This window comes from Notamacropus eugenii, chromosome 2 (assembly GCF_028372415.1).
Source record: "Notamacropus eugenii isolate mMacEug1 chromosome 2, mMacEug1.pri_v2, whole genome shotgun sequence".
In the NCBI taxonomy this organism is placed as follows: domain Eukaryota; kingdom Metazoa; phylum Chordata; class Mammalia; order Diprotodontia; family Macropodidae; genus Notamacropus; species Notamacropus eugenii.
Genome location: NC_092873.1, coordinates 349,250,797 through 349,322,885, shown reverse-complemented (window position 1 = coordinate 349,322,885; position 72,089 = coordinate 349,250,797). Strand labels below are relative to the sequence as shown.

The 72,089-nt window shown below is 38.7% G+C and overlaps 2 protein-coding genes and 2 pseudogenes across 5 annotated transcripts; 2 read left to right on the top strand and 2 right to left on the bottom strand.

Moving 5' to 3' along the window:
• Positions 1–21,150: 21,150 nt before the first annotated feature.
• Positions 21,151–22,519, bottom strand: LOC140523994 (alpha-enolase pseudogene; annotated as a pseudogene).
• A 12,729-nt stretch (positions 22,520–35,248) lies between these two features.
• Positions 35,249–52,864, top strand: MEIOC (meiosis specific with coiled-coil domain). 4 transcript variants are annotated; one of them, XM_072646008.1, is made up of 8 exons: positions 35,249–35,517; positions 37,181–37,315; positions 40,110–40,267; positions 43,817–43,921; positions 44,884–46,762; positions 47,478–47,612; positions 50,348–50,528; positions 51,074–52,864. In XM_072646008.1, the coding sequence occupies exons 1-8, from the start codon at positions 35,416–35,418 to the stop codon at positions 51,301–51,303; spliced, it is 2,925 nt and encodes a 974-aa protein (XP_072502109.1). In that variant the 5' UTR covers positions 35,249–35,415; the 3' UTR covers positions 51,304–52,864. The 4 variants fall into 4 exon arrangements, with proteins under 4 accessions (XP_072502109.1, XP_072502110.1, XP_072502111.1 ...); XM_072646009.1 differs by having other exon boundaries at positions 35,250–35,421; XM_072646010.1 differs by lacking the exon at positions 35,249–35,517 and adding an exon at positions 36,086–36,189.
• A 1,697-nt stretch (positions 52,865–54,561) lies between these two features.
• On the bottom strand, positions 54,562–66,349 carry CCDC43 (coiled-coil domain containing 43). Its single transcript, XM_072646012.1, has 5 exons — positions 66,089–66,349; positions 60,804–60,891; positions 59,836–59,971; positions 58,108–58,166; positions 54,562–56,044 (listed from the first exon to the last, which is right to left on the bottom strand). Exons 1-5 carry the CDS (start codon positions 66,275–66,277, stop codon positions 55,857–55,859), a joined length of 660 nt encoding a protein of 219 aa, XP_072502113.1. The 5' UTR covers positions 66,278–66,349; the 3' UTR covers positions 54,562–55,856.
• Positions 66,350–67,925: 1,576 nt separating this feature from the next.
• Positions 67,926–71,308, top strand: LOC140523050 (COP9 signalosome complex subunit 6-like; annotated as a pseudogene).
• The last annotated feature ends 781 nt before the right edge of the window (positions 71,309–72,089 follow it).

Below are 72,089 nucleotides of genomic sequence, written 5' to 3'. Positions count from 1 at the left end.
AGGAGATTTATTTAGTTATAAAATGGAAAAGATGCTCAAAAAGTCTATTGCATTGGAACCAGCAATAAGCAGTGCTCCCATTTGTCACATTATACCTCTGGTCAATAAGATGTGTTGGGTCAGATGAATGTGGTTGGTGGACACGGCAATGGGACATCATCCAAGTCTGAGAGGTATTGATTCCTTCTGGGTTGGCCCTTTTATACCTTTAGGCAACCAGGAATGCGGATCAATGACTCAAGACTTAGTCCCTGAACGATCAAGTCTTGGAGACAGATTTCCTGCCTTTAGGGGGTAAAAAACTAGTTCAGACTAGCTGGCAGTCTTAATAGATATTGCTCCTATCATACCTCTTGGTGTTAAGGACTTCTAGAGGAACTTTTGTCACTTAGATGACATTATGTCTATTCACAAACAACCCTGACTTTGGGGATATGAGAAGCCTGGCATAGGTAGTACCAGAAAAGGAATTTTGTGCAGGTAAAGTACAAACAAGAACAAAAATACCGGATTAAAAAAATAATAGTAATGTGATGAAACCCTTGAAGGAGTGCGATTCTACAGTGACTAACTGTAGAGGAGAATGAAGGCCAGAAATCTCAGATTTCCCCACCCTCCAGTTAAAGGCTGAGTGTAATAATGAGGGCAGTCGACACTGAATCTCCTGGTATAAAATGATTGATGAGTTTAAAGCAGCACCAGGAACGTTAGGGCCATGGTATAAATGATGACACTTCTGGCAGTTTCTGATCCTCCACAGGTATCAGGGTCACCTGTAGTAGATTATCTAGGAGACTCTTGCCTTTTTGCATGGTCTGTCCTAGTTTGGAGTCTTACCTTCTACCTCTCAGTATTCTCTGGCCCACCAGCTAAGACCTCCCTTCCCAAATATCTTCCAATTTGGAAGCCTCTGATTATAAGGTTTCCTTTTTTCTATATAGGTGTAAGTAATGACTTTCCCTTACCTTCCCCAGAGACTCAGGACTGTCACTGAGTCAGCTCTTTTCTTCCAGATAAATACCCACCCACCATAGCTATGTAGAGATGCATTTACCTCTCCCATGTCCTTAGAAAGCAAGGCCACTTCCCAACAATACAACTGCTTTGATTTACCAAATATTTTCTAAAGAGTTGTCTAAATCAACCTGGAGAAAGGAGACCTTCCAATTGATGAGAATTTGAGCCATTTCCTTGGGATATATGGAACCATCTGATGGGGCAGGGATATCCAAGCTCAGATGATTCTGCACTGGTCATGGATTAAGAAAGGGCTAGACAAGGTCAACTCTGCATGTGTCCAAAAACAGTCCATCTTTATTGGTTAAGTCTTTCAGGAGGCTCTCTCTAGGAAGGCAGATTCTCACCCTGAAAGAGGGTCAGTTTTCCGCTTGAGGGCAGCCCAAAGACATCCCAAGATACACAGATGCTCTGATTGATGTAGGTAGCTGTCTTTTCCTTGTTAGGGGGAACATATGATTCCATACCCAGTACAACAAGGCATCATGACCACCCTGTCTAGGAATGGCAGTGGACTCATTCATTCCTCAACCTCTGTCATTCTCACAACTCCATTAACCTAGTTGTTTAGTTCAACACACGGCATATAATAGATTCTAAAATGACCCACAGAGAGCTGTAAGTGGTGGGAGTCATTGGCAAAATTTCTCAATTGGCTCTAACCCCAAAGATCAAGACTGGCCAGTACTGTTCTCTCTAGACTCCAGACTACTTGACCAGCCCCATGGGTACTACCCATGAATCAACAACATAGGCTATTCACTCCATCCCTTAGGACTTTGTCACACACCAGCCATCTGACTCACAACTCAACCCACTGGGAAGACTTGCCAGGACTTTGGTGTTACCAGATTAATAGCTATGGGAATCCAATTGCACGTGTCTCTCTCATAGCAAGTGGAGCTATCAGTAAGCTAAGCATGCTTCAGGAACCAGGTCTTTGTTAGGGGCCCATTGAGCTGGCAGATGTTGTTGAGGTTAGGACTGGAAGATTCTGGAGGCAGAATTAAAACTTGTTTATAAAGAGTACTAACACCCAAGGGACTTGTACCAGCTCAGTCTCAAATGTACCATTTCCATGTAACAATAGAAGTTTCCAGTGACTTATCCATTTTGTTAGAAGGATCATCATACATTACCCAACTCAAAATCAACAGCTCTGGGTGAGAGGGTGATGTTATGAGCTTATGTCTTCTGGTCAGTAGCAATTAGGGTCCAGTAACAAACAAGCAACTACTTTTCTTTCATTTTTTTCTAAACTTAACAAATACCAAATAAAATTAACCTTTCCATGTATAAATAGAACCCAAATATTGAAAATGAAACCACAAATTTCTATCACATTCAACTTGCTTTTCCTTTTAAGGACAACAAAGCACTGGCCACTGAGCCCAGTCCTTATGAGAAAATAGAAAATGCTCTTAATATAATTTCCCATGTGGAAGCTGGGAGCCTTTTTCTGGGACACTCATGATGGTGAATAATGGAAGTGCCTTAGGGAGATTTGGAGCATTCTATTCTGTAACTGATTCTGATATGCTAATCACGTGGTGAACAGGGGCCTTTTTGATTGACTGGGACTGTGTAGCTAAAACTGGAGGGCATTCTAAGAATCTAGTTACCTTGTCCTTCTTCTCTCTTGGTTTGATCTCCTCCTTTCTGATGTTCTTCCAATGAGAAAATACTGAAAAGAGATACACCTTGGGCTTTCCCTAATTGAATTCAATATATGGCCTGTGAATACAGGCCAGTGTTCTTTGCATTGGTGTTTGCTCTTTGATTTTAGGTGAAGGAAGTGACTTTGATTTATGAGCTTTAAGAAGTTAGGAAAGTAAGTCACCAGCAGATCCCAGAAGTAGAATCTTTGCAGCTAGCTGGTCTAGCTTTGAGGTCCTGAGGAAAGAGGACTGATCTTTAGGACCCAGTTTGGTAGTCGCTGAAATAAGAACTCATCCAGCAATGATGCTGCATTTGGATGGGAACTTGATGAGACCAATACTACAAAGAAACTGCATCGTCTGAACCCATTCTCCCCAGAGACCAATGTATTATAGGAGAAAGGTATTGGGGAAAAACCTTTGGGCCTTTTGTTCTTGCTATAGCTTCAAAGTAAATATTCCTTTGTAAAGTCTAATTGATACAAATTGATTAAATAGAAACAAGGAGTTAATCATAGTTAACTGTGTGTGTATGGAGGGATAAGGTGGGAATCACACCAGAATGGGGGCTAAAGCGGAAGACATAAAAGAGATACCTCAAACCTTCAGGGAGACCCCTAGAACTAAAGAGAATGATTTAATTAGTCTCTCTCTGGGAGAGTGGGGCCAGAGTGCTTGCTGCTTGAGTGTATAATAAACTCAACATAAAACTTTCAAAGCTTTTCTGCTTGTCTATATATACTTCCGGTCATTCTTCTGTTCTCTTCTGTACATTAAAAAATGCTTCAATAATTTCTCTCCCTTCTCTTTCCTCTATTGCTAGCTCTCTTCTCTGGAAAATTCCTATCACACCTCAAATTGAAAAATAAAAACCTTATAACAAATATGGTCATGTGTTGTTCAACACATGTTGTTCAGCTTTGAGGGTAGAAGAAGAGAAGCCATATGGATAAGGAGGGCTCCTTGCCTCCCTTCAGTGAAATGAATAGAATTGATTCTTCCTGTCCAAGACTGTCTCCACATCTCTGAAGGTCCTCATCCCTATTTTTCCTCCGCTCTTTAGCCATTGGGTTGGAGAAAACCTAAAATCTCAGGGTACAGAGTGATCTGTCAGGTAAGGGACAAAGTTGCTAGCTCAGTAGGTTATTAAGCCTAGAGCAAGGATCCAGGCTCCCCATGGTTTTTCTTCTCTGCAAAGTTAGAAAGCTTAAATTTACAGATGATTAATAAAATGTAATAAACCCTCATCACCCAGGCAATTCTTTTGATTGCTAGACTGGAGATTTCCTAGTCAGTTGGATTTGGTGTAATCAATGAACCACAGCTTTACAACACTTCTCACCCACTCTATTTCAGAAACACCAGCTTAGGAGGAGATTAAAATGATTTTATCTTTATGTAGAAAACTACTGTTAGAAATTCAAATAATTGGTAAACAAAGTTTGAAGTAGTAGGGAAACATTTATTAATGAACCATGCTGCCCATTGTCTGTGGCAATAAAGCAGATGGGAGAAAAATGGAGTGGTGTAAATTCATCATTGTATCAATGGTTTCTCCAAGTAGGTTCTAGTTACTGCAAGATTTAGACTCACTCTCTTGAAAAGCATCTTCTATCTTTCTGCTGATGCCTACCGCTGTTCGGTGCTTCTAAGACTGCCACCAGTTTTCAACTCTTTCCTCTAGCCTCTCCCTAGAAAAATGCAAAAACTTCAGATGCAGGAGAAAACTCCACCTGCCAGTTTCAGTCTTTCAATAGCTTTGTCTCTTCTCATGCTTGGAAGAAATGCAACTTTAAGGGGTTTTAGTAACTTATCTCCTGTCACATGGCAGCTCTTCAAGACTTGCTGAATCACTGTTACACAAGCAAAGCAAATCCTCATGTATGACATGTCTGAAAATGTATGTCTTATGCTATACCTTGAGTCCATCACTTTTCTGCCAAGAGATGAGCATAATTTTTAATCATCAATGCTCTGGAATCAATGTTGGTCATTGCATTGATCATAGTCTTTAGTCTTTCAAAGTTGTTTTTCTTTACTGTGTTATTATTGTGTAAATTATTCTCCAGGTTCTGTTTGTTTTATTCTGCATCAGTTCATATAAGTCTTTTCAGATTTCCCTTATCCTTTCATCCCTTTCATTCTTTCTTATGGCACGATGACATTCTATTACAGTCACATACCATAATTTGTTCATCCATTGCTTAATTTATGGGCACCCTCTTAGCTTTTCTTTGCTGTAACAAAAAAAATGTCATAAATATTTTTGTACATATATATTATTTCCTCTTTGATCTCTCTGAGGTCATAAGTCTAGTATCAAGATATAAAATAAACCCACAAAAATGATCAACCTTTCTGTACATGATCAACAAAACCTAGAAGAAATTTATAGAAATAGAAGTTCTATTCAAAATTACTACAAGATAGATGAAATATCTGGATGTCCTTTTACCTAGATACACAGAGAAAATATATAAAAACAATGACAAAACATGCTTTACAGAAATAAAGACAGGCTTAAATAATGGGTGAAATAGTAATTACTCACAGTTGGGTCAATATTATATAAATTAATTAACAGAATAAATGACATACCAGTCAAATTGCCAAAGAGTTATTTCATAAAACCCAACAAATTTTAGCAAAATCTTCCTAGAGGAACAAAGAAAACAGTAATAATTTTTTTAAAATAAAAGGTAGTAAGGGTTCCTAGCAGTAACAAATCTCAAATTGTATCACAAAGCAATAATCATCAAAACTATTGAACTAGAAAAGGTGATCGATAGAACACATTAGGCACACAAGTTTATGAAACAATTTAATCCAGTAGCATACTATTTGACTAGCCTCATTATTTAATGAACACTTCTGGGAAAATTAGAAAACAGTTTGGGAAAAATTAAGTTTTGGTCAACATCTCATATCATATATTACAATAAGCTCCAAATGGGTACATGATCTAAATTAAAAAAGTAATTTTATTTTAAAAGTTAGAGGAGAAGAGAATGAGTTACATTTTAGTAGCTATTTCATTTCAAATGGAGATAGGGAAAGAGATAGGAATGAACAAGAAATGGATGTTAACAGGAGGTAATTTGAACAAACAAAATCAGGGCAGTTAGAATTAGAAGGGAAGCAACTAACTGGGAAAAAATCATTGCAGCAAATTTCTCTGAAGCAAGATATAGAGTGAATAGATAGGAGAAGAACCTTTTCTCAGCAGATAAATGATCAAAGAATTACAATAGGCAGTTCTCAAAGGAAGAAATTGAAGCTATCAATAGTCAAACGAAATAACATTAGTGAAGTGCTTTGAAAACCTTAAAACATTACATACATGCTAGTTATTTTATTACATATGAAAAAATTCTCCAAATCACTAAGAGAAATGCAAATTAAGTTTACGCCATCAGTTTGTCAAAGATGACTCAAAAAAAAGGAACAAAAAAAATGAAGCAATTCTAGGAAGACAAGTCCACTAATGTATTATTGGTACAAATGTGAATTAGTCCAGCTATCCTGGAAAGCATTTTGATACACTTTGCAGATCACAAAATGGTGCATACTCTTTGACTCAATGCTACCACTACTAGAAATATATCCCAATGATGAAAAATACTATTCACATTTAAAGAGAGAATGGATACATTCAGAATGTAGATTGAAACATACTTTTTTCCCCACTTTTTTCTTACTTCTTTTCAAATATGGCTAATATGAAAATGTGTTTTGCATGACCACATGTATAATTGATATCATATTGCTTGCCTTCTCAGTGAGTGAGGGTGAGGATAGAGGGAGGGAGAGAATTTGAAACTCAGAATTTTTAAAAACGAATGTCTAAATAGAGTATATACAAAAAAAAGGAAAGAAGGAGGGAAGGAAGGAAGAAAGGGAAGGAAGGAAGGAAAAAAAGAAGGAAAGAAGGTTGATTTTAGGGTCACAGAATCATTCATTTAGAGCAGGAAGGGATCTTAGAAATCACAGACACTGTCAGATCAAAGAGAGAGGGAAAGGATTCATTTGTGTAAAATATTTATAGTAACACTTTTGGTTGTAGCAAAGAACTGGAGAAAAAAAATGAGTGCACATCAACTGGGGAATGGTTGAACAAATTCATATGAATAATTACTAATGGAATGTTGTATGTAAGAAAGGATGAAAGAGATAAATTTGGAGTAACCTTGGAAGACTTGTATGAATTGATACACAGTGAAGTAAGTAGAGGTAGGAGAACTATTTATAATGACCAGGAAAAAGGGAGGGCAATTGAAAAATTTAAGAATTCTGGTTAATGCAATAACTATTCGTGATTCCAGAAGACTGATGATGAAATATGCCTCTGTATTGAAGGGAAAGGAGAGAACAAGCACTTAGATGGCATCTAACACACTGTTTTAAGGACTTTACACATTTCATACCATTTGATTCTCACAACAACCCTGTGAAATAGGTACTGATTGTATCCACATTTTACAGATGAGGAAACTGAGGCTGAGAGGTCAAGTAATTTGCCTCAGGCCACACAACTAGCAAGTATCTGAAGCCTTATTGGAATTCAGGTCATCCTGACTCTAGGTCCCATGCTCTCTCTTCTCCACCAACTAGCTGCCTCTATTAGTTGAGGGGATTTGTGGGAGTCTTTACATGGAAAGACAAGATGAGTGAAGGGACCCATCTCAGATTCGTCTATAATGATCAACATTTATTCAACCAGGTAGTGACTAAAACTTGAACCTGGCTGTCCCATGGAAACCCCTTATTTGTGGTAACTACAGATCTTATAGTGACTCTCTAAGCTGCATACCTAGGAGGTTGTCCACGTTAAAGAGACCACCCTAATTAGGTTCATTTGAAGCCTCTTTCTAGATCCAGCTAGTAAAGCCAGAAGATTCTTTTACAGGCTGCTGCTTCACAGGATCTCTCCTGGGGTTTCCCACAGCTGTTGGAAATATAATACTGCTCCAATTCAACAAAAGTTATTTTTACTGAAACAATGTGGGTTCCCCCCCAACCCCATCCTAGTCCGGATTCGAACCAAAGCCCTCCATGTGCTATGGCGATTTTCTCGTTCATAATATTTTTTAAAATTCTAAAATAAGAAATTAGAATGCTCCATTAAGACAAACAAATTTGCCCTGTGTAAGGAGAAAGTAAAAAAAAGATAATGAAAAGCAACCAGAAGTCCTTTTCAAATTTGTGGATCATTTCCATCTTTTAAATGACTATGAAGTTTAGAATACCTCATTTGCAAATAAAAAGATCAGGATCCACTCAGTTACACAGATCAACGAAAGAACCTTATAATTAAAAAAAAAGCTTAGGAGCTCTGATGCTCTGAGCTGTTGGATGATTATTGGGCAAGTGATCATTGCCAGATTATGGAATACTCTGCAAAGATGAAGACTTGGGAAATGTACTAGATAGTCATTCATCTTTCATTAAAGGGTCCAACCTTGTGTTACACCAGGAATAGTTATCAAAAGGAGATGACATATTTCTATTTTCCCACCTCCTGCCTTGGAGGTAATTTCAGAGACCAACTATCTGAGGGAACAGACCATGGGAACAAGAGAGGTTCTTGCTAATCTTCCCTCTCAGGCTGATGATCTCCACCATTTCTGAAAGACCAGAACAGTACCCCTGCTGAAGGTGGCTGCTTAAAACAGGTGGCCCCAGTGACAGGAGCAAGCCTAGGGACTTTAGTGGACTACCTCATCTAGCAGAGATGTTATGCCTTATGAAGAGCCAGCCTAGTCAAATAGTCCTTCTATCCCTAAAACCCCATCTGGAAATAAATTCACAGCCTGAGAGGGAAAGGACTTCAAGGCCCTATAATGCCCCTGGGGCAACAGTTTAGGAAAAGTCAGTCTTTAACTGAAAGACAATGAACAGTGTTTAAGGATACTAATTAAAATGTGAATTCAGACAATAAACTGGGTGGCCAAAAAAATCTTTCTGAGGACTAGGCATGTGATTTCAGTAGAGGTAAGTAATGAAGTGAAGGACATATGTAGTAAATGCAATTTCTAAAACAGATTAATTCAAACAAAACAGTGACTTTTACTTTGCAGTATTAAACACACTGCACAAGAAGATGCCTAGTCAGGTTCAGTATTGGAGTCAAGGTAGCTCCTCTTCCATGAGTCCTGGAGGCTTTTCACGAAAGGAAGTCACCAGGTCTACACTGCAGGGGATTGTGCCAGACATGAGAAGCAAAGTACTTACTCTCACATCAGAATGCTTTATATGCCTTGCCTAGGCAACAGTGCTATGTCAACAGTGGCCAATAATATTCTTAAACTCTGTCTCATGGTGTTAGAAGGTTAGATAGCTTGGAACTGAGTTAGTAGGAGCAGGAGGAGAGAAGAAAGAAGCAAAATGAAAGTTTAACTACTCTATGACGCTTACAGCCTTTACCCAGGTAATGAAGGTGATGAGAACTGGCCAATGCAAGCCCCCAGTCCTCATAAGCATGGAGCCAAGCCAGATATAATCCCTTTATTGACTTGAGCATGACCATACTTTCAGTCAGATTACCACTGAGTGGGAAAAAAAAAAATAAAGAAGCAGCTTTTGACTGGTTGCTGATGCAGTCCCACATGTATATAAAAGGTGTTAAATGGCCATAGTGATTAATCCCTTTCTACACTCTGCTGTCCTCAAAATCCATCATGCACTTGCTCCCAGACCCCTGGTGCCTGGCTCTCTGACCTTTTGAAGTTCACAAGCCTAGTCTATACTTGTAAGCTCCAGAATTCCCCTGGCTGGGGAACCCTGCACCTCGCCCATAACCGTGTGGTGAATGTGATACTAAAGGAAGAGGCCAATCCAGATTGATTATAAGAGTTTAGTCGATAATTATAAGTACTTACAAATGAAGGCAATATGGGATGGCTGCCAGACAATTCAATGGATCACCACAAAGACCCCTAAAAAAATTCCCATGGTATTTATAGAAATCAAACCAAAGGGAGGAAGAGGCATAGGGTGCTTCACTAAGGATTGGTGGATTTCTTGATGTTTTCTGCTTAATGTTTTGATTAATATTAGTATTGAATCCAATTCCCAGACATCCAGGCATTTACCAAGTACTGTTGGGTAAATGCCCAGGCACTCAAGACTGGTTATTGGTCATGTACCTGTAGCAGTTATGACTCAGTATCTAAGCTGTGATTTTTTTAACAAGTCACCATGTCCGGGCTTCCACCTTTCAGAGTTTAAGTTAATAGCTTTCATTTTTCACTGTGTATTATGGTTTTCCCCCAGTATGGACCCCATAATACTCTACCTGTAAGCAGGGTGGAATGGACACAACAGAGACAGAAACCTGCACTCTAGGTCCACATAGCAGCTGCTAAGGCAGGGAGAGAAGAGTCTGAGTTCTCCCCATCTGAAGGCTTAGAGCATCCCTCACTTAAACATGGCCAATAGGGAAAGACTAAATGCCTTGGTCAGTTGGCACCTTTTGAATGTGTGCCTAGCTCTAGTTCAACAGCCAATTAAAAGCCTTCTTTTTTTCATGTGTCAAAATGCCTGGAAGTAGTAGCTGCACCTGCTCTGGGCCACATAGAGACTGTGTTAGAAAGATCAAAACACACATGTTCATAAGAATTGGGTTTGTATCATCCAGTCTCAGTCACCCCCATGATATTTATTTTAGGGAAGCTACTATGTATTTTGTTCTATCACAACCTGGGAATAGGATTTCCGAAACTATTATTGATCAGATCTGGTGAGTCAGTTTGGAACTATGTAGTCAGAAAGTTCTTGGGACTCAGTAATGGTTGCCACAGTGAGGTTCCAAAGAGTGACCGTATTTGTTTCTACAACGAGGTATCAGTTTTGTTGTTTTTTAACCCAAAGATATAAACTTCTGAGAAGTCAAACTAACTGAAGGAAAACATCCTTTGGATTTTTATAGGTTTAATTTTTTGACAGTCTGGAAGTGTTCCAGGTTTTTTTGGTCTACATTTACCACAATGGGATGCTGAGCCCCATTTGATGGTGACTCTGAGCCTTAATTGAGTGTGGTTTCTATGGTAAATAGCTTCTTCTCCCAAATTGTATAGTTCCAACAGGCCAAGGAAAATTTGTGGGTGAAATATGTACAAGGCCAAAGAATGTTGAAAAGTGTCTTGGTTTCTAAGAGGATCACTCCCACTACTGTGTTCGTTGCATTGGTCTCAACCACAGAAGGCTTGTGGTAATGTGGGCACATGACCATTGCTGCTTAAGTTCACCAGAAGTTTTCTTTTCCATGAGCATCTGGGGAATTTTGAGAGTTAATAAGCCAGGGATGAAACAGCAGCAGTACCCCATGAACATATGGAACCATTGAACACCTTTGAATAAAGTGGAAAGGTCCCTCACTGAAGCACTCTGTAAGGCTCTCACTTCATACTCTTTTAGCCAGGTTCATTTCTTCCTGCCCAAACTGGCATTTTTTCAATTTGACAAAGCAGTAGTTCTAGTACAAGTGATAAAGCCCAGTTTGGACCTGATTTGCTGAGGTTTTGGAATAAATAGGGATATCAACCAGATAAAATACCACTCCACAGTCCAGTAAGTCCTGGAAAATGGTGCTCATGGACCATTGATTAATCAATCAGTCCATCAATTAGCATTTATTAGGCACCTACTATGTACTGGGCTAGGTGCCAGGAATAAAAGCAAAATTGAAAAAGTCCTTCCCTTGGAGAAGCTTACATTCTGTCATAAGTCAAACGACATGACTTAGTAATGAAACTACCCATAGCATGTCTGGAGAATCATCTTCTACTTATTGCTGTCTTGGATGCATATTATGTTGTAGGACCTCTTCTTGGTAAAGATCACTTTCTTGATGGAAAAGACCTGGGACAAGGGGTCCCACTCTTGAGTAGTCACAACATGGAGTTCTTAGAAATCATAACATAAATTCAATCCCCCACTTTTTTGCCCCTAAGTTTTCTTGAACCCCATTCTCATATTACCAACTGCCTCTGAATATCTCCACCTGGATGTCCCATGGGCATATCAAACTTAGCATGTCCAAAATAGAATTCATTATATTTCCCCCCAAACCTATCACTCCTCTAAATTTCCCTATTTTAGTTGATGACAAAGCCATGCTTCCAGTCACCTAACCATGTAATCTTGAAGTCATTTCTGACTTTTCCTCATTTGTTCACTAATATTCAATCTACTGCCAAGTTTTGGAGATTTTATTTCCACATCTCTCACATCCATCTCCTCTCCACTCACACAGCTTGTGCCCTAGTTTAGGCTCCCATCACCTCTCACCTGAACCTTGGCAACTGCCTCTCCCTCTCCAATCCATTCTCCAGGCAACATGTGAGTTGATACTCTTAAAGCTATGTTTATGTCATTCCCTTACTCAAATATCTGTAGTGGTTAATTGTTGCTTCTAGGATTAAATACAAAATCCTCAGTCTGGCCTTTAGAGCCCTTAACATCTACTTCTTATGCCTTCAAGCACTCTTCATTCTAGTTAAACTAACATGTTAACTGTTTCCTCTATACCTCATCCACCTCCACTTCTTTGCCTTAGTGACCAAGTGGTCACTCGTGTTGAATGCATACCTTTTTCATCTTCATCTCATAGAATCCCTAGCTTCCTCCAAGGTGCTACTGTCCAGGAAGTGCTTCCTATAGCCCGCTCTTCCCTTCAGTTGTTGAAGGCTTTCTCTTGAAATTACTCTGTATGTAGTTTGTGCTTATTTTCTTGTGGATAGGTTGTGTCTTCTGAGTAAGTTCTCTGAGGGCAGGGAATATTTCATTTTCTCTTTGTATCCCCATACCCAGTTATCTAGCATATAACAGGGACTTAACTGTTTGTTGATTCAATCAATTTTGAAAGATCATTTTAAAGAACAACAAAAAATATAAGAGTCATAGTTTCATACACAGTTGTCTTTTTAGGATCTTAGCTTGGGGAAATGTTGATGTTTGTTAAGTTAGTAACGATAAAAAGGGAAATAAAATCGAATGCTGTCTTGCCAAATACTCAACATATCTAAGCTACATAGAACAAAAAAATTCTAAAATATAGAGACCTAGCAGAACAGGAGAAGGGGCACAGCATCCCTGCTATATTGTCTGTCACTAGAGCTGTCTGAGGATGCTTTCAGTGAGCCAGCAGAGAATGAGTTTACCTCCTAATACTTTTTATCTAACTGCAAAGAGCAGTTATTTAATCCACTTTCATAATAGTCTGTTGAGAATTAAGTATAAAATGAAAATAGGAACATGGTGTCTTGTTCCAGGATCATTTCTCTTCAAGACCTGTTGAAAAAGATGAGAAGAATGAGGTATTATCAACAACATTTTATAGAGCACATTCATAGTCTCTACTGCTTTCTGAGAATGATTGGAATACTCTTCCTCCTCATCTCTGCCTCCTGACTTTCCTAGTTTCCTTCAAGCCCCAGAAAAATCCCACCTTCTACAGGAAGCCTTTCCCAATTCCCCTTAACTCTAGTACCTTCCCTCTGTTATTTTCTATTTATCCTGTGTACAGTTTGTTTGTACATAAGCTGCTTGCATGCTGTCTCCTTCATTAGGCTGTGAACTTCTTGAGAGCAGAGACTGTCTTTTACCTTTCTTAGCTTCCCCAGTGCTTAGTACACTGCCTGGTGAATAGTACATGTTTAATAAATGCTTATTGACTAACTCACTGAGTAGCTTTTCTTGGGTTGGGTAGACAGAAGTATTAATTGAGGGCAGTGAAACTGCCTGGGTCCCTCTCCTTGGGTGCTGAAGATACATTATCACCTAAGGAGCACTGGGACTTTCCACCTGATTTGCAGTTGAAACTTCCTATATATTTGTCTTCCATGTTAGAATATGAGATCCCTGAGAGTGGGGACTGTCTTGCTTTTGTATTTATGTCCAGTACTTAGCATATAGTAAACACTTAAAAATGTTTTTTCATTCTGTAAGGTATAGGGTGTGTGGGGTGCTGTTTTGTTTTTTGGTCCACACAGAATTTATATATCTGATGGGTCCATCTAGATGTGGCTCACAAAGGGCAAGAATAAAAATGTATAGTCTCCTACCTACCTCCCTTGTCTAAGGAAGATTGATTCCTGCCAGGAGGAAAAGCAAGAGATTGGGAGCAGAAGTTGGTCACTGCTCTCCTCAGAAAGAGTGAGTACCAGGCTAGAATTATATCTATCTGCTGCCTTAAATATTGTTAATCTAGGGAAAGTAATTTTTAGGTTTAAGTTATACTCCAGATTGCTACTCTTTAACAAGAAAGAAGGGTTCTAAACTGTATATCCAGTGCTTGACTTCCTTCCCATCAAGTGCCAGTTCCAAAATGAATACACATAGCAAATAAGCCCCTATATCTGAGTTAACAGCAAAACAGAAATCAGAGAAAGTATGTTGATGCTATTATTTAATTATTTCACTTGTGTCTGACTCTTTTGACCCCATTTGAGTTTTTCTTGGCATTTCCTTCTCCAACTCATTTTACGGATGAGGAAAATGAGGTAAACAGGGTTAAGTGACATGCCCATGGTGATACATCTAGTAAGTGTCTGCGGTCAGATTTGAATTCAGGAAGAGGAGTCTTCCTGCCTCCAGGTCTGGCATTCTATTTACTATGCCACCTAACTGCTCCAAGAACAAATATTATACTTGATATTAGCCAAAAAGCCAAGAAGGGAAAGTATATATAGGAGAATATCTAAGATGGAACTTTCCCATTGGGAGTGAGACAATTCAACTCAGTCAAGAGAAAGAGTTCCAGATCCTACTCAGTAGGAAATTCTCTTTAGTATAGCAAGCTGAGAACAGGGACATGATTGAGATTACCAGTTCCTCTATACTTCTTTCCAGAGTCTTTCTCTCTCTTCAAAGACCTGAAGAGAAGTTAGAATTATATATCTTTTTTCTCAAAGCTGTAAGCCAGAAGAGCCTGGATCTTTCTCTCTCTTTTGTTTTTTCCAGCTCTCACTAACTCTGTTTGCCCCTCACGCAAGCAAAGGGCACCGAAGAAGCCATCTCCACCAGTGAGGACAGAGTCCCATACAATTAACCTGTTGAATCAAATGTTATAAGCCTTCCTTTTTTCTTTTTCCCTTCCATTCTTCCTTCTTCTTTCTCTTTTTCCCTCCTTCCCTTCCTTCCCTTCCTTCTTTCCTTCCTTCTTTTCTTTCTTCCTTTCCTTTTCTCATTCTTTCTTTTCTCCTTCCTTCATACAAAGACAGTGGAATAAAACTAGACTCAACTCAAAAGTTAAGAAAAAGTTTTTTCAAGTGATATGACAATGTTGTTTGTGTTACCTTTCTTGTTATTTATCTTACATTTCTATTTTATATTACTTCCATATTGTTTGTATATAATTCTGTCTCATGAGATTCAAAGGAAAAATAAGGACTCATAGTTTTACTTTTCTTTTTTTCAATTTGTTGGGGGTTAGTAGGGGAGAGGAGATAGTGATAGAGTTGCCAAAATGAACAAAAAGTAAGAAAAAAGGGTCACTGAAGATCCTTGCACAGAACAGAACAAAACAAACAAAGTCAGAAGGAAACACAGACAAGCAGGACAGCTTTGAAAAGAACATGTTGAATTAGCACTCAGTATGCAGCCAGGAAGATCTGGGCTCAAATCTATCCTCAGACATTGACTAGATCTGTGATCTTGAGTGAGTCATTTAGCCTCTATCTTCCTTAGTTTCCTCAACTGTAAAATGAAGATCATAATAATACTTAAATCTCAGGGTTATTGTAAGGATCAAATAGGATAATATCCATAAAGTACTTGGAACAGTGTTTGGTACATAGTAGGCGCTTGTTCCTTTCCCCCCATATTTAAAAACAAAAGCAAACTACATAGAATGCAAGTTTGTTCTATCATATAAATGCTCTTTTCCTATTTTACTTCGTATATGAAAATGTTTATCTTATTTGGTTCAGAATTTTTTTTAAATGAAGGCTTATAAACAATAGAATGAGGGGCCTAGAATAGGTTCTAGGAATTTGTACATTTAGGGTTTTTAAATCACCCTTACAGGGCAAGTCACCCTATTCCAGGCACATTTCTAAGACTATAAGTTGTGAAACAGTTGCTGGCTTGCATTAGTAGAGGACATTTCCTTACTTGGAGTTCCTTATACCAATAAAATCATAATTACAGAATAAATAAATATTTAAAAGGCCACAAAACTTGTTCATATACATAAAAATTTTGAAGGGGACACAGAAAAATGTATTTTTTTGGGAAAAAGGTGCTATAATGCTTTTTTGTTTAATTAAAATATAAATAGTTGAAATTTGGAAGTTTAGTTGGTGATATACCCCACATTTGATTTATTTATTTGCATGAGTTATTTATGTCAAACATAAAACAAGGAGATGTATGCTTGCCATACATGTTTGCCACTGTCATGGAGATCCAGTACAAAGTCCAAGTTACAAAGGTAGTACCTACGTAGGGTCTCCAGATGTTCCTGTTGTGTGAATGACATTATTGTGTCTCATAACATTACAGACTCCTAAATAACATCCATAATCACTCTAAAGAATTTATTCCATATACCTACACAATAAAACACAGGTGAAAGAAGAATGCTTATTGACTATAACATCCCCCTAAGTATTTAACAAATATTTCATTTTATCCTCACAACAACCTAGGCGATAAGGAGAGATCAAATGACTTGCTCAGAGTCACACAGCTAGTGTCTGAGGTTGAGTTTGGAATCAATACTTCTTTGAGTATTGAGCCATAGAGCCTCACAGAAGTAGTGTGTAAAATAAAAGAGCACAAATCATCTGCCTTTTTATAGATTACCATAACAACTGCAGGATAGATAGAAAGAGAAATTCTATTCAAAATAACTATAGAATGTAGAAAATATTTGATAGTCTACTTACCAACACAGACACACACACACACACACACACACACACACACACAGGAATGATGTAAGTATAACTGAAAAGACTCTTTGCAGAGATAAAGGCAGATGTAAATAATCAGAGATATTGGTTGCTTAAGGTTTCTTCATGCCAATATAATAAAAATAATAATGCTAACTCAATATACAGATTCAGAGTCATACTACAATTATTTCAAAGAACTAGAAAAATTAACAAAATTCATCAGGAAGAATACAGGGTCAAGAACCTCAAAGGAAATAATGAAAAAAAGTGGAGTGGAAGGAAAGAAGAGAGAGCAGTAGCAGACCGCAAACTGTAATATGGAGTGATAATCATTAAAACTATTTGGTACTAATTTTAAAGAATAGAAAAGTTAATCAGTGGAACAGATCATGTATTCAAGTTACAGAATCAAATTGACGTAGTTTGACCAATAGTTTAGGCAACAGGTATTCTTCACTGACTTGTATTTTCCTCTTCATTTTTTTTCTTATTTATCATATCCCTGATATTGAACTAATCCTACATTCTTGATATAAACCCAACCTGGTAAGCACTTATAATCTTTTAAATATGTTGTTGTAGTCTCTTTCCTAGTATTTAATTCAATATTTTTGCAATAATATTCATTAGAGTTAGTGTTCTATGTTTTTCTTTTTCTGCTTCATCTTTCCCATGTTTACATATCAAGACCTCTATTAGCCTCTTAGAAGGTTTGAGTAGGATCTTGCCTTTCTCTATTTTTCCAAAGAATTTGTGTATTAAATATATTGTGTATTAAATGTACTTTGAATATTTGATAGAATTTGCTTGTAAATCCATCTGGTCTCAGAGTTTCCCCCACCTTCTGGAAGGAAGCAATATGATATAGGATTGTTCAATTTCTTTTTAAAGCATTGAGTTATTTAAACTTTCTTCTTCTCATTCTATTGATGCATTTTAATATTTTTGCAAATATGCATCCATTTCATGTTATCACATTTATCAGTTATCAGGGTTTCTTGTATTGTACTTGGGCAACCAATCAACAAACATTAGTGCTAAGTGAAGAGTATTGAATGAAAAAACAAAAGTAGTTTATGATCTCAAAGAGATTCAATATAAAGAAATAACATATATAAATAATAAAATACAAAATCAATGTAGTTTTGAATGATTTCATTTATTTCCCCTTAATTTAATAATTCTTCTAAATGTTCACTTTTATTGGCAATTTGGTTTTCCTCTCTCTCTTTTTAAAAACTAGATCAGTTAATAGTTTATTTCTTTTTATTCAGAGCTCCTACTTCTTCCCTTCCCCCCAAAAACCCAGCCCAGGTCCTCATTTTATCAATTCAATGGCTTTTTTGTTTTTAATTTTATGTTTTCTTTGATTTTCAGGGTTTTTCTTTTTGTATTTAATTCTTAAAATATATGACTTTTCTAGATATTTTAGTTGTATGTCCTATTCCTTGATCTGTTCTATTTTTAATTGATGAAAATATTTAGAACCATAAATTTTACTCTGTAACTGCTTTAGCTGGTTACCAAAAGTTTTGCTATGACATCTCATTTTTGTAATTTTCTTTTGGGATGTTTCCTGTTGTTTCCATAGTTTCTTCTTTGACCCAGAAATTCTTTAGGATTAAATTATTTAGTTTCCATTTAAGTTTGAATTCTTTAACCAAATGTCTTTATTGATTATAATTTTTGCTTCATTTGAGTTCCAACTTCTTTCCCTTCCTCCCTCCCCAGAAGTGTTTACTTCTAGTTACTTCCTTCTCCCATTTGCCCTCCCTTCTATTATCTCCCTCACTCCACTTGTCCCCTTCTCCTCTACTTTCCTGTAGTGTAAGATAGATTTTCATACCCAATTGAGTGAGCATGTTATTCCCTCCTTAAGCCAAATGTGAAGAGAATAAGCTTCATTTTTTCCCTCTCACCTCCTCCCTTTTCTTCTCCATTGAAAAAGCTTTTTCTTGCCTCTTTTATGAGTGACAATTTGCCCCATTCCGTTTCTCCCTTTTTCCTCCCAATATTCCTCTCTCACCTCTTTATTTTTTTAGATATCATTCCTTCTTATTCAACTCATCCTGTGTTGTGTGTGTGTGTATGTGTGTGTGTGTAATCCCTCCAACTACCCAAATACTGAGAGAAGTCTCAAGAGTTACAAATATTATCTTTCCATATAGGAATGTAAACAGTCCAACTTTAGGAAGTCCTTTTTGATTTCTCTTTCCTGTTTACCTTTTCAAGCTTCTCTTGATTCTTGTGTTTGAAAGTCAAATTTTCTATTCAGTTCTGGTCTTTTCATGAAGAATGCTTGAAAGTCCTCTGTATCATTGAATGACCATTTTTCCCCTTGAAGTATCATACTCAGTTTTACTGGGTAGGTGATTCTTGGTTTTAATCCCAGTTCCTTTAACTTCTGGAATATCCTATTACAAGGCCTTTGATTCCTTAATGTAAAAATTGCCAGATCTTGCGTTATCCTGATTGTATTTCCACAATACTTGAATTATTTCTTTCCAGTTGCTTGCAATATTTTCTCCTTGACCTGGGAACTCTGAAATTTGGCCACAACATTCCTAGGAGTTTCTCTTTTCAGGTCTCTTTCAAGAGATGATCAGTGGATTCTTTCAACATTTATTTTGCCCTCTGGTTCTAGAATATCAGGGCAGTTTTCCTTGATAATTTCATGAAAGATAATGTCTAGGCCCTTTTTTTTGATCATGGCTTTCAGGTAGTCCCATAATTTTTAAATTGTCTCTCCTGGATCTATTTTCTAGGTCAGTTGTTTTTCCAGTGAGATATTTCACATTGTTTTCTATTTTTTTATTCTCTTGGTTTTGTTTGGTAATTTCTGGGTTTCTCATAAAATAATTAACTTTCATCTGCTCCATTTTAATTTTTAAAGAGTTGTTTTCTTCAGTGAGCTTTTGAACCTCCTTTTCCATTTGGTTAATTCTGCTTTTTAAAGCATTCTTCTCCTCATTGGCTTTTTGGGCCTCTTTTGCCAATTGAGTTAGTTTTTAAGGTGTTATTTTCTTCAGCATTTTTTGGGGTCTCCTTTAGCAAGCTGTTGACTTGCTTTTCATGCTTTTCTTGCATCTCTCTCATTTATCTTCCCAATTTTTCCTTCACCTCTCTTACTTGATTTTCAAAATTCTTTTTGAGCTCTTCCATGGCCTGAGACCATTACATATTTATTTTGGAGGTTTTGGATGCAGAAGCCTTGACTTTCTCTGATGGTATGCATTGTTTTTCCTCCTTCAAAAGGATGGAAGAAAATACCTGTTCACCAAGAAAGTAACCTTCTATTGTCTTATTTTTTTTTCCCCTTTTTGAGCATTTTCCCAGCTAGTTACTTGACTTTTGAGTCTTTTGTCAAGAGGAGGGTATACTTTTGGGACCTGTAAGATCTCAGCTCCTCCAAGGTGGCACAATCAAGGGAGAGTGGTTTAGTCCTCTCCTGGCCTGCACTCTGGTCTGGGAGCAACCAAAAACTTTTCCTCTCAGAATCTGCTAGTAATTCCCTCTCCACAACTGCCTCCAGCTCCACCATGCCAGCACTTCTCCTCACCCCAGGGCCACACTCAGGACTGAGATTCAGATCAGTGGCTCAATTCCTCCAGGGGCTTTAGGTGGAAGGCTCCAGAAATGTATGCTGCCACCGCAGTGGCTGCTGCTGGCAGCCCAGACTATGTTCCCTTCCCCTGGGTGAAGGAGCTTTCTCACTGACCTTTGAAACTGTCTTTGGCATTTGTGGGTTGAGCAATCTGGGAACTGGTGCTGCTGATGGCTCCCTGAAGCTGGTTCTGGGTCCTGTCCCTGCCACGTGGTGCTCTGCTCCACACCTGGTGCAATAGACCTTTCCATTTGGCCTTCTTCGCTATCTTGGACTGGAAATCTCTTTCACTCTGCCATTTTGTGGCTTCTGCTGCTCTAGAATTTGTTTAGGGTCATTTTTTACAGGTATTTTACAGATTATGTGGGGGAGTTTCTATAGCTCCTTATTTCTACTCCACCATCTTGGCTCCGCTCCCCCATGATACATTTTCTCAAAGATGCCATCACAGCTGAAAAAATATGTAGCTCTCTTTTTATTCTCATTCTGTGATTGCCAAAGGTCTATTCTATCTAACTTTTCTAAAATCCTATTCGGGTACTTAATTTCATTCTTGTTTACCTATCTGTTAAATTTTTTTTTTTCCCCAGTGGGTTACTGAATACTTTTATTCTGCACGTAGAAGCCACTAAGGATTTGGCCTGTGGGCTTGTCGAGCTGCATCACAAGTACATGGCTCCACATATCAACACCAGGGTTGGGGGTGAGAACAGGTCAATCTATCCCAGTCACAAGATGATAAAGGGTCTTCTGACAGAGAGCCAGATGATCAGGTAGGCTCCAGTATAAGATAGTTCTAATGAAGCAGTGAGATCATAGAAAGGTTGAAGGGAGAGGAAAGTTAAGCAGCAGAGGCCCTTGCCCCCAAAACAAGATTGGTTTAGTACTTAGTGCTACTTATTCTTAGAACAGAAGCAGACTTCTAAAGAGGTGGCTGGCACCTGTGAGCTCTTAGGCCTCCTAGACACAGAGCTTACTTAGCCCGAGGGTTTCTGAAGTTTCTTCCAGCAAATTTAGCCTTGCTGCCCGGCTCTTCATCAATTCTGAGAAGCTGATTATACTTGGCCAGATGCTCAGATTGGCAGGGGGCATCAGTCTTGATTTGCCCAGTACAGAGACCCACCATCAGGTCTGCAATGAAGGTATCTTCAGTCTCCTCAGAACAATGGGAAACCATTACTCTTCACCCATTGGATTGGGCCAGCTTGCACACCTGGAGAGATTCAGTCACTGAGCCAGTCTGGTTCACTTTGAGTAGGAGGCAATTGCAGGCCTTCTCATTCACAGTTTTTACAATTCACTTGGGATGGGTCACTGTGAGATCATCTCCTACCACCTGGATGCTGGCAGTAGCAGTGAAATTTTTCCAAGCTTCCCAATCATCCTGGTCAAAGGAATCTTCAATAGATACCACAGGATAATCCTTGATGAAGCTCTTGTAGAGGTCCCCAAGCTCAGAAGGGGAGATATATCTGCTGGAATCATCAGGAGACTTGAAGTCCAAGTCATATTTCCCAGAACGGAAGAATTCAGAGGCAGCAACATCCATGTCAATTATGACCTTATCTGTATAGCCAGCCTTACCAATAGTATTCTTTAGCAGGTCCAGAGCTTCTTTATTCTCCAGGATGTTGGGAGAAAAGCCATCCTCATCCCCTACGCTGGTGGCATCCTGTCCATATTTCTGCTTAATCATACTCTTCAAGTTGTAGTAGACCTCAGCTCCAATGCGCATGGTCTCCTTAAAGTTTGCTGCTCCAACAGGGAGGATCATGAACTCCTGCATGGCCAACTTGTTACCAGCTTGGGAGCCACCATGGATAACGTTGAAGACTGGAATGGGCAAGATGACTTCATCGTTGCCTGCAAGGTCAACAATGTGACGGTACAGGGAGACACCTTTCTCAGTAGTTCCAGTCTTACAAACAGCCAGAGATACTCCCAAAATGGCATTTGCTCCAAATTTAGATTTATTCTCAGTGCCATCCATCTCTATTATCAATTTGTCAATCCTCTCCTGCTCCACAACACTCAGTTTCTTGCTAATCAGGGTTAGGGCAATAGTTTCATTGATATGCTCAACCATTTTTGAGACACCTTTCCTCATGTAGTAGGTCTTATCATTGTCTCAGAGCTCCAGGGCTTCATGGATACCTGTAGAAGCACCACTGGGCACAGCAGCTCGGAATTGACCTTTTTCAGTGTAGAGATCAACTTCAACAGTAGGGTTTCCATGAGAGTCAAAGATGTCTCTTTCCTGGATCTTGTAAATAGACATGTTGAGTTTCTGGATGGGGCTTCCTCCACAGAGCTCAGAGAGCAGAGGCCGAGGGGTCTACCTACACCAACAGAGAGCGTTAAATCCTAAATATTTTTAAAATAAAAATTTTCATTTGTCAAACATCTGCCTTCTCTTCCTCTGACCTTCTGTCCCATCCACAAATTGAGAAAGAAAGAAAAGCAAAGCCCCTTTTACAAACATGTATAGTGAAATAAGTTCATCATCTCTTTCTCGGAAGGTGGGCAACACACTTCATCATGAATCTTCTGGAATCATCATTGGTCATGACACTGATCAGAGCTTCTAAGTCTTTCAGAGTTGTTTGTCTTCATGATGTTGTCATCTTATAAATTTTTCTATTGGTTCTGCTTACTTCACTTTGCATCAGTTCTTCTGTAAATAATTTTTATAAGGTAGGGAAGGGGAAAGAGAAGGAGAAAAATATTCATACAGCATCTACTTTGTGCCAGGCAATGTGCTAAGTGTTTTGTTTTGTTTTACAAATATTGTCTCATTTGATACAACATCCCTGAGAGTAGACGCTGCTGTTAACTGCATGTTGTAGCTGAGGAAACTGAAGAAAGCAGACGTAACGTGAATTGTCCAGGGTCACAAGTTAGTAAATATATGAAGCCTAACTGAATAGTATTTTACAACACATACACACCATACACACAAACACACACACGCACACATGTACACACATACATTCATATACATGCATACCCCATAACTTGTTTGGCAATTCTCCAACTGATGGGTTCCCTCTCAGTTTCCAATTCTGTGTTACTGCAAAAACAATTGCTATAAATATTTTTATACAGCTTTGGTTAGACTTCATTTTGCTTAGAACTAATCCCTCCCTTATTCTTCCTTCCACCTTCTCCTTTTCCTCCTGTTTCCTTGTCAATTGAATATTTGCTCCCAACTATATCACCTCCTTTGACTAGTTTAGATATCAGTGAGATTTGGGTGTTACCTGTTCCCCTCTACACTTTCTTCCTAGTTGTATATTTCTCTACTTACTCACTCATTATATTTTTGTTATATATCTTTACTAAATATCTTCTCCATGCTAATTTTAATAAGCTTCCTTTTGCTAAATGTTTTATGGTCTGTGACTGTCTCATCTGATTCTAATTCCATCAGACTAAACTGAATCAGGTCTTGCCCAGAACAATGTAATAGAAAGAAAGGATTCTGAAAGGCACTGGACGGAAATGAATGGAATTGAATTCACCTAATATACTATGATCCTTATCATGTTCCTAAGAATTTATATTAGACCTTCTGTGGTTCCATTAAATCTGTCCCACTAGTAGGGAAAACAAATCTCCTGCTAAAGGGATAAAATCTGCAAAAATCCGGCTTGTTTCTTTATCTTTTCAGCTGAAGTAGGACAACAAGAAAGGAGGTCTGCTTAAGGTTTTGGTAGACCTAGAGTCAGGAGATTTAGGGCCTTATTCCTTCTCATGCTTTTCTTTGGGCCTCAATTTACACAGAGAAATACATGATAATTTGAAGTAGAAGAGAATACTTACAACTCTGTATCAGGAAAGCCTTTCTGGAAGAAACTGCTCAAATTGAGCCTTGAAGGAAGCTAATGATTATAAGAGGTAAAGGTAAAAAGGCAATGCATTATAGGACTGGGGAACAGCATGTGCAAAGATATGGAGGTGTGAAATGGAATGCTAAGTTTGGAGAACAGCAAATAGGCCAGTTTGACTGGAATATAAAGTGAGTAAAGGAGAATAAAGTGAAATAAGTCTGGAAAAATAGGCTGGAACTAGATTTTGAAGGTCTTCAAATGCCAAGCTCAGGAATTCATATTCTATTCTAACCTCAATAAGGAATCACTGAAGATTTTGAAGATGAGTTTGGCAGGTGTGTGAAAGATGGGTTGGAAGCAGAGACCAGTCAGATTTGCAATCATCCAGCTGAGATGTCAGGAGGGCCCAGCCAAACGTGTCAGTTATGTGAGGAAAAAAAAGGAGAAAGATGTGAGGGATGTTATAGAGGTAGATTGGAGAAGACTTGACAACTGATTGGTTGTGAGGGAAGAGGGAGAGGGAAGAATGAATGTGTTTGCTGTGCAACATCTTTTCCACTAACCTCCTTTTAACCAACAGCTCAACCATTCTTATCATCAAGGGTCTTCAAGCAAGACCACTCATATCAAAGCCAAAGAAACAAAAGAACTACTGGCAAGAGCAGAGAGCAAAAGGTCGAGGGACACATCTGTGTATTTTTAGAAATAGGACTCTAAACTGTTAGGGAAGGATATAGTTTTAGGGTTGAAAAACATAATGCAGCCAAAAGGAGATGTTATCAATTAAAATTCTGGAAACCTCAGCAATACTTGGGAAGCCTATAAAAGGACAAGAACATAAAGATTCATTGTGACAACGAGGCCACAGTTATACATCAAGGCCAATGGAAGGGAACGAGGATCCAGAGGGATCTGACATCTGTTCCATGGGAGTGGAAAAACTGTTACAACAATTTCCACATACATATGGCAAGACAATGTGCTGAGAAAGCCAACTGGATGAAGGCAGCTAAACCCAGAGATGGGTATTGTCAAGAGGACCTTCTGAGTTATGCAAAAACAAACTCATCCAAACATTAACAGACTCACTTTCAGCCTAATGTTATATCTTTTAGGGAAGTTCATTTTAAATCAAATAAATTGTTGTGCTTGTCTCACTATTTCCTACCCCTGTAGTTAGTTATTCATGAAGTAGTCCTAGAATAGGAAGGACAAACCTTTTCAACCTTTCTGAGGCCCCAAATAAAATAGTCAAATCCCGTTTTGAAATGTCATTCACAGTAAAATAAAATGCCATTCATACCACAACACAGTCTCCTGGTTATGTCATGGGTAATGGTAGGGAAAAGTTAGTACTATTAAGCATGAATCCGGAAAGGAGAAAAAGACTGGGAGCACTGGGTGGGAGTAAATCAAAGAGATAGTTGGGATACATAGACCACAGGAAAACACAAAGTCAAGACAGAATAACGGGTCAAAGGCAAACAAATAGAATAGAAGAAGCAAACACAATAAATGAGAGCAAGAGGACTTTGGAAGAGAAGAAAAGCCTGCCTGAGGCCTTTCTAATTGCTCCTCCTCCAGCAATAAGCAATAATAGGCTTCCCAGAGCAAGATAAAGCCTTCAAATTTAAAGGCTACTACAGAGAACGAGGCAATTCTTTCCAAGTTCTGACAGTTTCCGACAAGGATTTTTAAGCCCCAGTCAATGGCCCACTTAATTCAAATTATTCAGTAAGAGAGTTTTCACCACAGCTAATGACTTGGACAATATCTCAAGATTTAGACAGACTGGATCTGTGATTTCCTTGATGGAGGACATTAACTCTTGGCAAGGAAACTGCTTCCAATTGAGATTAGTAACTAGTCTGCAATATATAGTCTTAGTTGCCTACCTCATTATCTACTACATTTGATGTGAAGTAAATTCTCCCACTGAATGTTAGTACCAGCAAAAAGGCAAAGGATGTTCTGAAAATATGATGAAAAAAAGCTCTAGCCTTGTAATTGGAATCAAATCTTGATTCAAAACTGGCCTCTGATACTTCAATCAAGTGTACATGTTCCTGGCTTGTATATAGTACATGCAAGATGCTGGGTATAAATATACAGTGAATAAAACAATTTCTGTTTCTAATGAGTATACTTTAATGGGGAAGACAACTGCACACTGAATGAGTTCCTTAATTTTTTTGATGTTTCATTTCACCTAAATATAAGATGAGTATAATATTTGTACTCCCTGCCTCATAGGGTAGTAGTAAGGAAAGTGCTTCATAAATGCTTTAGTGCTGCATAAATATGCAGTTACTATTATAAACATTCGGATTGTTTCAAAATAACTCAGTTAAGAGTTTGGAGAGAGTATTTCCAGAGAGATGCCCAGAATCTTGAGACTTATTTCCATCTTGAAATTAAACAGTATTTAACCAGATTCCTTAATTTATTTATTCTTTAACTCAAGAAACATTTTCTAAGCTGTTGTTCTGGGTAGAGCAGTGTTAGGTACTAACAAAGGTACAAAGTTAAGACACAGTCTCTGCCCTCATGGAGTTTATATTCTAGTAAACATAGAACTCTAACACAAAAGATTAGCCCTTTGGGGTAAGCTAAAATATAGGATGTGATAATCTATAGGACTTGTTGACCTGAAAACTTTATTAAGAAAAGGCAACAGGCTAATGCATACATTTTATGATTTAATTAATTAATTGATCAATTCCCTATTAAAGACAACGGTAACATAATGCATTATGGAGCCAGAAATGTTCTGGCTACCCAGTGCAGAAATCTTCTGGCTTATATACATTTTGCCGTGAGAAGGGAACTCTCCTAGTTGAACAAATCATAAATTTAGTAAGACAAGACAATTAACAAAGTAATGTTGGTCAGGCCTTGGGATTCCAGCTGGGTAAGCATATGTCTCAGTGATAAGGAAAGAAACCCCACCACTAGTAAGTGGTAGGCTTCCTCCCTTAAACAGATAATTGACATAGGAAAGGGTAAACAATGTTCAATAGAAATTATGATCTAAGATGTCTATATTTTCTTTATCATTAATACGCCATAACATAGTATATGTCTATAGATCAAAGGAAAGTCCCATTATTCATAACATAGTATGTGTCTATAGATAATAAGATTCATCAAAGGAAAGTCTCATTATTCATCAAAGGAAAGTCTTATTATTCAAGATATAGTGTCTTAGGTTAAAGGTCTCCTTAAGGAGTGTAGAGTCGGCCTTGGCTGGCTTTTGCTGACATAGGAAGAGGCACTCTCTGAGTTTACTTCAGAGAGAACAAAGAGATTATTCCAAAATTTTATATTAAACATTATCAGACTTTATCTGGGTCAAGACAATCATGACTTCAGAGAATTGACCAAACAGGGAGGTCATGGTCTATTGGGTAAGTATAGGATAACACATGCATTGCTAGATAACATCAATGTATTGATTCCTTATTTTTAACTGTACATCTTTATCATAATAGTAAAATGGCATGAGTGATGCCTTTTGATTTGTGCGTAAATTGAATTTAAGTGAGGCAGAGTTGCATGAAGTCGTCAGCCTCACTCTCTCCTCCAGAGTCATCATAATCCAGTAACAGGACAGAATCAAGGCAAAGGTCAATGTGTCAGGATGTAGTAGATGACCTTGGCATCTTCAGTGTCTAACCAAGCTCTAAGCGTTCCACATCGCTGCTTCAACTGCCTTCATGGCTGTTGGAACAAATTGTTCTCATCTGCCCATTCTACCAGGGTAAGTCTTCACATGCTTAGGGTGGACATCCCCCTAACTCACCAATGGATTTGAGACCCCTTAATTACCCTCAACCTGGTTTGGTCCATCTGCCAAAATGGTTTATTGGGGTGTGGCCACTGCACATGCTGCAGCTTTTTGGAGCCAGAGGTGAGAGTTGGGTGGAACAGGTGGATACCAAAGGTGGAAGGCAATCCTGAATAGGGCCCAGCAGTCATTACACCAAAGGTACTGGTACTCCACATTAGATGTGCTGATGATGAGTGGAATCATCTTTGCAGATGTTTTTGTACATTTTGTACGTTTGTGTGTATGTGTGTGTTTTGACCACGGAGTAGGATTCCCCCCTGCCATGGTAATCAAGCCAGGGCTGGGTAATCAGACAATTTTTAGGGCACCTTTTCTAACCCCCTTCCTCACACCAGGAGGTGAACAGTGCGATCCTTAAAAGGCTGGTCAGACACCCAAGGTGCTGCCGAATCCCACTGCTGCTTCCGGTGAGAAACGACCCTATGGCCTGGGCAACCTGTGTGCAGGGTTGTGTCTACAGCTCCCAGTGTATCCACACCTGCTGCTTCATCACTTGCCTATCACCACAGGACTTTTGAGGTATAATTGCATGATGTTTTCAGCCATGTTGTCAAAGGTTTTCAATGAGGATGAACACAGCATCCAGGACAGCTACCATATTGATGGTAAATTCTTCAGTTTGAAAAGGCTACAAGCCAAAACCAAAGTGGAGGGAGTGTTGGTGCATGATTTTCTGTTTGCAGATGATTGTGCACTCAATGCAGCCTCTGAAGCTGAGATGCCACAAAGTATGGATAAATTCTCTGCTGTCTGTGCTAATTTTGGCCTAATAATTAACATCAAGAAAACACAGGTGCTCCATCAGCCACCACTACACCATCCATACATGAAACCATCGGTTACAACAAATGGAGAAGTTTTGAATGCTGTGAATAAGTTCACTTACTTTGGTAGCATACTTTCCAGGTATGTACACATTGACAATGAAGTTGATGAACGCATTGCCAGAGCTAGCTCAGTGTTTGGGAAGCTCTGAAGAAAAGTATGGAAGAGAAGAAATATTAGACTGACTATCAAACTGAAGGTCCACAGAGCCATTGTGCTGACCTCATTGTTGTATGCCTGTGAAACATGAACTATCTACCAGTGCCATGCTGGGAAACTGAATCACTTCCATTTGAACTGTCTTAGGAAGATTCTGACGACCACCTGGTAGGATAAGGTACCAGACACTGATGTCCTTGCTCTAACTAAATTGCCAAGCATTCAAACTATGCTTCAGAGAGTGCAACTCCAATGGGCTGGACATGTTATTTGAATGCAAAATGTATGTTTGTCAAAAAGACTATTTTATGGAGAATTCTCATGGGGTAGGCGATCACATGGAGGTCAGAAGTGATACAAGGACACTCTCAAGGTCTCTCTCAAGAACTTTGCATTCAACTGTGCAACATGGGAGGCACGGACACAGGATCCCTCAGCATGACGTGCCCACATCAGAAAGGGTGCTGTGCTCTATGAGCAAAGCAAAATCAAAACAGCACAAAGGAAATGTAGGATGCACAAATTTGGGATATCCACCCCAAATATTCACATGGACTATCTGTGCCCAATCTGTGGTAGAGCATTCTGAGCTCATATTGGTCTCATCAGCCACAGTAGGACACACTGAAACTTGACTGTATTATAGTGATGTCATTTTGGTCCTCTTCGAGAATGAAGGACAACAACCAACCAAACAACATTTTTTTCAATCAGTAAGTATTTATTAAATGCCTGCTATGTTCCAGACATTATGCTAATCCCTGAGAGGGATACAAAGACAAACAGTGTTTAAGCTCTTTAAGGAGCTTACATTTATAGAGGGACACAACATATACATATTAGGCATATACAAAATAGATACAAAGTGATTTGGGGAGAAGGGCACTGGCTTTTGGGGGAAAGACTTCATATAGAAGGCAATAATAGAGCTTAACCTTGAAGGATATTAAAGATTTTAAGAGGTGGAGGTGAGAAGTGACTACATTCCAGGTATGGGGGACAGCAAGTGAAAAGGCAAAGAGATAGAAAATAAAGTGCTTTGTATGAGGAGGAATAGTAAGAAGCTCTTTTAGAGTAGAGTTAGGAGTACAGAGTCCTTGGGAAAGGGATATGGAAGTATGCAGTAGGTACACTACTGCACTGTTGGTGGAGTTATAAACTGATCCAACCATTTTAGAGAACAATTTAGAATTATGCCTAAGGCTATCAAATTGTGCATCCCTTTTCACCCAGCAATATCACTACTAGGTCTATACCCTAAAGAGATCAAATAAAAAAGAAAAGGACCCTTATGTACAAAAATATTTATAGCAGTTCTTTTTGAAGTGGCAAAGAATTGGAAAATGAGGGAATGTCCATCATTTGGGGAATGGCTGAACAAGTTGTGGTATATGATTGTGATGGAATACTATTGTGTTGTAAGAAATTATAAAATAGATGGTTTCAGAAAAACCTAGGAAGACTTATATGAGCTGATACAAATTGAAATGAGGAATAGAACATTGTACACATTAACAGAAATATTGTAACAACAGTTATGAAAGATTTAGCTACTCTGATCAATACAATGATCCATGATAATTCCAAAGGACTTATAATGAAAAATACTGTCTACCCCCAGAGATGATGAATTGATTAATCTGAAGCATATTTCTTTCACTTTATTTTTCTTGTTTTTTTCTTTTGCAACATGGTTAATGTTGAAATATGTTTTGTATGACTTCATATGTGCAATGGATATTATACTGCTTGACTTCTGGGGGTCAGGGAAGGAAGGAGGAAGAAAATTTAGAACTGAAAATTAAAATGAAAAAAATTAAAAGAGAGTAAATGGAAAGTGACATATACACATATATATACATATATATGGAGAGAGAACAGCCATTTCCTTATTGTATGTTTAATAATGTAAATGGCAGGCATTGATGTCAATATAATCTAAATAGTATAGTTGGTATACTCAGAGATGTTGCCATGGAGACTGAGGGGAGGGCCAAGCTAATTAGAGAAAGAATGTCTATAACATTTATAAGTTCTTCAATAGCCATATCCCAGACTGTTTGTGAACCTGGAGAGACTTTTAATGAGGAAACAAGCCTATAGCAGTAAGAGGTTGCGGTGGATGTGTTTTGTTCAGATAACTACACATTTTGCAATAGATTTCAACCAATTCCCATTCATCCTCCATCCCCTAGCTTAAAGAGTATAAATATATTAGTGTTATTGTGGGCCACACCAACGATTTCATTGGTACAGAGAACTCTTGATGAGAAGAGTGCTTCTGTCATAGGTCAGCGCCTGTTCTGAAATTTATACTCTTAGAAAATTGCCTGAGGCACTGAGAGGTTAATTGACTTGCCACTTATTGACTTGTCACATTGTCAGTAAATCAGATGCAGGACTTGAACCCAAGTCTTTCTGACTCCAGGGTTAGCTCTCTATCTAATGTGTCACCCCTCATTATGATGATAGTGGGAGTGATGAAGAAGAAGAGCTTTCATTTATATAGAACTTTAATTACAAAATACTCTGTATACATCATTCAAATATAGTGGAATAATCATAAAATTTAGGTATCTAAGGAAAATTTTCAATAGGTTCATTCCAACCTTCATTACTTCTAGATAAAGCAAGGGAATAGCAATTTCTTGTGATTGAGCTGGGGATGGGGTATAGATATTTGAGAGAACTTGGGAAGTAGTTACATCAATACCTATTCGATAAGATCACTTAGAAAACATTTGAGACAGAAGGAATACTAAACATCAATCAACAAGATTTTATTAGGTGCATGTTTTTAAATGGTGCTCTTCTGGATTCTCTGGTCACTGAATATGGAGGAAACAGAAATACAACTTTGGAGGGCAAAGGCATAAATAAATTTTCAATTTTACATTGAAAGAATCAGATAAATTCACTTGAGTGCCAGAATCACTTTAAACATCAAATTGACTTCCTCTATTATCTCCACCCAGAAAATAAGCAAGATCACTAGAAAAAAAAATACAACTTAAAAATAAGAATTGATTTGTCTGGTTTTCTTTTCAGGGGTCTGGATTAGGGTAGACATGTTGTAAAGTAATAAAATATTGTGGCATTCTTCTGGAGAAGATGTTATTAAAACTTTTTTTAAAAAGCTAACCAAAACAATAAGATCTTTTTTCCAGATGGAAACAGATCACTCAGCAAGTGTCAAAGCACAAATCCTGCAGGACCTTATTCAATGCTAAAGTGCATTTCAAAAATTCCTTGGAGTACATAAAAAAAAAAGATTCTAGACAGCCAAGGAAACATTAATTTGAAGATCCAAAAGGAGAGATGGAGTTTGCCAATGGCATTAATAAGGAACATTCATTCTGTAAGACTTCCAACAAACTCTTAGAATTTGGGACTTTAACCAGCAGCCCAGTTAATTTCAGTTTACAATTAAGCAAACTTATTTCTTCGAAGTTGGAGAAGTACATGAAGAATGTATGATTTGGGCTGAAGATTGTTTCCAGGCTATTTAAATGGATCATGAGTCCATTAGCAAACTGGAAAAACAATTAACTTTATGCAGTTGTGTTCCCCCCAAAAACCATTTTCAGTGATTTAATTACATGGTGCCTTGGACTGACATGATTGATTTCTAGAGAGGATTCATTTAAATGCTTTTTAGAAGTTCATTCTTAATCTTTTATAAATGAGGTGACATTTAGATTATGCCCACAAACACACATGAATTTTCAAAATTGTTTTATTTGATCTCAAAAAGTTTTACTTGGGAGGATTTTAACATCCTACACACATTTTCTCTGTTCAAAACATTTCCATTGGCCAAACTATGAAATATTTTGTAAATGGGACAATCATTTCTTTTTGCTTCAAAAGAAACTATTTGTTTTGGACATTTGCAAACATATAAAATAAGTCTTATTAATAGATCTAGGGGGCATTGTATTATTTAATGTCATTTACAGTTTCATAAAAGTTGATTTTGTAGTATGTTTAGGGAAAGGAATTCTGAATTCTATACTTAATTTCTAGGATGAAATAGTATGAAGTTCTTCCAGTTTAAACTGAATAACATCCCTGGAGGTGTGAACAAATGATTCTTGGTTTCCTATTTTGTAGGTACTTTATTTATTTTTGACAAAATCAGATTTATTAACATACATCCCATCTAATGTAAAGCAATTCAATTTGCCCCTGTGGTCATCATTGTCAAGATGGTTGATTACTAAAAATCAATTAATCTGACTAATTTATAGGATTTTTTTTTCCCTGTTGGGTCTATGTTGGACCATATTTAGTATTCAGAGAGCAAGGATGGCTATCTCCTTCAATCCCAAAATTCACATTAAGAATCATATTCAATTTTTTCTTCCTAATTTTCTTTCTTAAAGCACTTAGCACAATATCTAGCACATTGTGGGTGCTAAATGAATACTATTATTATTAAAAGTACTTGTTACAAAGGATGACTCTCTTAGAGGTAGGGAAGGGGTGCAAGGGAAAATCGAGGCATGTAAAAACAAATTTTAAAGAATCTATTTTAAGAAAAAAATTACACTCAGAAAAGCTGAATAATTCTCTGAATATTCACAATGCTCTCCCTCTGTTTCCTGAGATTTGGATTTAATGTTAGGAATAAGCATTTAGCCCTGTGTAAGTCTTCATTACCTCATTTGGGGTTTTCTTGGCAAAGATACTGGTTTGCCATTTCCTTCTCCAGCTTATTTTACAGATGAGGAAACTGAGGCAAACAAGATTAAAGTGATTTTCCCTAGGAAGTATCTTAGGCAACATTTGAATTCAGGAGGAAGATGAGTCTTTCGGACATCAGGCCCAACATTCTACCCCAATGTCCACTTTAGTTCATCGAGGCCATACCAAGGGGGATAAGTACTTCGGATCCTACCACGCTGGAAAGGCTTGGATCTAGGGAGGAGAGGGGAATGAATGAACGAGCTGCCTCTCACCTTAGGCTCATCATTTGATCATTTTTTCAGCCAAATCAACTCAGGAAATAATTTTACTATAAAATGCAGTTCACACAGAAGAGGGATTGCAGCAGTTTGTTTCGGGTGTAGATGACACGGTGCACAAGTCCTGGAATTTATTTTAGAATAGGCTGCATAGAAAACGATGCTTCTTTTTCTCTCCCTCCACTTTAACGAGCAGGTTTCCAACCACTTCGCGAACCTCGGCAGAGGAACGATGCCTGGATCACACAAAGGCGAAGGAGAGCCAACACAAGCTGGATCCACTTGGCTCTTCTAAAGTCAAGGTCAACCAGAACTCCAGGAGATGGCTACCATTTATACAGGGCTCCCAGGTTTGAAAAGCTTATTACAAATGTCATTTCCTCGTATGATCCCTGTTTTACAGACGGGGAAAGCGAGACAGACGGCGATTCAGTGACTTGTCCAGGGTCACACACCTGGTAAGTGTCAGAGATTAAATTTGAACGGAGGTGGTCCTGATTCCAGGTGCAGCGCTCCATCCTCTGTACTCCCCCCAAGAGAACGATGTGCCCTCTTCATGGAGGGGAGGGCATACAAACTGTGCCCTGTGATTGAAGTGGCATCGTGTTTCTCACGGAGGGAAGCCACAGCCCCAGCTCTGTGCCAGGCTCCGATGGCTGGTCCCGTGCGTGCCATGGGCAGTTTCTGCACCACAAGGGCTAACAAGTTTGGAACCTTCTGGGCCAAGAAACTGCCCCCCGAGGGCACACAAACCTCGGAATCTGGCCACTACCTGCCTCCTCGAAGGCTAGGCATGTCATCCGGGCGCGAACAAACCAGCCGCGTCCCCGTGCCGGAGCAAGCCTGACTGCGGGCTCGCTACCCAGAATTCTCTGGTTCCGCTGCAAGGGATTCTGGGAACTGTTTCCGCGTGCCGACTAAAGGGAGCACGTCGGGAACTAGTTTAGGGAGTTCAGGCGTGGCAGCACCTCACTGGCCCTACGACCGTAGCAACTGAGGGCCTCGGCCCCACCCCGTACGCCATATTCCCTCAACTGCTGCTAAAGGAGACGACCCCGGGTGCCAGGCACTGGTGCCTCCCTTCCCTGGCCCCTCCTCCTTCTCTCTCACCCCTAGCAGCCGGCTTTAGCCAATCATCACGCCGCCCCTGCTTCGCCTCAGCCAATCCCGAGTCTTTCTATTTTGAGCGGGAAAAGCCGAAGCCCGAGGAGAGGCAGAAGCACGCTAACGGCCCCTTCTTTGCCCTGTCTCTGGGGGAACAGGGTCTTGGCAGGAGATGCCCATTGGCTCCCGGAAGGACCAATCGGATGTTGGGGAGAGGAAAAAAGACCTGGGAGGGAGGCGGGGGGAGGGGGCGGGGACAGGCCAGTGCCAGGTCGCGTGCGGGGTCTCGAGCCCTGGGTATGAAATGTAACGGCCTCTCCCCCCCGGCCCCTCCCTCCCCCTCCATCTCCCCCCCTCCCCACAGACTGGCCTCAGGCTGCGCCGGGGACGGAGGCGACGGTGGGAGCGGCGGGGTACGGGCTGAGGGGAGTAGCGGCCCGACGCCCCCCCTCACCCCCGACCCCGGGTGCCGAGCCTAATCGAGGAGGGGCTGGGGGGCCCCCATGGAGGTGAGAGGAGGAGGCGGCCCGCCCGGCCCCTGCCCCACGCACGCCAGCCCCCTCGAACCCGAGGGGGGCAGGACTGGGGGATGGCGGGGTGTGGAGGTAATGGGGGTCTGGGGACCCCGGAGCGGCCGGTCACGGGCGCGGGCGAGGCGCCCTGGAGGACAGGGAGGCGGGAGGAAAGGACGGGCGGCCCTAGGCCCGACGGGAGCAGCCGGCCCCGGCGCCCCGGCGGACCACCAGCTGGGGCTGAGAGCGCAGAGACCGACGGAGCTCCCGGGCCGAGGCCTGGGGAGGGGGAGCTGGGCGAAGGTGGGGGAGAGGCGCCCCACGACGGGAACTGACAGGACCGGGGACCGAGGGCGGTGAAGGGCGTCCCTGAAGGAGATGGAGGTGGCTAGGGCTGTGTGGGGAGCTCGTGAGGAAAGGGCCGAGGAGGTGACGGGAGGTGGGGGCCCTTGGGAGGGAAGCCCCGAGGAGGTGACGAGGTGTGAGGGCGTCTGTGAGGAAAGGCCCAGGAGGTGATGGAGGGTGGGTCCGAAGCCGAGGCGGTGACTGCAGTGGGCTGTGAGGAAGGACCGCGGGAGAGGTGACCTGGGGCTATTGTGAGGGGGAGGGCGGAGGAGCTCCGGGGAGAGAAGGACGACGATGGGTTGGGAGGGCGGAGGAGGTGACGCCGTGCGGGACCTTTGTGCGGGAGTCACCGAGGAGACCCCGGGTGTGGAGCCCTAGTGAGGACAGAAGATCGGGGCGGGCGGCGGCCGGAGGACCGAGGTGACTAGATAGTGGTCTCTTAAGGGAGAGGAATTTGGGGGCGATGGGGTGTGGGACCCTTCGAGAAAGGGGAATGAAAAGGACTGGAAGTCCGGGTCGGGCCCCGGGAGGGAGAAGAGAGCAGGGTGGGGTGGGGTGGGAGGATCCTGGAGTTCGGATCTTGAGCTCGGCGTCTGGGTGAGAGGAAAGGAAAGATGGACGGAGGTGACAGCGCCTAGGTTAGCACAGCACCTTGTTCCAGGTAGCAGGCGCTGAATTAATTATTGTGGAAATTCTCGTGGGCCTTTCGAAGAAAATGGCTTGTTGAGGGGCTGGGGTCCGTGACGCGATGGGGGCACCTGGAAGGTTGGAGCTGACAGGTTCCAGGTCCAGGACAGATGCGGGAGGCCTCTGGGGGCGGGGACGGGGGGAGGGATTTGGGAGGGGCTAGAGCGCGTTAACCTCGGAGGCCAGGCCAAAAGAAATTGGACTGCGTTTCCGGGTAGCTGTGGTGAGGTTAGCGGTGTAGTCCCGTGCCTCTCCCCTTTCTCTTCCCAACCCTACCGGGAAGTCCGTGGGACGGATCTCTTTACACGCATTCTGGGACCTCCTTATTACCTGGGAGGAGCGACCCCCAGTTGCAAATAGTGAGTTGAGTTTCCCTCGAGACCAGAATCGCCAAGAGCCTTGGGAGAGTTAGGAAGGGTGCTTTGCCTCCCCACCCCACCACCAGGCTCAGGGATGGATACTAATTGTTTGATCTCTGTAATCTTATCCTAAAAAAAGTTTAGAAAGTGGATGAGGAGGAGGAAGCAGCAAATTGGGGTAGGGGATGTGGGATTAAAATGAGCGAGTTTTTTAAGGGTCACAAATCAGTTGCTCGTTAAAGGAGTCGAAATCTGATGCCATTTACAGAAAATTTGGTAAAAATCAATCTTTGGGACGCAGTTCTTTTGGCACAACGTTTCCCTGTATTCACGCTTTTCTTCTTTTCGGTCCCTGTCGTCTACAGCCTAAAGTCGCTTTCCGCGGAGGTGCGAATCGCTGCTGGAACATTAATGCAGATACCAGCAGCCGATTAACTGATGTATTCAACAGTGTGATGTTGACTGGCTCCACTTCCTTCTATGATTGCTACAAATCACAGGTTCATTGATAAACTTTAATTCCATGTTAAAAGGTTAAGAATTGTCAAGTATACCAAATTGTTACAATTAAATTCATCTCCAATTCATAGTATTGATGCATCTCTGGTTACAAGAGGAAAGAGCTGAGAATTTCCAAAATACATACCTTTGAAAAAATGTTATATCGAACATTTAACATTTTTCTTTAAATGTTTTCATCCTGTCCTCAACTTAATGTGAGCACAAAAATGTTAAAGGAAACTCTTTTACATTAATTTATAACCTTTGAACACTTTCTTTTAAGCATAAGCTATTTACTGAATTCAAACATCAGATAATTTAAGGGTAAAAGTTTTTTATTAGCTTCTTGCTCTTTTGATAGCTTGTGTGCTACTATCCACTTTTCGCTCTTAAAAACTTATTTTCAAAAGTTAACCTTTTAGTGTAATTAAAATTGCTGTCATTTGAAATTTTCATTTGGTCAGGTTGTCTGAATGTATGGAAATATTCCTCCTCATTACAAAAATCCCCTTAGTTTAAATAAGTTACACCAAAAAAAAAAAATCTGTACCATCAATATTCTGTATAGGTATAATACTTGCCTTCCTCATAGGGTGTTTGTTAGAAAATGCTTTGTGAACTTTAAAGTGCTATGTCTAGTAATAATAATTCACATTTAGAGGCACTTAGTAGCTATTTGGTTTTGCCCACACTGGACATCTGATTATATCTTTATACATATTTTTAGCTAGAAAAAGATCCAGATGTTTCATGTATTTATATATGGATCTTTACCACATTGATTAGGTATTGAAGTACTTCCCGGCAGACTAAGCTAAAAATTGACCTTTAAAAAAAAGTTGAATTTTTTTTCCCCAAGTCTGGATGAAAATTCATTTAAAATGCAAAATACAGTTGAAATGAAAAAACATCCTCAAAAGATTTAGATCCAGATACCAGGGCTTTACCAATGTAGACATAAAATGAAGATTGATTGGCTAAGTATTACACTAAAGAATTGAGTAGTAAAAATGAACAGTTAGGCTAAAAATAGTCATTTTGAATAAGTTACAATTGAAATTGAGTAGACTAATCAATACTAATTAAGCATAATATAAAACAAACTAAATTTAATACCACTGGAATTCTGGAAAGGTAAAAATTTTAGTGGAACTTTCATTTTCAGTAAGGTAGTTGTTCTGCATCTCAATTTACTCAAGAAAGTTCTGAGGTGTAGGTTTTAGATAATATACTCAAAATAGCAAATGCTATAAAACAATTTGAGCTTCTGAAGATAATTTTAAAAAGAGCTCTTTTTAAATATTTGAGTGCTAACTGTATTACTAATATGATAGCCAGCATTAGCCTGTACTTTGAATTACTATTGTTTCAGTGGCACTAAGATGGTCAGTTACAATACAATTTAATTTAGAAAAAGTTTAAAAATCAAAATTGTACAAAGTACTTTATGTTTAATTTGAATTAAGGAAAAAAATTATCCAAAGAATAGTATAGTTTAAAAATATTTTTATCCAGTTTCAGATCCCTTTGTTATACTTAAACATTAAATAAACTATTTTTATTGTATTTACATGTTACTTAGGGCTAAAGGTCACCTATAGCTTTATCATTTTCTCTTCGTAGGACTGAAAAGAGTGAATCTATAATTTCAGCTTTCACTTATAAAAACATTTTCTAGTATTAATAACTTAAAATTAGCTTTTTTACATTTCAAACATTGTTATGAAGTATTTACATCAGACTAAGAATTTTGTTGTTTATTGGTAACTTGCTACAATTTTCTTGACAAAAACCTGAGCTGGAGTCCTTCATATAGTGAAAGCCAGGTATTAAATTTAAAAAAAAAAAAAAACTTAACATACAACATTTCATTCTTATAGTTTCCCTAAGAGAGGTGGTAAAAGAAGTAGAGAGTGAGAGGTAGTGTTGTACAGTAGAAACAACAATAATAATAAATGTAAGTGCACACTGTGTGAATCACACCATGTGCTGGCAGAGATACAAAGTTTAGACAAGGCATTGCCCCTGTCCGCAAGGGACCTTCAGTCTGGTAGAGTACTATAATACACTATTTTATTGCCACTGTATTAGAAAGTTACAAAACATAGTGCTCTGGGGTCCAAGAAGGATGTTGTTACTGGGGAGACATCAGGGAAGACTCCATGGAAAGGTTGGCATTTCAGTTAGACTATAAAGGATGGGCAGGAATAGGAATTGAGCAAGTGTGAGGAGGGAGGAAGAGGGAGAGAGAGGACATTTACAGGAAGTGGAAACAGCTTTAAGATTCTACTACTGGCCAGCACTGGGTTGAATCTGAAAACTTAGGTTCTAGTCTTGGTGCTGCTACTCAGCAACCTAATACATTGGGCAAGTCATTTTATCTCCAAAAGACTCAGATTTCTTATTACTAAGATAGAGATAATACTGGCCCTAACTGTGTCTGTTAGTTGTTTTGAAAATCAGATGAGATAGGTGAAAATGCTTTTGTAAATGACAACACACAAAGTGTTATTTTTATCCACTTTTTAAGATGAGGTAGAGCATATCAGTTATATAATTTGTGCAAGGTCACACTGCCTAAGTTTGAGATGTCTAGATGAAAAATTGTCTCTGTACATACTCTGCTATAGCATGACAGCCAGTCCCTTCAGTTCTGATTTATGTCTCTCAAATTCTGTTCATGTGTTCTTTCCACTTGTATTTTTCATCACCTAATATTTTGTCAATAGCAGAATAAAAGAAAATAAATGAAGTATTTATAAATATGACTAAAATGTTTCTTCTAAATTTCAGAGTGAAGACAATGTAGATTTACGGCAGACATACACTCCACTTTCTTCATCCACAGAATATTCAAGTTCTGTTGATTCTTCCCTTTTCTATGCACCATGGTCATCATATGGAGATGATATCAAGCAGCCTACTAATTCTCAAATCAATGTAAAGAACAGGTAAGATAATGAATAAAACATATGAGTTTAAATTAGGTTTTAAGTTGAATAAAGCCATTTTCAAATTATAAGGAGGGAAAGGTTAGGGTGAAAAAAATACCCAGTTACTATGCTGACCAGCTTAATTTAACTGTATGTGGCATGTAAATACACAGGCCCATTTTACACTGCTTTTCAAAATGAACCACAATATTATCAGAAACCATCTAGTTTTGGAGGCATATTAACTTAGTATGTGCTCTGAATTGCATAAAAACGAAACCTTTGTATAGATAGGCTTCATGTAACACTTATTTGGTTATACAATGGATCATATAGTCTGAGTACATAAAGACATATACTCTACCTTTTTTCCTTTAATACAGAAATCCTTAAACTCTGATGTCAACCTTGTGACTCTATACAAGTATTGTGATTGGTTGGCATTAGTTTTATTTATTCATCAAGATTTTAAAATAACTTGAAAAGACTGCTTTAGATAAAATTATTAATAGCTATTTGGTATTTTTTTTCCTTTTTGTAAGATCATTTAATAAAATCTGATTTAGAAGTTCCCACTTACAAAGTTATCCTTTTCATTAGGTTAAAAAGTATTGGTCTCCTTATCTTTCCATATCCCTAGGTTTTCCTTTACAGTTTTTGGTAGTTAGTTCATTCACAGATTTATCAAAAGGATGATACCAGAAAAAACAACTTTGACTTTGAAATTTGACCCTTAATTAACAAGAGGCAGTGTAACACAGTCCTTTTTAGCTTTGGTTCTTATTAATTGAAAAATACTGGAACTTAAAAAAAAATTAACTCAGAGTAAACCATCTAAGATGCTAGTACTATTGGAAATTATCTCAAATAAAAAAATTTACATGAAATAATTTTCAAATATGTAGAGCTGCACAAATAATAGATATTATATCTAAAGTATCTTAACACTAAAAATTTTAAGGAAAAGGAGAATTTTTTTATAGTGAAGAAGGGACTCTTTAGAGGAAAAAGAATTATTGTTTAGAACAAGCTTCTGTCAAACTCCTATGCTGTAGGCACTATGCTAATCATTTGTGGATACCAAGACCAAAAAATGAAACAGTTCTTGCTCTCAAGAAGGACAACAGCCATAATTTATACAGCCCAGGAATTCTGATTAGCTTCCCTTTCCACCCCAGGTTTATTAGGGGTTTATTAGGTTTATTTTTTATTTCAGAAAACTCAGGGATTATATATAACTCATAAATTTTACAATAATTGCTTATAGGAAAATGAGGTAGTGAGGAATCACTAAAAGACCAGTGTAAGTGATTTGGTTTTGCTGGTTAGCATAATCTTACTTAACTGATTCTCAGTTTCAGCAGTGTGGTACAAGGAAAAGATCATTGACTTAGAGGACCTGGGTTCAAATTGGCTACTAGTACGTCTGACCTTAGACAAGTCCCTTAATTTCTCTAGGCCTAATTTTTTGTTTGAAATAAGAATAAATGTCTATCCTCTTGGGTCCTTTGTGGCTCTCAATCTATGATTCAGTGATTACTCAAGATAGTAAATAAAGGCCCACACAGTTTGAACATTCTACAATTTTGAAGTACATAAAATGAAAGTAATATCTTTGCTACTTAACTCAAAAGCTCTGTTCTAGGTAGGGATCAAATGAGATTTATGTGATATTTTCAAAAATATAAAGCTATACAAATAGATATTGTATCTAAAATGTCATAACCCTAAAAAATTGTAAGGAAAAGAAGGGCAGAAACAGTGACAAAGAACTTTTATAGGAGAAAGAAATTATAGTTTAAAATATAATAAGCATTTATTAACCATTTTATATTCTAGGCACTGTGCTAAACATTTGGGGATAGAGACAAAAAAAATGAAACATCCCTTGCTCTCAAGGAAAACAAGAAGTAGAACTGCCTAGGCCAGGGGTTTTTGTCAAAAATGTCATGGACCCGGTGGGCAGTCTGGTAAAGCCTAAATAAATAATGGAAGGAAATGTTAAATATCATTTAGAGGCCAGTAAAAATAAAGTTTTTCCAGTTCTCAACAGACTTCCAGAAATCTGTCACTGGATCTTCTAAGGGGTCATGGACCCCAGGTTAAGAATTTGATCTAGACCCTGGAGAGGATAAAATGGTATCCCTCATAGTTTTTGTCATTATACGTATCTAGATTTTATCAATTTACTGGGTAAGACATCACCTAACTAATTGGAAACCATAGCTTCCATTATACTAGATACTTCTCTAAGTATACCCATACAATTTTAGGCCTTAGTGTCCATTCCTATCATTTTACAAAATCCCCAGAAAAATTAACATGATTTGCCTAGGATCATACAGGTAAATGACAGAGCAAACTTTTAACACTGAAAATAAGAAAATGAAAATGGAATTTTCAGGGCACTGGAAAGAGCACTAGATTTTGAGTCAGAGGGACCTTGGTTCAAATCCCAGTTCTGCCAATTGTTACCCAGTAACCTAAGGCAAGTCAGTTAACATCTTGAGGCCTAATTGTGTCCCTTTCTATAAAATGAGAGGCTGCATTTCATGATGAGACTCTTCTAGTTCTAAATCGGTGATCCTCAGATTCCACATTTACTTTCATTTCTCTTATCAATGGTTCCTAACCTGAGGTCTATGAACTTGTTTTTAAAACTATTTTGATAACTGTATTGCCATATAATTAGTTTCTTTTCTAATGCTATGTGTCTTATGCATTTAAAAAAATATTTTGAGAAAGATGTCTGTATGCTTACCAGATTGCTATAGGGGTTCATTATACAACAAGTAAAGAACTCCTGAACTTAAGCCAGTTTTTTTTTTTTTTTACAAATAACTGAAATCTAAATTAGTTAATTTTTGACTTAAGTTCACACAATTAGTTGTTAATAGCAAAATTGGGTCTAGAAACCTAGGTCCCTTGACTAATACTCTACCTTTAAAGTCTTGAGTTATTTGAAGGAAGATTTCAGTATTACTCTGCATATATACTTCATTTTTGTACACAGAATTTTTGGGGAAATATTGAATAAAGCATCCATTTCAAATATTTTATGAAGAAAGTAAGTAGGTGTTGATAGAATAATGAGTTAAAAGACTGGAAAGTGCTTTTAGCAATAGCTGGATATATGGGTGAACAGGATATCACAGAATAGAAAATTATATCTCTTTTAGTAGTCTAAAGTGTATAGTATTGTGGTATAGAGAAATAACTAGGAAGCAGTTATATATTATGAATTGGCTATATGGTATGAAATGAAATGGAAATAGAACTACCTTTCAAGTAGACCTCATACCAAAGGAAAAAATATTATTTAGTTTCTACCACTGTTTGAAATGCAAGTATAAATTCAGTTCAAGGGTTAAATATTAAGATAATGGTCTTAGACTAGAAAAAGACATTTGTGAGGATCAAATGAGATAATAAATTGTAAAGCACTTAGCATAGCTCCTGGCACATAGTAAGTGCTATATAACTGTTAACTCTTAATATTACACTGTATTATAGGATAAATAAAGTAATTTACAAGTGATACTCAGTTTTCACCATGATTTTTTTTAGGATTCAGACGGAAAGAAATGACTATGGCAGTGAAACAGACTTATATGGACTTGTGTCTAACATTTTGGAAGAACAAGATAAATCACAGCCATATTTTGCTGAGGGGTTAGTATATTATATGCAACCATTTAAGATACTTTTAAGCCTGCAAATACTGTTTGAATCTCATCCTTAACCTTCTTTTAGTGAATACAGGATCATTTGGCAGAGACTTAAGTCATATTCACTTTTAGCTTTAGCTTCATTAACATATGTAATTCAATATTTCCCTGTTACTAAGAATCTCATTCTGTGTTTTCATTTTTTCAATTACTGTTAACATCTTTTGTTAGGAAATTATTCTTAAAATATTCAAAACATTTTGTCAGATGGGCTAAAGCTTGGCATTAGAAGTATATAAATTTCAGGCATTTTACACATTGATTTCAAAGAAAAAGCATCGTGATTTCTATCCAGAAAGACTTATGGATTTTATTTACAAAGTAAAATTAATTGTTAAAAAAGACAACTTAATTGTTTTATTTGAGTGTGGAAAAATCCTACCCAGAAGCTATGGATTTTTAATATTTCCTAAATGGGAACTATGCAGTACATACGTAGCCAATTAAAATATTCTAATTTGAAATACAGCTTCATCAGAACACATCCCTTTTTATTATGAAAAAATACAGACTCTCCGGAACTTTATTTTTTCTTTAAATTAATTTTGTCTTGTAAAAATAAGCCAATCAAAAGAAAAAGTCTTTTATTCTCTGCTTACCATATATAGTTAATGAGAAGCTATAGTGAGATTTTATTCATTGGCTTGAGTTGCCCACAGGAAAAAGTACAATGAAGAGAGAGTGAAGTTAAGAAGGTATTTCATATATGTATTTCTGGCAGGCAATAGCTACTATTATCCTCTAAAAATTTCTGTGATGTAAGTAAAAGGTTGATAATGTGCTATGGATAATTGGAGAAGAACTTAGTGGGACAAGATTGAGGTATTTCAACTCCTTTCTCACATTCTCCACTGGGGAAAAGTCTTTAAAGTCCAAGTTGTAATTAAACATATTTACTTGTTCTAGGACCTGCTCCTCCAACTTAAAGTCAGTTTGGCCTGTGAATACAAGCAGATTTGCAGATCACCATGACCTCTTGTCAGAAACTAAAAGGCCAGTAGATACAGCCATCTCTCAACAAGCTTTTTATAGTGGCGAATCTGTCTCAGCAGTGGAAAAGCAGTACCTGCACAGTAGTAATCTCACACCACAACAGAAAATAGATGAACTTTATCATGGATTTACTAGCTTAGACCTCGAAGAGCAATGGATGTACCCCTCACGAAGTGATCACTCCAACTGTTACAATATTCAGACAAATGATACCACTAAGACAACATTTCAAGAGTATCCATTTATCAAAAACTGTTTTACACCACAACCTGGCCTATCTGATATCATGAAAGAATCAGGGGTTGATACTTACCCTTATGGAAGAGATAAAATGTGTGCCAAAGGGCTTGAGGCACCATTACAGCAAAAAAGGGCAGAGATTTTTCTTTCACAATTCAATAGATACAATGAAAATGCAGATTATTGTAGATATCCGGAATACTCTCATCCCAATAAAGCTAAGCTAAATAAGTGTTCAAATTTTAGTGTTCAAGATAACAAAAAATTAGCCAACGGAGCACCTGAGACACCAGGTAGTGTAGAAACAGACACATATACTAAGTTATTTCAAGTGAAACCAACAAATCAGAAAAAAATGGAGGAGACTATACAAGACCAACAGAATTTCACATTTTCAAAGACTACACCACATTTAGCAGAAAAGCAGTTTGCAAAGGAAGCAGCATTCAGTGCTGATTTTGGGTTAAAATCAGAATATGGACTAAAATCTCACACAGCTTGTCCAGGTAATAATGATTTTGCTAGTGTCTCAGAAAAAGCACAGTTTTCTAAACCTGAGCCCCAGAATTCTGAATATTTTAAATCAGTGAATTTATTATCAAACTCAGCAACATCTTCAGGAAGCATCAACATAAATAGACCAACTTGGATGAATGTTCAAACAAAAAACAGCACTCCTGTGCCATATCGAAATCAAGGTAACTTGATGAAATTGAATAGCCATTTAAATGCAGCTTCAAAAGGTGGTAACCATTCTTCAGATTTTCCCCAACTATCATCTACAAACTTAACCCAAAATAGTAATTTGTTTCAGAAATATTGCCAAGAAAATCCTTCAGCATTTTCTAGTTTTGATTTCAGTTACAATGGTACAGAAAGAATTCAGTCTGTCAATCACATGGAAGGACTGACCAAGACTGGGGAAGAAAGTCTTTTTGAATCAGTTACAGATAAAAAAATAAAGCAGCCAAATGGATTTTGTGATAACTATTCAGCTCAGCAGTATGGGATCATTGAAAATGTGAATAAACATAATTTTCAAGCTAAGCCCCAAAGTGGACATTATGATCCTGAGGAAGGACAGAAGCATTTAGATAGTTTATCTCAAAATACATATCAAGACCTATTGGAGTCACAAGGTCATTATAATAGCCACAGACAGGGAAGTGGAGATAACAATATTGTTAATAACCGTGTGACTCGTGCTCAAGCTTCATGCTTTTCTAACAATTACATGATGGGAGACTTAAGGCATAATCAGAGTTTTCAGCAACTTGGTTCAAATGGATTTCCCTTGCGATCTACCCATCCATTTGGCCATTCTGTTGTTCCACTATTGGATTCCTATGATTTGTTTTCTTATGACGATTTAAGTCATTTATATCCCTATTTCAATGATATGATGTATGGTGATAATTCCTTTTCTGGTTTTGTGCCAACCTTTGGATTTCAAAGACCAATTAAAACCCGAAGTGGACCAGCTAGTGAACTTCATATTCGTCTAGAAGAGTGCTATGAACAGTGGAGAGCATTAGAAAAGGAGAGAAAAAAGGTAACACAAAAACAGCTATCTATATAGGAGTAAATTAATTGTAGTATGCCAGCTCTGCCAGTTTTCAGTATTTTCACAATGTAAGTTCAAGCGTACCCTATCTTGCTGATGAAGCTAAACTCTTTATTCTGTAGAGTTAAAAAGTGCAGGGTGTTTTTATATGCATAGAGACTAGATAATCAGAAAAATTATCCCAGAAATAAACTAAAAGGACAAAAATGTTTATCAGAATTGAATTTGTGTGTCAGTCTCATCGATGCTGAAAGGACCATTACAAATAATTTTGAGAAAACTACTAGTATATTTAACAAATGCTTTGGTTAGCAAAATAAGTATAGATTGATATATAGTAAAGCTAGAAGTGAATATATTTAGTATAACCATATGACTTAGAGAACACAAGAACCAAGTTACCTTCCTTAATTAAGCAGTTATTTACTAATTTTAAAGGAAATGAAATCTTCATTATATATGTTAATATTAAGCATTAGATTTTAATAGAATTTTTAAATCCTTGCCTACCTCAGCATAATGAAGCTTCCTTGGTACTTAAGTGTTTGAGCAAGTTTACATGCACTGAGTTAAGCCACAGAATGGTAAAGACTAGGCTTATATGGGATATATATATACATGTATGTGCATATGAAAACTATTATTCGTTGTCTGATAAGATTTTGAAAAAAGTAAATGTCTAAACTTTTGCAATTTTTCTTAGACTGAATTGGCTCTTGCCAAGAACTATCCAGGGAAAAAAGTTTCCAGTACTAATAATACTCCAATTCCAAGGCTGACCTCTAATCCATCACGAGTTGATCGCCTAATTGTGGATGAACTACGAGAACAAGCCAGAGTAAGCTGTTATGTTTTTTTAAAGAAACACTGTATATTTAAATTTGTTCATGTATTTTATAATATCTAAGACTTTGAAGGATTTTTAAAGTCTCATTTGCATTATAATTTTCCATGCTTGGTCTTAGCATAAGGATAAATATTTAGAAAGAAGAAATGCCATTTATTTATTTTGAAAAGAGTGAGGACCTTCATAAAGCAAAAATTCCTTTACCAACAGCTTAAAAGATTTTACTTCCAGACTAAATTGTAATTAAGCTTTAATGAATTAAAAAAATTAAATATTTAGCAAGAACTCTTTCCCAAACATCGATAGCAAAAATTTTCTCCAATTTTCTTATAAAGATAGTTTGAGTAGGGAGCTTATGTTTATAGTGTCACAATGTAAAATATGACTTTAATTCTTAATTTTCTCAGCATCATTCATTTATTCATTTCATTCTTTAAGCAATTTGTGTGCCTAACTTTACATAATACTGTAGTTCTGTTCTTGGAAAGTTGTGTAATCATATATTTTTAAAACAGTAGGGAATTTTGTTGGAATCTTGAGATGAATCCTGTGTTATTGGAAATAGTCACCCCCCAAAAAAATCTGCTTTGTACTTTTGGATTTGGGGTAGCAGTTTGTAAATATTTGCTTTATTCTTTAAAATCTTATTTTAAAGTTAAAATACTTTCCAAGTAAACTTTTTAAAATGTCTTTAAAAGTTATAAAATTAAGCATTCAAAAAAATCAGGTTCTCTGTGACTTAACAGAAGTTTTATGAATCAAGAAGTAATAAGTATATTCGACTTACATTTATTTCCTAATTGTATTCTTTGTTCTTAAGCTTTTAACATAAACAACCTATTAATCTCCTTTCCTATAAGCAGGCCAGTTTTTTTCAGTTCTTACAGACTACTGAACCTGTTCAATCAGTTAAAATTTTCAGAAAATGTCTTTTTAATCCAAGAGAAATATTTATGCTGAGAAACATGTCCAGCAATTTAAAATAAACTAGAAATGTCATGGATTGCATTTAAATATTATCATGTTAATTTATAATTTAAAAACTAGTTTATTTTTGTAAAAATTATTTCTGGTTAAAATCCATTTAGTTTCTGGCAAGCTCCTTATAATAAAAACAAAGAATCACAAGAAGAGAGAATCTAAAAATTAGCTCATTACTTCTAGTTATACATTAACTTAGAGGCTTTGGATACATAAGTTATAATAATTTTATTACAGGTAAACAGCAATGTTATTCAGAAATATTCAAAGGTTGAAACCGGTTTTGGTTGTACTAACTTTTGTAGTTTTTTGTAGTGTTTTTATTTTGTGGGATTTTTCAGAAACTTATAAAAAAATTTTAAGTCCACTAAAAACTGCATAAAATTTCATTGCATTTTCTTTTTCTCATCCTTTAAATAACTCTTTGCTTTTCTTAAATAGTAATAATATTAAGTTATTGGCTTGTTTTGTTTCCTAGGAGTCTAAGATGGAGCAATATAGTTTCCTTTCTCCTATAAATCTGTTTTCTTGAGAGAATCTATAGGACTGATTTGACATAGGCTTAATCCAAAAAGACAAAATGATTTTGATAAGTCAAGGAATCAGTGATTCAGTGATTTCAATTTCTCAATTAAGAGTTTTTCAACACAACTGTGCTCTATAGTATATGGTTAGAATCAGGATCAGCTTCTGGGGATAGTTACTGTATTGTTTTATTCTGTGAAATCCTATTTGTTAGAGAAAACTAGTCACTGGTTTAAGAACTACTTGAAGCAAAGCATAGGACAGTCCATAACTATGTGACTTGCACCCCCTAATGTTCCAAAAGAGTCTATGCCTACTGAAATGAAAGTGACACTATAGAAACTGATTTTTTTAGCACAGTAACCAATAGGAATAAACTGCTTTTTTCCCCAAATTTCTTTGGGTAATATTTACAGCTATGGAATCTTTTAACAGTCACAATAACAAATATCCTGGATTTTCCCAAATTCTGGATTCTTTAAACCAAGCAATAATGGTTTCCTTTAGAACACAGTTCTCAACTCCCTATCCATCACCATCAGCACACTCTCATTTAAAGTCATCTGAGTAGATTTAATTGAGGTTAACACTAAAAGCATAGATTATTGTTGATAGGGCAGTTAAAGTTGAGTGGACTACATGGAAACCACACAGCAGAAAAAAAAATGAATGTATTGTCAACCCTTTTTCTGAGGGCAGAATACTGTTTTTTCACTCCTTATCCCCAGAGGCTAGCAGTCCTCGGTAAATGTTGGTTGAATTAAATTTTACTTCCAAAGTATTTTTTTTTAACTATCTCCTTCTGTCTTCATATGTCGAAGGAATAGGGAGGGGATAAGCTTTAATTTCCCTTTTTTGCAGATGGGGAAATAGATTAATGCGACTTAACAAGTTCCAGGTTAATCAACCTAGGGATCCTTTTTTTGAAATTTAATGTTTTTTACATATTAAATCTACTTTCTAAAGATGTTCCCCCAAATGCTAAAAAAATATTACCACACCTTGTCTTATAGCTGCCTATTATTAACACTTACTAATATATTTAATCTTTTCAATGTTGCTAAGTTCTTGAAGTCAGACACTTAAACTTTTGAAATGAGCTTTTAATAGCAGATAAGTGATTTTAATGTTACTTTTCAAATGCGAATTTATTTTTGCTAAAGTTTGAGGCAAGGCAGTGTGGTTATATGCTTTACCTAACTTTAAAACACTTCCTACAGGTTGTGACTTTACTTGGCAAAATGGAACGTCTTCGCAGTTCTCCCCTTCATGCCAATATTTCTACTGCTCTTGATAGACACTTGGAGTCTATTCACATTGTACAGTCACGTAGAAAGGATGAAATTGTAAATGCTTCAAATCGGCAAAGGCAAGGAGTTCCTAGATGCCAAGATGACAGAGGTACCAATCAATATTCCTTCTTTGGTAAGGTGATACTAAATCTAGTGTTACTATAAGAGAACAGAGTACTACATTAATTTTATGTTTGATCAGAGGCTCAAGGAACATTTCTAAAACTCTTAGCTAGCAGTAGAACTTAGAGAAATTAGACAAACAAACTCAGAAGAAACACAATTCTAATAACTTTTTACCTCCTTCAGAATTAAAAAGTGTTCCTTTTTAGCTGCTTTTGGAAGCTTTTGATTTCTATTTGTGCAAATAAGGCAAAAATCCCTGCCCCAGATAAAGCACATCATTATTCCTAGTAATCACAAAGAAACAACAGTGAAAAAAACCACACCCATACTTGGTAACAGAATGTCTTTCTAGCTCAGGAAATAGTTAACCTTTTTTGAATAGCGTGATATTAGGATCAACTTTACTTTGGCTATAATGCCAGGTTTTTTTGTTGGATTATTTTTGATTCTGTTTTTTAGATTTCAAGAATTTCTTATATGGTATCTAATATGGACTATACTTCAAATGTATATAACTTTTTTTTTTAGATGTGTTTGCTCTTGCCTCAGCAATTAAAGAGATGTGTGTGGCTACTCGGAAAGCACGCACTACCCTATGGTGTGCACTGCAGATGACCTTGCCCAAAACAGCCAGTACTGCTGGCCAAGCAGATGTGGAGAAGGCTTTACAGGATATAGTAAACTGTGAAGATAAAGTCCATGAAAATATAAATAGCAGCAATCCTTTGAACCAGAGAGGTGAAACAAACAAACATTAAGGAAATGCCAGCAGAATGAGAAGAATAAAAGCTGTTAAGTAAATATATCAAGACATTCGAAAGTAATTTTAATGAACTTTTCAAGCTTGAGAATTTCAGTACATTAATTTTCTTCCAGATTTAAAGTTAATACCTTAATGAAGTTCAACTTCTAATTTTTAGAAATATCTAGGATACTATTTCTAATGGATCAGATATAGTTAAAAGTGAACTCTCAAAGGTAAAGTTGACTACTCTAGGAGTTCTAGCTAGTCAAAGATAACAGGTTAGTTTAAGTAAAATGAGTATTTCCTAACAACTAAAGTATTACTTAAATCTATTCTGCAGTGTAGGTAAACGCAAATGTGAAATTCTTCTAGATGATAAGTTTCATTTAGGTTTGCCTTAGTAAGTAATAATTCCAAATAATGAATCTAAGTGACTGTAACCCAACTAGGACTACAGTCTTGTAACCAAGACAAGTTTTGATTGTGATATAAAAGCGTTTTCCTTGCAAAACTGGATAATACCTGGGAACCAAAGGAAAACAAGGCTATACCCAATATTCATGTAAAAATTTAATATTAAAATACTACCATATTTATAAATTTGAAATCTTAGCGCCTAAATTTATGGAGGGAATTGCATCTGATTCTCCTAAATTAGTGATAAAAGTGCCAGTGTAAAAACCATGCAAGTTACTGAATATAAAACCTGTTCAAATCATTTGTGTATATTCTTTAAAATTTAATTATAATATCAATTATTAAATGTTGCCAATTTTAAAGTATTTAAATTGAATCAAAACATAACATTTCCATTATCTGGATCTTTTAGAAAGACTTGCTGGACAGCAACTGAAATAATGACTATAGTTCTAATACCCTTGGTTTTGCTGCTTTTTAAGAGGGTATCACGAGGTTCTAAAATGTATTTTTTTAAAGTTACTCTTTAGCTAGTTTGGTTTACAATTGGTTAGTGTATATTTTGTGTAGTTGTGTTCATTAGTTTTGCTTCTGTATTTTTTTTTTTGAGAGCTCTTGAAAGCTTGGCTTTTTCTGTTTCTCATCACTTAATATCTTTGTATTGAATGTGAATAATTTATTCATTAATATGAAATGTTGGTATTATGTGGCTCAGAAGACCTTGGGTTTTAACAATTCTAGCATGAGTTAAACTATAATATAATGTACTGATGAAATTTAATTGAACTACTACCCTTGGCTTGAAACACTGATGTTTCAAATATCAGTGTTCTTCCTAGTTTTAGAAATCCTGGTATGCAAAAAAAAAAAAAAAGGAGTGTAATCACACCACATAAATTTTCTTTAGATGATGTGCGGAAGAAACTGATTGAGAATGCAGGAGAAACTGTAGTGAAACCATTTTGATCATTGATATGCCTTAAGACAACTGCCCAAATGAATTACATTGAGGGTAGCCAAATAAAATAGATCACCCCACCACAGTCACTGCACAGAAACTGGTTAAGTTTGACATAAGACATGTTGGATGTTATGAAAACAAATATTGTACTGAATTTAGACTGTCAGGTAATAAATAAATTAGCATTTGTTGAAAATGTCTGATATCATTATTCAACATTTACACCCCTGATACAGCTAGCTTCATTCACTGCGCTCATTAGGAAACGATGTAACTAAATTTACATAAAATTGCTGAGTATTTCTGCCAAGTAATTTTGAATGAATTATCTGTGTTGTATTTGGATTTACAAGGTGAATATACTAGTTGCTAAAATGCTAATACCTAAAACTGAAGCTTTCTGCTTATGCTGATCCAGAAATTTCAAAATAGAAAATCTGTGGAAGCCTTTACAGCATATAATCAAAATAAGTTAGGCAAAGATTGTATGTTAAGAATATTTATACACTAAAAAAGCATGTTACAAATTCTCTCCTAAATAATAATCCTATTTCCAGTTAACCAATCCTGACCTGGTTATCTTTAAATTAAACATGTTAATTACACCCTTAGATGATTTTAATCACTATACAGTGTCTTCCTACAGCATAAAATTTTTTTAAACATTTTCTATATATTTCTATTTATTCCCCATATAATTTTAAGTAAAAACTTATACAAGCTACTTAAAAATACCAACAGATTCGCCAGGGAATATGTGGTGTTTCTACCATTTTTGTTCTCTTTAAAAAAATCTGGCCAAACCTAAGAAAAGTAAACCCTTTACCAAAAGTGGATGAAAGCTACCTTGAGTCATGTTGTCTTTCCAAGGGCTTAGGAACTCAGTGCTTCAGGGCTGTCCTGCTTGAGATGCTCTAGAATGTTACAGCAAAACCCAAAACTGTGGCTAGTCAGTATTAACTGAGGAGATATGAAAAGGAGGAATTTAAACATTATCACCCCCAAATTGACATCATAGAAGACCAATATTCATTAAGGCCTTCAAGTGTCTAGATGACATACTTAAATCTAGTTAGCAAACAAACCTATTCCCATCTCTTTAAAAGACTGCTGAATATTTTGTCAGTTTGGACTTTAGTTGTAACATACACAGTCTCAAGATCATAAAATTAATGATTAAAATGTTAGGTAGGTTGAAAAAGTAAGTCATTCAGATGTAATCTGTTATTTTAATAATAAAGACTGATTCCTTTCAACTTGAAAACCAAATCATAACTTAAACTGCATAATTAAGTTAGCAATCAAAAAGGACATCTATAATGTCTTTTCCAGTGTGAGAGCTAAAATATCTGAAATCCAAAGATGCTATATGTTATGAATAACTGAGGACTTTTGAACATGAAAGTTGTAAAGATTGTGGTAGCTTTCATAATGAAGTTAGAAGCACATATGGGTTCTTCTGTACTTGAATTATTCTATATATCTCTCTGGTCCAAGAAATGACCATGTTAAAATGTTATAAGGTATTAGAAGACTCCAGTTCTCCTAAAAGATTTATCCAGCATATCAGAACTCTTATCAAAGCAAACAGCATTAAGTCAAAATCCACTACACTTCTAAGTGAATGGTTTTATCTATTTAGGGGAAGATGGGATCTCAGAGGTCATCTAGTCCAAAGCTCTCATTTTGCAGAGGAAGAAATTGAGGCCAGAGAGGTTAAATGACTTGCTCAAAGTCACACTGGTAGTAATTTTAATGAGGACTAACAGAGAAGAGATTTGAACCAGTCCACTCAACTCCAAAATCTGCAATCTTTTCTGCTATATCACACTCAGAACTTCTTTTTCCTGTGGTGAAAAGTTGTTGAAGAGAAAATCAGAAGAAATCAGAAAATGGTGATTTAAATATCAGAAGTTTATTTGAAAAAAAATGTGGAAAATGTGAACATTTACATTTCTGAAATGCTATGGCTCAGGCGTGTGTACAGGAGAGAGGAGAAAAACCTTTCCTTAGCCAAGCATCATTTTAATCATCTGCACACACTTAAGTAAAAAGGTCTGTTACTCCCATGTAATTATATGAAAGTGGATCTACCTTCAGTCTGTTAATCAGTAAAAGTGCCTTCTCTGGGTTATTTTATGGTCAGTAGTTGTTTACAATAAAAAAAGTTACTTGCAACTAAATTTAGCAAGTGAAGAAAGCAGATCTGGAGAACTCCTGCTGGCATCTATCTGATCCATCTAAATGGACTTAACAATAATGCAGGCATCCAAACCTTCTCAGAAGACAAATTTGGATGAGTAGCCAGTGGCTTCTTTCTCCCCAGTGTTACTTGAAGAATGAGAAGGTGCAGCAGGAGAGGCTGACCTAAGTTGCTAAATACCCAGTGTTACTAGAGATTCCTAGTATTGCCTTTTTCTTTAGGGAGATGACCTCTCTATCCATTCCACTCTACCTAATTCTTTAAACTAGAAACCACTAGAAGTTTTCACTTATATTTAGATGAGTCTTAAGGTAAGAATGGTACTAAACTTTCTACTATCACATTGGGGAAAGAAGTCATGGTTACAGCTATAAATTCATAGCTACATATTTAAATAGCCTTGCACTGATGTGATAGTCATACTATCCTTTTTTTTTTTTAAACATCCACAACTACCTCCACTTCCCTAGGCTTAGGCTTCTACTCCTATATATTATTAAAAAAATAAAATCTGGATTTAGCTTTCTATCTTATCTGATAGAAATAAAGAACATCACATTTTAGAACTAACTGCTGTCTCAAAGCAAACTTCCACTCTACATTCTGTCAGGGAGAGTAGTATCCATTCCAATTCTACATACTCCAGGTTTAAAAGTTGCAAAGCTAGTTTTCTGGTCAAAAAGGAAGACCAAAATTTTTAAGTGGTTAATAAAAGGATCACAGGAATTGATTTGCTGAAAATAAGTCACACCTCAGATCTTTGGTACAGACATTGGCTACATCAATCCAACATTACCCACACCACAAATCACATGGCACATTTTGTAATTAAACATTTGTGATTTTTCTTTTGGCTGTGTAAACAAGGAAGGAAATGCATTAGTAGAACCACCAGGACTTCTCTTATTTCTCCAAAATACACACCATACACGAGACCCAATTCTTCCTTTGCTCAAGTCCTTGGGAGGAAGAGAGGATCCAGACGTTACCGTTTGCGCTCCCCTTTCTGTGTCCTTTTCTTTTCTTTCTCCTTTCGCTCCTGCTTGGCCAGCTTGTCTTTCTCCCTTTGTAGTTTGTCTTGTTCTTTCTTCCTCTGAGACTCATCCCGCAGTGAATCTCGCTCCAATTTTCGAGCATTCAGGACATCTTCCACGTTGGTGTTTCGGAAAAGAGCTGCTGTTGAGTTAAGGGTTAGTGGCACAGGCACATGCACTAGCACTACCCTATCCCTAATATTTTTGGTTACTTCTCTCTCCTTAATGAGTACTATGTTTTATCTGTCTCCAGAACATCTTGACTTTCTACCCATAGCCTCCTGAAGGTTAAGGATCATTCAGCCATTCTGTCTTAATTTAGGTGCCTTGGCATGGATAGAAAGCAAAGTACAATCTGAACTGGTGAAAAGTCTGAATTAAAGAGCATTATATACAGAAGAATAGTTTTATTTCTGTATACACATTTGGGTTTTTGTGGTCCAGACTTGCACTTTCATTAGGTGGTGTTCCCTGGAGAAAAGTCCTTTTACCAATACAGATGAAGAGCTGCTAACAAGTTTATGGTCTTAAATGCCTGAGGTCATGAAAAGAAGATTAAAGACTTGCCCAGGTTCAAAAAGCCAGCATGTGTTAGACGCAGAACCTGAACCCAGGTTTTCCTGACACAGAGTCAGCATTCTACCCACCAAGCCAAGGTTACATCAACTAAATGTTAAACAAGTATTATATCTAGGATATAATGCAGTTTAAAAAAAAAAAAGCACTGATTTTGAAGAAATCCCTAGTTCACCATCTCTGCCATTTATCATCTGTGTGAGCTTAGGCAAAGCACTTAACTCCTCTGAGCCTATTTCCTTATCTGTAAAATGAGGGGGTTAGACTAAATCAGGTGTCCTTAAATTGGGATTCATGAAGTTTTTAAAAAAAAATTGTTAACTTTTTCAACATTATTGGTTGCTAGCTATTGTTTTATTTTCATTTAAGAATATTCTGAGAAAGGATTCCATAGGCTCCACCAGACTGACAAATCTGAATTCCCTTTCAGCTCTAATAATATTTAATATATTTACTCATGAAGATGAAGTAGAGACATAAATTAGGGATAAACTGCAGCATATTGTCAACAATGACTTGACATCATATAAAAGATGTTATCAAAACTGTGTCTAGAAAAGGAGGTAGGCTACTTACACTTACTGGACAACCCATCTAGTGAAAAAGCAACATTAAACAGACCTAGAGGAGACCCACAACACAGAAAGTAGGCCTCTAATGAAGAATTTCTGGGAAGAAAGTGACACACTAGATGAGGTGAAGTTGTGATCTACCCTAATAGGAGTACCCACATCAGGGAGAACAATAAGCCCACTGAAGTTAAAAGTATTTTAACATAAACATAGGTACCATACATACACACATGTGCACATGCACATGTGTTTGTATAAAATATTTGTAGATAAATATTTTGACAAGTCCTATCTAATTGGGTACTATATTCAAGGTAGGTGCTCAAGTATTTGAAATGTTTTCTTGGTTAAATTATTTTCTTAAATTTTTATTTATACCCTCAATAATTTGCTTAATTTAATAATATGCTTTTTTCAGATAGTACCAAGATAAAAGTCAGCCTAGCCCTGGTCCCAATTATCACAGAATGTGAACTTTAGTAGGATCTGAATGAGTTTTTCCACAGTTAAAAAAACATACCTAGGCAAGCCACTTCAAAATTTGAGGACCTAATCACAGATTTTGGCTGGCTGCACTAGCCAAGCATTCTTTACCCCTTAAACACAATTTAATCGTTTCTAACTTGGGATCTCTTTGCTATTCCCTATTCCTCTTCCTCCTAATCTATTCCCTTCCTCCTTCAAACACTTCCAAACCTCCCTCCCTCCAGGAATCCTTCCATGAACAGATTTCATCTGACTTCTCAATGCCTTCCCTAAACATAACTCATTTTAAATGTATCCTTTTTTTATTTGTTAATCTATAGAAGTATTCTTTGTTGTTCGATGAGTGCCTTGCAAGCTCATGTAGAAGGTTCGTAGAGAGAAGATAATCTTCAGTTTGTTTTGTATTGCCCCCATAGCACCAGACACCATATTCAATAAACAGAGCTTTTGCAATCCCCTTGAAATTCATTCTCCCTATTACTCTCCAATAACATGAGGCAGCATGGAAGTCATTATTCTCAGGAAAGACTGAAGAAGCATTTGGGGGAGAGACACCAGAGAAGGATACATTTTTCAGACCCAACGTTCATTGTCGTAGCAACTGAACCATCCTTCTCATCTGCTTCAGTAAAAGGAGTTAAGGAATGAACAGGAAATGGGTAGAATACCAAAGTATTCCAGAATCATCTGCCTAGGGAAATTTAACTACCAAGTAGAGAGGACAAGGCTCAGTTTGGATAGTAATTTAAGAAATCGTAAGTTACCTGCTTCAACCTTGTTGCTTATGAAAAGACTCCCTACAAGCCTCATTTGGTCTGGATTGGCTACCCTCTCATTGAAGAGATGAATGACATTCAGTTTAACAAACTTTTAAGTGCAAGATACCATGCTATAGGCATGACCTTTGAAGGTTTCTTTCCAACACAAGGAATAGAAATTCTGCTCCTCTGAAAAGGAGTCTTGGGGACAAAAGAAACTGACCCGAAAAGAACAACTTATCCCTAAGTTTAGAGCCTAGCAGCCAACTATCTGATTTTTGGTGTACAATATTCATTTCAAATATCTGCCAAACTAGGGATAAGTGTTTTATAAGTAAACTAAAAATGAAGGAAAAAAAGCAGAGCCTAAACCCTGTTCTAGTCAGTTGACTGATTATGTATACAAGAAATCTTTCCTAATCCCTTTTAGTGCCTTTCTAGTGCCTTCTCTCAGTTATTTCCTATTTATCTTGTCTTTAACTTGTTTGCACATAGTTGTTTGAATATTGTCTCCTTCATTAGACTGTGAGCTTCTTGGGGGCTACAACTATCTTTTGCTTCTCTTTTATCTCCAGTGCTTAGCAGAGTGCCTGGCATATAACAGGTGCGTAGTAAATCCTTACTGAGTGACTCTCACTTCACCATGCCAGTGGTACATAATCCTCTGCACACTCCCATTGGTCAAACCCAAGAGTCCAGTGTTGTCTCACTCTATCCAGTGCAACAACAGACACGTAAAGAAACACAATCCAAACAATGCCCTTCTGGGTTTAGTTAAAAGAGACCAGCTCTGCCACTAAATACATGTACAGGACTGGGAAGGGACAGCACTGGGGAGGAGATTAGCTCCTCTGTTTGTAAATGCATAAAGAGAGCCAAAAGAAAAACTATGAATGACTTGGGGAGAGAGGAAAGTCACTTCAGCTATGGGGATTTCAGCTTTCCTACATTAAAATATTACAGTTAGAAAGATATGCTTTGAGGGGAAAAAGGTGGTGAATAAAATGTTCCCCAGGCTACAGGCTGTTTCCCTGCTATATTTAAAATGATTCACTTTATATGATCTATATTCTCCTAAAATGAGTGAGAAATGAGGCATACCTTATAATAATAACGATACTCAAGCGCTACCAGGCAGCGTGTAGAGAACAGCAGGCTGGGAATTGGGAGACTTAGATCTGGGCTCTAACATTTACTAGCTATGTGATAATGGGAAGGTCATAACCTTTCAGTCCCAGCTTCCTCATTTGTAAAATGGGAATAAATCATACTTGCATTAACAGTAAAGTATTCGATAAATCTGAATTCAAGAGTTTTAGATACATTATTTCAGGATTTATAATTAGTTCTGTATACTGCCCTCTTCAATAAAGTTGCTCCCATTTTAGAAAGTGAAACAGGCACAGAGAGTACCTGAAGCCTCCCAAAGTTACAGTGTGGGCCAGAAGAAATAAGATTAGAAATAACTATGGGGACATATTTAGGTTAGACCTTGAGAGCTTTAGTGATAAACAACTCCAGAGTTTCAGAAAGGATATTCCTCCTCATCTGTCACGTTGGCATACTGGGCCAATAGGGCGGCTTTCCGTTTCTTCTCTTCCTCTGACACCATTTTGGGCTTCACTACAATCTGCGCCTGCTTTTCAATGAGGGTGGCAATGGCTTGCACCTCATCTGGCATGGGGTGAGAGAGAGGGAGAAGTAGTGACAACAAAGTTGTTATATGTGATAGGGATCAGACCTGATAAGCCAAAGGCCCCAACAAAACCAGTACCTGTTCACCTTGGCTCCAGAGCTTCTGGGTTCAAATTTTGAGTTTTCTTAAACCCGAGAGGTTCAGTCTCAAGACTTGCTTATTCCAACCTTCCTCCCAAGAAGACTGACAAGAAAAGGGCCAACTAACCTTGGACCCCTTCATGCTTTTAGTGATGCTGGATGGGGTGGCTATTTGTAGATAATTAAGCTAGTTTAAAGTACAATCCATTTTCAACTGTGAACACCAATAGAAAAAACTGGTGCAGATTGTCTGAAATCACTTCAATTTGATATTAAAATTTGCTGTAAATTGAGGGGTTTTTTCCCCAGCTTCCAGATTAACTAATGAATGTCTTAGGCCAATTAATTTGTCTTATGCCAAATCAATTAGTTTGTTTTCCAAAACACACTAACAGAGGATGAAGTGAAGGCTTCCTCTGCAAGGAAAGAGCCTAAAGTTTCAGATAATCCACAGCATCATACACAGTTAACTACAAGAAGACGGGAAGCACTGAAAGAAGGGCGAATTCATAAGGAGAGCCACAAACTATGAATGACTTGGGGAGAGTGTGCTATCACTGAAGCAAAATGGGAAAAGGAAACTAACGACAGCTAACAGAGATCTAAAGCCGATGTGAATTTGTATTCTATTAGGGACAACAGCCAAAATGGAGAACTAAACATGCTTTTTCTTAACAGTTGTACAGAACTAACAGAGAACTTTCCAGGGAGCAGGTCCAACTCACCCTACCTTCTTTTTTCTCTTTGGTGACAACATTCTGGGTTTCCGACCACCGCTGGACAATCTCCCTGCAGATATCAAGGAGTGAGTCTTCTTCCTAGTCAGAGAAGTAAGCCAGGTCGTTATAAGAATGCCAAAAAATCTTCAGGTGACCTGAATCAAGACTTCTAGAGAGAGCCCCAACTTACAAGACATTCCTGATTCCAGTCAAAGCTGAAAGGGACCCACATGTTTTGGAAGACAAAACATGCAGATAGTTTCCATTCTAGGATTTCTAAACACCCCAAAACAGAAAAGGGCCCAGGACCCGGGCAGTAATCCTATATTTTCATCATCACCATCCCTAGAGTTCATTCTTGGCTAGGTTCATCCCACCTACTTTATTCTGCCAGATGAGCCAAATTCAAGGGATAGTCTCCTTGTCAATAGAATCCAACCTACTTGCTCTCTTTAAGACAAACCTTGTGCCTTCCAGGCAGGCACATCACCCATCAGGGACTATGGGTGTGGAACACTGCATATATTGTTGCACTTGGTGGATATGTTGTTTAGTTTTTATTCTGTTGCAAAGGATGGATCTTTTGTCAGAGAGTGGGGAGTAATATATTGGGAAACGAAGGTGATGGAAGAACCTTCGATGTGTATTTTTTTAAGAGTTTGCCTCCTGGAGGACCTTACAGATCACACTAAAGTCTGAACATGCTCCTCCTTGTTGAGTCTGTCAGCTTTGTAATCAAGGTCGGACCTCTAAACTTGCTGTGCTACCCCAGGGCTTCTTAAACTTTTTCCACTTGACACCCCTTCAGCATTTTTTAAACTGTAGCCAAGGAAAGTGTAGAGGGAAGAGAGATGTGTCCCATCCAGCCATCTATCCAACCATATCTCTATTCTGTACATATATACACACACCAACTATGCTTTTTTCAACACAATTACTACTACAGCTTCATCCCTTCCTGTCAAAAACTAGCAAAGGAGAAAGAGCAAGTCCCTAAGATATGCCAAGAATGCTTACAGTGCATCAAAATGGGAGCATGATACTGTACTCAGAGGGGCTACTAAAAAAGCTATCACTTTTTTCAATTCTGAATGTTAGTGGTTAATAGGGCCACAGGCAGGCCTAAGGTATGGACAAGGGCCAAAGAAAAGGGGAGATGGAGGAAACAGAGAATATTGGGGAGCAGAAAAAAGGATGATGTAGAGGGGAGGTAGAGAACATGGGTCTTTGATCCAGATCCATCCCTTTAAGTTAATGCCTTGGTCCCCCTAGAACAGCTATGGGTCTCAAGTTCCAAGATCAGGTGATTGGCCAGTGCAACGGACAAGAAGGCGAAGAGCCTGTGGAGGCCAATACACTGATCTTTCTAGTCCTAACTAGACCTTGGTCATCGAACCCTGCCTCCAAATACGGCTAAGAAAATATTACTTCTGGCTATTGGACCCAGGTCTGATTTGGGGACCAATCTCATTAGGGACTCTGGTTTTCCTGGAAGAGGATATGATAATTCATCAGAGGACTCTTGGCAAATCGTAACCCAAAGTCAGACCTATATAGGAAAGAAAGCCATGCACCTGAGGGAGAGTGGTAGAGTGTCCACATGCCCCCTTCTAAACCAAGTACTTAGAATGGACTTGGGAATATATTCTTTGGAAACCCCTCCATAAGTGTGCTTTTCTGACAGCCAGTGTGGTACACCAAAAAACGTTGGACTGGGAGTCAAGAGTCCGAGGCCTGAGAGACCCAGTTTTGCCGCTGTGCCACTGTGTGACCTTGGGCAAAAGTCATTTCCCTTCTCTGAATCTCAGTTTTCCCATCTACGTCTGGGGCAATAACGCTTGCACTACCTTCCTTACAGGCGTAATGTGAGTAGGCAGATATGAGATATTAATTAAAGGGAGGGCCCTCCTTTCCTCAGACTGGAAAGTTTCCAGGTCAAGAACATTGTTTTCTACTTCTCCAAGATTCCTCCTCACTACAAGCTGCTCTACAGAGCAGTATTGCTCAGTCAATGCTAATGTCACACTGGTATATCCAATTTCCTCAGTTTACATGTGGTGGGGGAAATTAAGGGGAAAATGAAACATAATGGACAAAAAAATCATAAAAACAAATCAAGTTTTCTGTAGGTGGTGGGGATTTAAGGCATTAGATTGATTCCCTGAAAAACTGACCTTTTCTACTAGGAAAGAGAAGGTGAACTCATGCAAGGAGTGCCAAAAGTCTTCATGTGGATTTAAGGTATTGAAGCTTTAACTGCACTGAGACTTTTGGGACACTTTGTATTTGGTTTTGTCAATAGATGAATGGCTCAAAATAAGGATGACCTATAAACAAATGGTCAAGCAGGTGGCACTATTTGGAGCTTCCCTCTAAGTTACTTCCACCCCCACTTACAGAATCTTTACCTTAATCAGCTTCCCATTCCCACCCACCCAGGATTCCTGGTAGCAGAAAGAGAATCACTTCCATTACGACCTTCAAGACTGGGTTAATTCACACTCTAATTCCTGGAGCATCAACTAAGGACTTTAGGAGAACCACATGAAACCTACTTCTTTTGCCCAGCTTTACTGTGTGACCTGATTAATGCCACCAGCGGAGTCCCTCACAATGACAACAGGGCTGGCCATGAGACCATCTAAACAGCTGCCTCGGTGTCAAGTGACTGCTGCATTTCCCCAGCTGATGAACTGTTCTTCTGTTGGTTTGCACAAGCCTCCCAAAGGAAAAATGTGATTGGTGTGGAAGAAGGAAAGATTGAGGGGTTCTTTTGTATTTGTATTCTACCCTCCAAAATGCCATGATCCTGGATGGGTCCTAGCCACTCTCTAATACAGCTATTTCCCATACTATAGTTAGCCATCCAGGGGTTCCCAGATCCCAATGCCATGTGTGGCTAAACCTCTTCCCCACTCTGATACTAGCTAGTTCACTGAACCTGAGTGAGTCACTCAATCTGAGACTCTGCTTTGGCATAGACTTAATGTCACAGTATCACACTGAAAGCACCTTATAAATCTCAAACTACTGTAGATACGAGCAGCTCTTATGACTGCCTTACAGGCAGCAGCAGATGTTTTGACCTGTGTTTAGCTCAACGTCCCGCTGAACCTCAATCTCCAGTTTGCTAGACCCACAAGCTGCTGCCATCAGTGACCATCCATCTTTCCCAGCTGCTTCTTCTCTCTGAAGTATAGAGGACATAGAATGGGCTTAATTACAAGGGAACAATAAATTCACAGATGATTCAAAGAGTATCAAGTACTATACAACTATCTATCCAGTGACCAACTGGGCAGCTCTCAATTTTCCTGGTTTTACAACAGTGTCTCCAAGTCTTGTTCATTTGGTCTGGCCTGATATCCTTCATGGTCATCTGACAGTACCTAACTGGGATCCTGGGCACCCATTCCCTTATAGTTTGCCCCTTTATTGCAGCCAGAGTAGTGTCACTAGACCACTTCATCTCAGGTCACTGGGTGCTGCTGGCCTCAGCTCTTTTTCCCCAATTCATTCACTGGTAGGGTTACAAAAAAGCACCAGACTCTCATCAATTAGTAAAGTGTGACATTTACTGTTGAAAAGTACCACAAGTTACAGAGAGCTCTGATGAAGAGATCTGGAATATAGAAAGCTGTTCTGCTGCCACGGGGCATACCCCTAGCCTCATCTGGGTAGTTGCAGCAAATCTTCCCCCTCTCATGGGGCACACAGAGATGGACTACATGTGCTAACATATGTGTTAATAAACACTCCAGCAGCAAAGACCTAGTGAAATTTACACTCCACATCCCACTTACCTTCTATAAGGTGTTTCAGTCATTTAATGATCACTTTACCAGCCCTTGCTCTCAACCTCAGCAACTAAAGAATGTGCCCCACCAATTTTCTGGATTTGTTCATTTCAGATGATTTCAAAGGAAAAGACCTGCCACGAAGAGCTTTCCCAGCCACGCACTTCAGTCTCCTGCGTCCCCTTCAAGACGGATCTAACTTCGGCCTCTTCAATGTTTTCTAATCGTTGATGCTCTGACTTTGGGAATCAGTCTTCCAGATATAAAAATTTAATTACCACAGAGGATATAGCTAACCTAGTCACATTATCTACCTGGAGTACATTATATAAAGCAGGCCAAAGAAGAAATATGAATTGTTTTACAAACATTTCATTTGATCTTTACACCAATCCTGGGAGGTAGGTGTTATTATAAGCTCTGCTTTACAGATGAGGAAACTGAGGTGAGGGAGGCTAAGAGACTTGTCCAAAGTCACATAACTGGGAAGTGTCTGAAGTTGGATTTGAATTCAGGTCTGCCTAATTCCAACATTCATTTATTAGTGCCATCCCACTACTGGAGACTTGGGCCAAAGTGCAAGAATGTCAAGAGTATTTGCAAAGGTTTGCACAACTATTTCTGTACAAACAGAAGTCCTCAGAGTCCAATAAAAACCCTGTGAGGTTTGTGGCTGGTTTGTCCCTAGTTGCCCCCCTCACCTCATTAGACTAAGAGCTCCTTGAGGACGAAGACAGTCTTTTATCTATCTTTGGCACTGTGTCTAGCACACAGTAGGCTCTTAATAAATGTTTACTGGCTCATTTTTTTCCAAATGAGGAAACAGGCTCAGAAAAATTACATGACTTTCCCAGTCAAAATTAAGCATGGCACATAGCAGTAAATAAATGATTCCTTTTATAAATGAGAAAACTGAGGCTTAGAGAGGTTAGTTGACTTAGGATTAAGTCACACATCTAATCAAACAGCAGAGATGAGCTCTGAGCCCGGCCCCAAGATCCAACACAAAGGGCTGAGCTCCTGCCCCACACCCAGCAGGTGCTTTGGGTGGTTTTCTGCCCACCAGAAGGTGAAAACCACAAGGATCTGGGAGAATGTGGAGGAGGGAAAGATGAGCCAGCCTTTCCCAAGGTTTATCTCCAAAAAGGGGATTTCCCCCAAACAACCTCCTGAGGCAGGAAGAGTGTGATGAGAATGCCCTCATTTTACAGAGGAGGAAACTGAGGCTCGGGGAGCTCTCCCGGAATGATGAGCCTTCCATCCAGGACCACCTGGGGGCAGCTGGGAGGATGAAGCCCTCAGCAGCCACCTCCCGCCTCAGGCCTGGGCTGCTTTACGGAGCTCCCTCCGGGCCCTCCTTCCCCACCCCAGGCCGGCCGCAGGCTCCTCCCCCTCCGCCCCCCAACCTCGACCTCCTCCGGGGGCGGGCCTCGGCGGCTCCACGCGGGGGCGCCGGAGCCAGGGCGGGGCGGGGCGGGGCGGATGCCCAGGCTCCTTACCAGAAAGGCGGCCAGGATGCCCTGCAGCGCGTCCAGCCTCTCCTCCTCGTCGTCCTCCTGAAGGACACCTCGGATGTAGGCGCCGTACACGGCCCAGTCCACCCCGAGCGCCTCCAGCCGTCCGTCCAGCCACGGCCCGAAGCCGCCGTCACCTTCAACCGAGGCCGTGGCTCCGCTGGGCGCCGCCATCTTAGGGCCGGGGTCCTCCCCGCCGCCAGGCCGCCTCCTGCATTGCCTGATGGGGCCGGCCCTCCGGGCGCACTGCGCATGCTCCCGCAGGGCACCAGCCTGGCCTGAGTGAGCTAGGAAAGGAGCTGAAGGCGGGGCCAAAGGCTAAAGGACCGCCCCTCGGGAGGAAAGGAGAGGCGATTGGTCATCCGGTATCTGGCAGGTCCAGGACCCGCCCTCTTCAGACCTATTGGGTAACACTGTGTTTCAGCCTTGCCTAGACACGTGGTGTGTCCCCGCGTAATAGTCCCAGAATTGACTGGATGCTGTTCCATTGCTCTCACCTCGATCCGTCGGTGTAATGATTATTCATCACAACAACGTTAACAATAACTGTCATTTATATAGTGCGTCAAGGTTTGCAAATGTCTCATTGGAACCTCCTGACACACGCGTTAAAGTGCTATTAAAAACGATCCCTGTTTGACAGGTGAGGAAACTAAGAGAGCGAGGTTAAGCACTTGTCTAAGGTCACACAGGTAAGGTCGGGTTTGAATTCAGGTCCGCCTGACTCCCACATTCATTTGTTGAAGGTATTTTGTGTGTGTGACACACAGGTGCATAGCGCTGGGAATGCCAAGTTAAGCCAGCCAGCATTCATCACCTCAGCCCTGGACTAACTGCAAGCTTCCTGGGGAAGGGGCTGGGGTCAGTCTGGCCAGTCTCCTGGAGCACTCTGCCCGCTGACCTCTCAGGCCTCCTTTAAGTACCAACTACAATTTCACCATCTGCAGGAAGGCTTTCCTGACTCCTCGTAATTCCATTGCCTTCCCTCTGTGAATTATCTCTTATTTCTCTAGTATACAGCTTGTTTTGTCTATATTTGTTTGTGAGGGCAGAGACAGTCTTTTGCCTCTCTTTATATCTCTAGTATTTTCTGAAGTGCCTGGCACATAGTAGGCGCTTCATAAATGCTTATTGATTAACTAAGTGCTTCCTATGTGCCAGTCACTCTGCCAAGTGCTAGGGCTGCACATCAAGTCAACAAGCATTTCTTTATCATTTTCTGTGCTAAGTCATGAAATATGGTCCCTGGCCTCCAGGATCCTACATTCTAAAGGGAGATCACATGTAAATATGTATGCATGCATAACATATATAGAGTGGATGGAAAGTAATCTCAGACCTCTAACTCTGAAGGGGTTGCAGTGGGGGAAGAGAGGGCAAGGATGAGAAAAGGCCTCTCACAGAAGGGGGGGGTTTGAGCAGAGTCTTGAAGGAATCCAGGGAAGCCATGAGGCAGAGGTGAGGAAGAAGACCATTCCAGGCACAGAGGACAGCCAGGACAAAGACATGGAGGTCTGTAGAGATGATTTGTCCTGTTCAAGGGGCAGTAAGTAGGTCACTTGTATCTACCTGTATTGTAAAATGTGTAGAAGGAAGTAAAATATAATAAAGACTAGGGAGATAGGAAGGGACCAGGTTATTATTGTTTCCGACTCTCTATGACCCCATGGACCATGCCAGGCCAGGTCCTTCCACCCTCCACTATCTCTTGAAGTCTGTCCAAGTTTCCATAACGCTGTCTATCCATCTTATCCTCTGACCATCCACTTTTCCTTTTGCCTTTGTAAACAGGATTTTTATTGAGTCAGTTTCTAATGTGAGAATGACAGAACAGCTAGCCAAAAATAAAGATAGCAATCAGGTAGCTGTTTAATCATTTAATTTCATTATGAGGAATAGATTTGCAAATCAGGAATTTTCCTGATCAGAATTCCACCTTGCTGAAGTGAAGACAAAGATTATATACTGTAACACCAATGTGATACTCACAGCAGCCGCTATGGATATGCATGTGTATTTCCAGGGTAAATTCGAAAAAGATAAATTCTCTTCCTCAAACACAAAATCAAGATATTTATTCAAACACCAGAAAGCCAAATTCATCATAGTAACTAAGAAGTCTGTACACATTATCAATTCAGTGACTATGGCCATTCCCAAGCCTTCCCTCCCTCAGGCCTCCCCACAAACAAGCTCCCTTAGGCAAAATCACTCCCTCTGTCATTTATGCTAGCTGCTCTGCTCTGCTCTTCCTGCTCTCTCTCTCTCAGCTCCACCTCAGTCTCTCTCCCTGCTGCACAATATATTCCTAATTCACCCATTCAGCAAGCTCCTCCCAGCATCAACTTCATGTGATTCAAGCTGTGGGCTGGACCAAAGCTCAAAGCAGGTCACGTGGGCCTATTAACAGGCAGGGAAGATCTTCAAATTCCCTTAACATTACATATACATACATCACAAGTGAGGGGGTAGGGGATAGGTGAAAGGCGGATTACAAAGAATTGTTCCCTAGGGCCAGAGTGCTTTCCCATAACCAACTCACAGATGGAAGACAGTACAACAGTTCTAGAATTCTATGGGAACAATATTACTCAAACCCTTGGGGGTTATATGACCAGCATTCTGCGACAAAACAGGTTCTACAGTCTTTGATTCGCTTCACTTAAGCTATACAGGCAGTGATTGTGAGCATTGTCAAAGGTGTGATTGATCGTTTCAAGCTGCATTGTAAGTCTGATTCACAAAAGAGGCAATTCTGAAAAATCTATTAGTATATTCTCTTGTACATATAATATTAGTATGATATTACACATATCATATTGATTATTGTAAAAATCATAATTCCCTTCACAATTGTAATGGAATATTATTGTGCTATAAGAAATGACAAGCAGGATGATTTCAAAAAAACCTGAAAAGACCCACATGAACTGATACATAGTGAAGTGAACAGAACCAGGAGAACGTTGTACGTAGTAGCAGCAATATTGGTGATGAAAAATTGATGAACTGTGAATGACTTAGTTATTCTCAGCAATACAATGATCCAAGTCGATCCAAAAGGGCTAATAATGAAACATACTCTCCACCTCCAGAGAAGGAACTGATATTGACTGAATACAGACTAAGCATGCTATTTTCCACTTTCTTCCTTTTTTCTTTTATTTGAATCTTTTTGAAGTAAATGCCTAATATGGAAATGTTTTTCTTAATTGCACATGTATAATCTGTATATTATTGTTTGTAGATTCAGGGAAGGGGAGGGTTGGAATTTGGAACTCAAAACTTTAAATAAAAGTGTTTTTAAAAAGAAAATATGTACAAAACAAGAAATTTCTTGCAGAGTTTTTTAATGTCCACACACATGTGAAAGTATTGTCACTTCAGAACAGTTTACAACTGGGGGATGCAGAGACGAATAATAGGGCACCTTCAAGGAAAGAAACGTCAAAGAAGGTACAGATGTCTTTACTTCCTGCAACTGAAGTGACTTGTGCCAGGACCTTCCCATCGGTGGTAGTTCCTGGTGACAGGGCAAAGTGGATGCTGACCCTAGGATTGACCCTCTCCTGCCCGCAAGAGTTGCAGCTTTGGGGCCAGGCACTGATGAGACTGGGACCACTTGCAGCTACTGAGGCAGGATGGGCAGGATATATACCTAGGTGATAACTCCAGGCTTGTCTGGAAGAGTTTCAGGATGCCTAGGGGCCATTGGGGCCACTGGCATTGGGGGGCCCTAGCTGCAGCTGCAGCCTCCTTTGGAGCTTTAAACTGCACAGCCAGAGGGGCAGAATGTAATTCAAGTTTCCCCACATTTTCCAGCACTTTTTTCAACACTTATATTTGGGAATTTGATCTAGGATAAGATGGGGATAATGGGGAGAGGCTCTTTTGACCTGGGGGAGTCACAGGAGTCTCTTTGGTTTAGATAGTCTTTTCTCTTTTCATGGTCAGGAATGCCAAAGAAGAGTTAACAAGAAATTACTATGAAGTGCAAACTGTTTACCAATTTTTTTTCTTTCTTCACTCTGGAATTACTTTCAAACTAGTTACCTTCCTTCTTTGCCCTAAAATAGGGGTGGGGAACCTTCAGCCTCAAGGCCACCTGTAGCCTTCTAGGTCCTGGGTGCAGCCTTTTGACTGAGTTCAAGTTTTACAGAACCAATCCTTTTATGAAGGGGATTTGTTCTGTGAAGTTTGGATTCAGTCAAAGGCCAACACTTAAGGACCTTGAGAGCCACATGCGGCCTCAGGGCCAAAGGTTTCCCACCCCTGCCCTAGAACAATGAAGCTATTAATCTTGTCATTTACTTGCACAAAGAATATTACTACACCAAAGAGGAACAGTTTAAGCAGGTATTCAAGGAACTGGAGTTTCTAGATTGGTATACCATAGGGGGTCCACCAGATCCTTCGGACCTCCACAACCACACCAGGTGTGTGAGATCATTGAGAGCCCTCTGTTCCTGATGCTAACTCCCATGACCAAGCACACTGATCTACCAGTCAGCATTTTTGAGTCTGTCATTGACATCATCAATGGAGAGGCAACAATGCTATTTGCTGAACTGACCTACACATTAGCCACAGAAGAGGCTGAGTGGATTGGTGTGGATCACATGACTCGAATGACAACTACAGGTAATGGAGAGAACTCTACTGTGGCAGAGCACGTAGTACAGTGCCATTAAGATGCTGCATAGTCGGGACAAGCTTACCTTAGAATATGTCAAGGCTTTGGAAGAAGGGGAGGTTCCTTTTAATCATGAAATACTACATGAAGCCTATGCTCTGTGTCATTGCCTCCTTGTGCTCAGCGCAGATAAGTTCAAGACAGACTTTTATGATCAATGTAATGATGTTGGGCTCATGGCCTACCTTGGCACCATCATCAAAACATGCAACACAGTGAACCAGTTTGTAAATAAGTTCAATGGCATTGGCATACTAATGAGAGGACTTTTGTTCTAGAAGGGGGCAACCCTTCCCCCATATTAAATGAGGGCAATGGGCAGAGATCTGCTTCACTGAGGAAAACAGTTGCCCCAGAGGCACGAAAGTGACTTATTTCCCCTTTAGAGAAACCCTCAAGTCTACATAACTTCCCTCCACCCAGATTGTTAATAAATGAGAAATAGTTCCCCCTCCCATGAAAAAAAAAAAAGAAGTTTCTCTGACTGGCTGCATTTTAAGTCCTTCAAGGTAACAGAATCTAGCTCACAACACCAACATGACACAGCCATTTTACAAAGACACAGACAAAACAAGGCAGATACAAACCAAACCAATTTGACGGAGGCACACAAGTTACTGATATATGCAGTTCGACACACAGTTGAAATTTTACAGAGGTGTGCAGAGGCCCCAATTTTACAGAAGCATGCAGAGAAGCTAGTTGACAGAGGTGTGCAGTTATGAAAGGATATCTTTACCAGAGACATTCAAGAGGAACAGGGTCACAGGAGGGGCCTTGGATTTTTCTTCACAAAGATTGCTGAGCTCAACCAAAATCATGAGCCCAGGACTGAAGCCAGAAAAGGGTGGTAGACTCACCAGATGAGGGGGTGGGTGGGGTATCAGACTCTGGAGAAATCTCTGGTGGCATAGTCCACTCCCACTGATACTGGGAAGTCTACTTGGCCCTGTTCCATCCAGTTCCACTTCTGATACCAATTTAAACTGTGTAACAACCAGATTGGAATTGACTTCTAACCTATGGGTGGCTGGAGCCAAACAAAGCAGTCTAGAAATAGAAGTCAGGAATCAAACAGAAGTCTCTTAGTTAGGACAAAGAGTCTCTTGAGTTTAAAGGTATTAGGAGACATCCTGTTATCTAGAGTTAAAGTCCAGCAAGCAGGCTTTGCCCTGAGCTTAGTGTAACAACAATCCTTTGTGCTCTCCTCAGCTTTGACCAGGAACAAGTATTCTCTGAGAGATTTATGATTTTCATATTTATCAGAAACTGTTTAGATTTGTTGGAGCTCCC

Excerpts from the sequence above, each read along its gene's own strand:
- MEIOC (XM_072646008.1), top strand. The coding sequence starts at position 35,416 with ATGGAGGTGAGAGGAGGAGGCGGCCCGCCCGGCCCCTGCCCCACGCAC. Across the intron at positions 46,763-47,477 it reads TAGAAAAGGAGAGAAAAAAG|ACTGAATTGGCTCTTGCCAA; the intron begins GTAACACAAAAA and ends AATTTTTCTTAG. Across the intron at positions 50,529-51,073 it reads TAGATGCCAAGATGACAGAG|ATGTGTTTGCTCTTGCCTCA; the intron begins GTACCAATCAAT and ends TTTTTTTTTTAG.
- CCDC43 (XM_072646012.1), bottom strand. The coding sequence starts at position 66,277 with ATGGCGGCGCCCAGCGGAGCCACGGCCTCGGTTGAAGGTGACGGCGGC. Across the intron at positions 59,972-60,803 it reads CACCAAAGAGAAAAAAGAAG|ATGAGGTGCAAGCCATTGCC; the intron begins GTAGGGTGAGTT and ends ACCCCATGCCAG. Across the intron at positions 56,045-58,107 it reads GAACGTTGGGTCTGAAAAAT|CTCTTTTCCGAAACACCAAC; the intron begins GTATCCTTCTCT and ends ACTCAACAGCAG.